Genomic DNA, 72,089 nt, shown 5'->3' on the forward strand with positions numbered 1-72,089 from the left:
GTATCTTTAAGCAATGTTACACCATTTAATATTTTTTAATTGAATATAAATTTTAACAAATCCACCGTTAGATTAAATTATCTTCACATATTCTCCATGCTTGCAAATTTTCATAGTGATCAAAGATTAATAACCATATCATCCCTCAATTGTTTAAATTCAAATTTTTGTAATTTAAAATAATGCATAAAAGATGAGTTTATGGATCGAATAGTAAATAACATGAAAATTGGTAAAAATTTTAAAAATATATAAAATATGAAATTCAACGGTGGAATTTTCAAAATATGAATTCTATAACAAGTTATTAGGTGATGTAATATCGCTTCGAGATACACCAGGTGTAACTTGAATCCAATCCATATATATATATTTGACCAATTAAAAAAAATTCACATTACTATTTTTTATTATTATTTCACATTACATTTCTTTTTAATTTTAATTTTAGACTACTTATTAAGAGAATGAAGGTTCAAATCCCCCTCCCAACCATCAAATTATCAATAAAATGATCGTTATATTTTAAATATTTTATTTTAGTCCTTAATCTTTTAAGTGCACTTGCATTAGTCAATGTTATATCTTTTAAGTTCATCAGCTATGTACTCGTATAAATTTACACGACTACTATTAATGTATAAAGACATTTTATTTATTTTCTCAATCCACTTTTTTTTGGTTGGTGTGTGTGTGAGTATTGTGGGTGTGTTTAAAAAGTGTTTAAATAAATGAATAATAAATATTATATTAAAATAACTTATATAATAGATAATCTGATATAGATTGGTGTTTTTAAAAAGTGATTGCATAAAATTAAAAGTAGATTCCTATATAAAAATGTATGAAGACATATTTTATTTATTTTCTCAATCCACTTTTTTTGGTTGGTGTGTGTGAGTATTATGGGTGTGTTTAAAAAGTGTTTAAATAAATGAATAATGAATATTATATTAAAATAACTTATAAAATAGATAATTTGATATATATATATATATATATATATAATTTGACGTTTTTAAAAAGTGATTGCTTAAAATTAAAAGTAGATTCTTATATAAAAATGGACATAAATTTTTTAATGAGCTAATGCAAATGCTTTAAGTTTGTTATGAGTAATAACAAATCTTTTCCTTTAGCTTAAAAAAAAAAAAAGGAAAAAAAAAACTCTTCTACAACCACATGTACTTGTTTTATCTTTCTTTTTTTTTGGTTAAGTTTTTTTTTTTTTTTAAGAAAAGAATCTACTGAATTAGTTTGTTCTTGCTTTTTATTTGCATAAGCAAAAAATGACTTTTAGGGTCTGTTTAAATACCGCTTATTGCTGAAAATTGAAAATACTGTAGCAAAATAATTTTTAAATATATAAATAATGCTGTGGAACCCAGTTGTAAAGTTATTTTTGCTGAAAAAAGTACTTGTAAGTTCCGTGAATAGTGCACGGAACCCACAAAAAAAAACTCAGACGGCTTTCCTTTCCAGTGCAATCCAAACAAGCGCTTAAATTCACTACGTTTAACTACACCATTTGGCACTATAAAAGTATTTGCAGCTTTTAAGCAGATAAAGGTTAACCAAACAAGGTCCCCCTGGAATCAACTTGCTTATAAAAGGCCCAATTGAAACATAAGAATGAAATATTTAGAAAATTAAATTTTGTTAATGGAAAAGAAAATGGAAGATAAATATTACCTTAAAATTAATGATGGTTATGACCCCAACGACAATGAGGAAGAAAAATGCCATAATACACTTATCAGTTGCAACCTAAACAAAATAAACGAGGAAAGTATAAAACGACAACTAATAAGCAATGTATGACCAGAGCAGGAAGAAGATACTTTCAGAGAGTGACCTGCCTTCTACTATAAGTTCCTTCACAAGTTGAGAAGCTTTCTTGATGGAGAAATGGATACAATCCAGCTCATTAACAATTCGACTTTCCATAATTTGTTCAGGTTTTGATGCAAAACTAGTGCAAGTGATGTTCAAGGCAGAGCTAAAAGGACTAGTATATTTTAGAACTACAAGATACAATCCAACATCTGTAATAAGACTCTTACCATATACAAGGGCTGTTTAAGCCCATAATTAATTCTTATTTTAGCATGAAAGGCTGTCAAGAGTAAAGACATATCATTGAAAATTAGCACGTTGGCGGAAAACTTGTAAGCTTACACGATGCTAGCAAGACATTATCTTCCCCATATCCTTCAGTGCCCCCATCAAAGAGATCAATTCACTTGTTTTCAAGATTGGACACATCTGTATCCACAACAAATTGAAAACAAATCCTGAGAAAAGAATCAAAAGCATTCAAGTAATTATGCAAAAGAAATGATGTCAATTCACACATGAGCCAATGAGTTTCAAATGAATGTCATACAAAAATATGATTTTTTTGATTAGCGTCACACAAAATATGATCACTTTAAAATTATCAAAATTTTCAGAATAAGAAGCAATATTGACTGGAAGACAATCCAATATCTTGACTCATCCAATAAGTACCCAACTCAACATAACTAAGCCAAACATTGGTCCCAACTGAGTGGGGCCAACTGCATCAATCCTTCATTGTACAAGGTTGGCACATGTATCTTTTTTCTCCATCCTACCATATCAACTTGGGCTTTAAATGAACCAAGCTGATTATGAGTAGCTTGGGTGGGAAAAAAAAATTTATGTACATTTATTTAGCAAATGAGTCAAACTCAAACCTAATTTAAACTTGACTATTAAACAAATTGAGCTTGAACATACTAATGTTCTCGTGAACAAACTAGTGAGTGTGAGACTTGTATATATAATATTATATGTTTACATATAAAAATATACTTATATAACACTAAGATTGGATTGTGAATGTTTGTAAACAAGCTCATTTTATTTATTAGAAGTATAAATAGTCCATTTTATATTAAAAACTACATATAATTTATAACATTAGAAGATTGGTGAATCTAGTTTTTTTAAGTATAGACAAAAATCATTCTATCACTTAAATAGCTTGTGAACAAGCTTGAGCTTGTTTGATAAGAAAATAGACCAAGCTTGAAAATATAATTTAGTTTGGTAATAAGTTAGAGCTCAGCTTGTGTTCAAAATAAAATAAATCAACAATCTTGAACTTGAATACTTGGTTTGGCTTAGCTTGTTTACAACCTACGTATCAAACATCAAGCTCTGAGCTCTCCATTCTATTTATCATTTCCTACTTTGCTAATTGTGCTGATGTTATTTCTTTCCTCTCTCTAACTCTTTTTGCTCCTTCAAAGTGATTAAATCTCTCGTTCTTCCAGGGGTATTTTGGTGCGGACACGAGATATAGGCTCCCAATTATACACACATATGGGAGGAAGAACAAAAAGAAGACGGCCCAACCTGTGGCCTTATGGATGGAGCCTATTAGTTATTGGGTTTGAGATTAAGCAAGCCCGAACATTTAATAATTAGGGTTTTGTGTTATTAGGATTTTGTGTTGTAGCTATTTAAACACTTTTTTGATTATTGTAACACAGCTTTTGAGAAATATAAAAAAAAACGTTTGTTTTCTTTTACACTGGTGCCGACTCCAGTTTGCTTGGTGCTAATTCCAAGCAGCCCTTAGGTGCTGACTCCTAAGGTTTACTCTATCATTTTTCTTCTCTATTATACTATTGTGGTTGTCCTACGTCAGTTTTGGTATCAGAGCAGACTTCCGGTCCATTCAACACAACCGTAGACAACCACGTCAAAGCAAGACCATCAAAAACAAAAGAGAAAGCAAACAATGACAGTACCTTTCAAGTTTTTGCCCCATGAGATTTTAAACAAGCCCAAGCCAGCCCCTGCAATCCGTGTATTCCCCCAAGCCCCACATGAGTTTCTCACCCCCAAACCAGCAGAGAAGCCAGTGGCGCCTCCCAAGCCGGTGACCACCATCCGTGCCCGCCTCTGATCTCAGAACCCACAGTCCACCAAAAAAAAAAAAAAGGAAGGAGCAAAGACCCACGGACCCAGCCACCAACACCCACAAAATCAAAAAAAAAAAAAAGAAAAAAAAAAAGAGGAAGGAGCAGAGACCCACGGACCCAGCCGCCGACACCCACAAAATCAAAAAAAAAAAAAAAGAAAAAAAAAAAGCTGAAGGAGCAGAGACCCACGGACCCAGCCGCCGACACCAACCGCCGCGAAACCCAACAGCCACCAGCCGCCGAACCCATTACCACCCTCGACCACCGCCGCTGAAGACGTCGACCACCGCCGCTGAGGACGCCGACACACTCCGATGCCAAGACCCGAGACAGCAGCCGCCACTCCACGATTCGAGCTGCCGCTGTCTTCCTCGTCTTTGCGCCGCCACAGTCGCCGATCCCTAGCGCCGCGAGCCCATTGCCGAGCAAAATTTTCTTCTGGAGATTCTGCTCTCTTTTAGTTTCTGTGGTTTTTCTTGTTTTTCTTTTTCAGTATGTGGGTTGAGTTCTTTAGAGTCTGTCGTTTTGAGTTATTTTAAAGCCTGTAATGTCCTAAGTCCATAGCACAGTGTAATTTTATTTTGAAAAAAAAAAAAAATACTGTTGATGTGACCAAAAAAAAAAAAAACTGTTGCTTATTTTATTGTATTTCAAAAAAAAAAAAAAAAAAAAAGACTATTGCTGTGACAGCCCATTGCTTGTATTGGGCTTTAATTGTTCTCACAGGTTCCTCAGTCCAAGTCAATTCATTACTTGAAGAGCAGACCGTGGCTACCTAATGCAATACGTGGAGCCACTGACTAGGGTACAATTCTGACTCTATTTTTTTGGTGGATTCAATTTTCTCTCATTAAAAAAATATATTATCTTTATGTTTTTTATGTGCATATCCCATGAGGCCATAGGTTCAAAAACCGATGGGTATGTGGTAATGCTGCTGTTGGTGTTTTGTGTGTGTGTTTTTTCATTTTTCTTTTGCAAACGTTCCATGTATCAAATGCCATCTCCTCCCTTCCTTAAGAGGTGGAGGATAGCTCATGGGTTGAATCCCATGCAGGTGTGAGAGTTGTAGTGATGCATATATAACAAGTGTTTTCCTTTTCCTTTTTTGTCAACTTTTAAGTTCCCAATTAGAATTTTAATTTGGTCTTGTCTTATTAGGCATATCAAAGAGTTCAACAGACAGGCCAAGGATTTGGAGAGCAGAAATGATCCTGACACTAACAAGATGCTGAACGAGAAAAAAAGTGAATGGCTGGTTGTTATCTTTATTTCTATTTAGCCTTAGATATTATAATTTTTCCCAAAATTTTTGTTTTGTGTTAGTTAATTATATCTTGCTTTCCAAGTGCACTGAATGATGTCCATACTTTATGCAGATCAAAGAGTTGAATTCATATGTTGCTCTTAAAAAGAAGTAAGTTAACTTCAGTCAGAATTTACCATTATTTCAGTTCTTAAAGCAGCAGAAAATTTTTTATGCACCTACAATGCATATGTCATGTTATAAACTCTATTTTTGGCATTTTCATTTTCTTACTATTAGGTTTTTAATACTTTATGTGGCTCCTTTTGTCATAAACTATTTTTTGTGTGTCCCAAATTGGGTGCCGAATCTTAGAAAACCAAGTATTGAAATTTTCACTTTTCTGTGTTACCCTCTGTCAAATAAATTTAAATGCATAAGAGAAGTTAATTGAAATTGGTGATGTGCATTTTTTCTTATATTATTTTACAACAAAGGTAATTATTTAAATCCACCATAAACATATCATGTGTGAATGCATTAAGTTCTTAAAATTTTGTGCTTTCTCAAACGTGACACATAATTTGAGATGTTGGTTTTATAGTTGTAATGGAATTTATGCACGCTGCTAGGCTTTCCACATTTCATTAGTTGACAGGGGCCTCAAAGTTACAATTAGACGATATAAGGTGCCAATCATTGGTTGAAAAAAACACATTATTTTTGCTGCTTAAACTGAAAGTGAGGTTGGCACCTATTGTGAACAAGATGAGGGTAAGTAGCATAGTGTGGCTAGGCCTTGTGCAATGAAGACGTAATAAATATGACGTAGGACAACCACAATAGTATAATAGAGAAGAAAAATGATAGAGTAAACCTTAGGAGTCAGCACCTAAGGGCTGCTTGGAATCAGCACCAAGCAAACTGGAGTCGGCACCAGTGTAAAAAGAAAACAAACGTTTTTTTTATATTTCTCAAAAGCTGTGTTACAATAATAAAAAAAGTGTTTAAATAGCTACAACACAAAACCCTAACAACACAAAACCCTAATTATTAAATGTTCGGGCTTGCTTAATCTCAAGCCTAATAACTAATAAGCTCCATCCATAAGGCCACAGGTTGGGCCGTCTTCTTTTTGTTCTTCCTCCCATATGTGTGTATAATTGGGGGCCTATATCTCGTGTCCGCACCAACTCCCCCTGGGTGAGAGGAACTCGACCTCGTCGAGTGGAAAGCTGAAGAGCTCTGATAGTACTCTAGTAAGTTAGGATCCAGTCGCTGTAGCTCATCTCTAGTAATCCATGTGCAATCGGAATCTAGTCGCCCGCGCCACCGAACTAGGAAACGGTGAACTCCTCCATCCCTGGTAGAAACAATTTGCTCATCGAAAATAGCATCAATAGATTCTTTATGTGCATAGGGCAAATTTAAGGGTAAAGGGGTAGGCATAGGGGCATCAATAGGATTAAGTAAAGGCTCATCAAAAGGAGTATCAGGAATAGCTGTAGGGCTTTTATAAGCAACTAGATCCTCAATATTAAAGGAGGAGCTAATACCATAATCATGAGGGAGGTCAATGACATATGCATTTGGGCCTATTCGTTTCAATACCTTGAACGGACCGGCACTACGAGCCTGCAATTTCTTAACGGTCCCAGAGAGAAACCGTTCAGGTCGAATCCGAATCATGACATAATCTCCTACCTGAAACTCTGCATGACGCCGATGAGTATTAGCATGAATTTTATATTGAGAATTACTTACCTGAATTTTTTTGTGAATCTCAGTATGCAAATCATGAACATGCCGTGTGAATGCCTCAGCAGATTCAGAAATCCTAACATGTGGAGACATGGGCAAAAGATCTAAGGGCTTCCTAGGTGTATATCCATGCACAACCTCAAAAGGACTAACGCCTATAGACCTATTGACAGAGCTATTATATGCAAGTTGGGCTATAGGAAGAATTGAATCCCAATTCTGATTGGCTTCACCCACTAGACACCGAAGGAGGTTCCCTAGGCTACGATTAACCACCTCAGTTTGACCATCAGTTTGAGGATGAAATGCCGTGGAAAATTTCAATTTGGTGCCTACTAAATGCCACAAGGTCTTCCAAAAATAACTCATGAAGCGAACATCCCTATCTGACACTATGGTTTTGGGGAGACCATAAAGCTTGACAATCTCATCAAAGTAAAGCTTTGCAATTTTAGAAGCGTCAGAAGTTTTAGAACATGGTAGGAAATGAGCCATCTTAGAGAAGCGATCAACAACTACTAGGATAGAATCATGCTTCCTAAAGGTGCGGGGCAAACCTAACACAAAGTCCATACTCACGTCCTGCCACGGGCGATCTGGCACAGGTAAAGGCATGTACAGACCAGTGTTTTGCTTGCGATGTTTGGCTAGTTGACATGTACGACACTGACCAACTATCTTAGCAACGCCCCTCTTAAGACCAGACCAATAGAATTGACGTTCCACTTCCTCAATTGTCTTATCTCGGCCAAAATGACCTGCAAGGCCTCCTGCATGTATCTCCCAAACTAGAAAATCTCTCACTGACGACCGAGAGATACACAACTTGTTGGCTTTGAACAAGTAACCATCTTGAAGGGTATAATCATCCAAGACGGGATGTGAAGCATTACTTAGGCTAGTGTAGAGCTCCCCAAAATCTTGGCATGATTGATAGGCATCCTTAAGTCGTTCAAACCCAGTGACCTTAACACTCATGACTGATAGCAAAGACACTCTTCGACTCAGTGCATCAGCAGCCTTATTCTCAACTCTCGCTCTATGTTTCACCACAAAGTAGTAGCGTTGCAGAAATTCAACCCAACTACCGTGCCTAAAATTTAGCTTCTTTTGGGAATTGAGATAACGCAAAGCTTCATGATCAGAGTAGATAATAAACTCTCGAGACAACAAGTAATGATGCCAATGCCAAAGAGCTCGTACAATGGCATAAAATTCTTTGTCATACGTGGAGTACTTCTGCTTAGCATCATTCAACTTTTCACTGAAATAGGCAATTGGGTGACGCTCTTGACTAAGAACTCCCCCTATGCCAATACATGAGGCATCACATTCCACTTCAAAAGGCTTGGTGAAATCAGGGAGACGCATGACAGGTGCCTCAGTCATCTTCTGTTTCACCTCCTTGAAGGCCTTAGTAGCAGCCTTTGTCCAAGTAAACTCCCCATGTTTCAAGCAGTCAGTGATGGGAGACATAATGGTACTAAATCCTTTGATGAATCGGCGATAAAAGGAAGCGAGCCCATGAAAGCTTCGAACCTTATGTATAGTTTTGGGCTCGGGCCAATCCATAATTGCTTGAACTTTCTGGGGGTCGGCAGAAACTCCTTCAGATGACACTATGAAACCTAGGAAGACAACTTTATCTGTAAAGAAAGAGCACTTCTTGAGGTTACCATATAAACTCTCCTTCCTAAGGGTTGTGCAAACTTGAGTTAGGTGGTCTAAGTGTTGCTCCCTAGACTTACTATAAATGAGGATATCATCAAAGTACACAACTAGGAATTTTCCCATAAAAGGCTTGAGCACTTGAGTCATCACTCTCATAAAGGTACTAGGAGCATTGGACAATCCAAAAGGCATAGCCATCCACTCATATAAACCATCTTTCGTCTTGAAGGCAGTTTTCCACTCATCACCAGGACGAACCCTAATTTGATGATAGCTACTTTTCAAGTCTATCTTGGAGAAGATCGTTGCTCCAGCCATCATATCCAACATGTCATCCAACCGAGGGATAGGAAAACGATACTTCACAGTGATCTTGTTGATGGCACGACTATCAACACACATCCTCCAAGTCCCATCTTTCTTTGGAGTTAAGAGTGCAGGGACTGCACAAGGGCTCATGCTCTCACGAACAAAACCCTTCCTAAGTAGTTCTTCTACTTGTCTTTGCAACTCGGCATGTTCTGCAGGGCTCATCCTATAATGGGGCAAGTTAGGTAGGGTCGCTCCGGGCACAAAATCTATGGCGTGTTGGATATCACGCATGGGCGGTAATTGATCGGGGAGTTCCTCAGGGAAAACATCCTTAAATTCTTGGAGCACGGACCTCACTTCTTCAGGTTGCTCCTCACAGGTCTCTCCATGAAGTTCCCTAGCAACCAAGACAAACACAATGGATTCCTGAACCGCTACCCTCTCAAATACCTTTGGGCTTATGATGTTCAGACCTTTCGCCTTCGGTACTTCTGGCTTCTTGCTCATGTCGATTGGCTTGGGTTTCAAAGGATTAAGCACAATCTTCTTGCCTCCAAACATAAATGAGCAAGAATTGGATCGCCCATGAAGGGTGACATCCAAATCATAAAGCCAAAGTCTACCTAAGATAATATGCCCTACATCCATGGGAATTACGTCACACCATATTTCTGCCTTGTAGGTGAAGAATTGAAGTGGGACAACACATCTTTCTTTTATGGCTATGGAGGAAGTATCCACCCAAGAAACTTTATATGGGTTAGGGTGTGGGATCAATTTCAAGCCTAGGCGGGAAACAACGTTAGAGGACACCGCATTAATGCAACTCTCACTATCTATAATAACCTTGCACGTTTTGTCTCCACACTTAGTGTAAGTCTGGAAGATGGCACTTCTTCGCCAATCATCAGTTTCCCTTTGTTCTGTCAAAGCACACCTTACCACATTCACTCTAGGGACACCAAAAACAGCCTGGGAATCATCAACCTGAGGGGAGATGGCTCTAATGCACGTGAGGTAGCTGGGATCATCTTCCCATTCGGCCTCAACATCTTGGACTTCTTCAGCATTTGGGTCATACACTAGCTCTTCAACACTTTCTATCTTTTCATCATCCTCTTGAATGACAAGGGTCCTAGAGGGACATCTAGCTGCGACATGTCCAATCCCATTGCATTTGAAGCATTGGAGGCGAGAGCCTAATCTTGAGGGCTCATTGATCACACCTTTTCCCTTGTCCTCTTTTTGTATCGGGAAGGGAAGTCATGGATTTTATTCCAATTTGATATCAGATAGCACAAGCAGAATCAAATTTTTAGAAAATAAAATTTTGTTATAGGAAAAGAAAAAGAAAGATAATTATATTACATTAATAATAATGATGGCTATGACTCCAATGACAGTCTGGAAGAGTAATGCCATAAATAATACACCTATCAGTTGAAACCTAATTAAATAAACAAGGTAAGTAAAACAAGTAACAACTAACAAGTAAACAAGTAACAACAATCATGAAGAATGCACTTTTAGAGATTGACCTGCCTACCAAGTTCCTTTACAAGTTTAGAAGCTTTCTTGATCGAGAAATGGATAAGAGTCCAGCTCATTAACAACCGGACTCATTTGTTCAGTCTAAACATAAAAATAATAGACTTCTTTAGTTTCCATGGCATTGAAAATTTATGGAAGATTAATTGAAACAAAAGAAAAATGTAGTAGCGAGAGAGAGCAGCGAAAGTGAAATTTGATATGACTTAATAAACTGCCATGAAATCCATTTTTTTAAAGCTGACAAATTACACACCTGAGCCTTGAGTGCTGCTGCAGTCTCTGTTCCAACATTGATGTTGTCCTGAACAGTGTACCGCAAACCAGGAGATAAATAATTTATTTTTCTTTTGCAATGATTCCATACTTTTTTGAACAGTGTAACCTTCTACAAGGAAATAGAGAAGAGGAGAGGAAACAATGATCATACTTCAAAATAGCCTATGAAACGCATCCCTTTTCAACTCACCAAAATAAAATAAAAAACTAATTTCTCAACAACATGATCGTCAGAGATTATCCAACCTTTTTTGACCTCTCAATGATTTGAGCAGTCTTGTCCATCATCCAGTTTCTACTACCTATTAGCTGTTGATTTGTCGTGGCTGCAAACATATAGCCACTGCACCTCATAATTTTTTGATAGGTAATTAAGAAACATAATTGAGAAACATTTAAAGTATAAAGTACTGGAAGTAACATATCAAAAAAAAAGTAACATATAATGATATGAAATATATCAAACACGGCATAATTCGAGATTAAACTTAAAAGTATGCATTGGTTACTTTAGAAGCAGCCTTTTACAATTTCAGAACCATCAAAGAGGTAGATGACATGCAAAACTACTGACACTGATTTCATGATGCCAATGAGACAGTGACCTTTTCATATTATCATTTCTATCTTAACTTTTATGTGTGTTTGTGCACTCACTACATTGCATACAAAGAATTCTCAAAAATATAAAACTATAAAATCATCAATATATCGTCCACAAAGATTAAAGCCATCAAATTGGCCAAGTTCTTAGGGTTTTGAATAGTTACTTGCACCAACAGACAGCAGCCATCCACAGTAACTTCATTTGTAATAGAACAAAGTTTCTCTCCAAACTAGCTTAGAGAGAAACCCTTCAAACTTATCATATATCTTTTTTTTAGGTGTGAATTTTGAAAATCTAACCGTTGAATTTCATGTTTCTTATGTTCTTAACATGCATATCAAATTTCATTCAAATCGGATTTTATTTACTATTTGATCAATGAACTTATTCTTTTATACACAATTTTAGATTACAAAAACTTGAAATTTTAACATTTGTTTGATGACATAGCAATTGATTTTTGATTTTCTTGAAATTTTGCAAGCATGAATAATATAATAAGAACATGCAATCCAATGATCAGCTTTTCAAATTTCACACTCAATATAAAAATATTTGATAAATTTGAAGGGTTTCTCTTCAAACTAGTTTAGAGAGAAACTTTTTCCTTTGTAATATGCATTACATCAAACACAATCACAAAAGTAGCTACCCAAACCAACTTCACTGTGATGTATATGAATCTGGCATCTTTTCATTAGATACAGAAACTACTATAATATTTTCTATTAGACAAAATTCCTTGACAAATCCACAACCAAATATTAATGTGTTTATCAGGTATTCTTAATCACCCAAGCATTATGACAACAATGCATGAGCCATAAGGTTGTATGACAATTTAAACCCATAATTAACTCTAATTTTAGCATGAAAGGCTGACAAGAGTAGTAGGCAAATCAGCAAAAAATAGCACATTGGTGAAAAAGATGTAGCAAGACATTATCTATATCCGTTGGTGCCCCCATCAAAGAGATCGATTCTCTTGTTTTCAAAGATTTGACATATTTCTGTATCCACAACAAATTGAAAGTAAATCCTATGAAAAGAATTAGAAGCATTCAAGTAACTATTCAGTGATGCAAAAGATTTGAAAACAAAAGAAATGATATCATGACATGCATGAACTCAATGAGTTTCAAATGAATGTCACACAAAAATATGATTTTTTTTTTAATAACTTTCAGATAAATATATGATCACTTTACAATTATCAACATTTTTCAGATTAGGCAACATTGGCCAAAAGACAATCCAATATCTTGACAAATACAATAAATACCCAACTAAACCTAATAAGCCAAGCATTGGTCCCAACCGATTGGGGCCAACTCCATTAATCCTTAATCGCAGAAGGTCGGAACATGTATCTTTTTTCTCCATCCCACCATATCAAATCTAACCTCAAGCACTCCAATCTATTTATCATATCCTTTTTTTTGCTATTTATACTGATGTTATTTTTGCCTCTCTCTAACCCTTTATGCTCCTTCAAAATGATCAAATCACTCTTTCTTATTGGTGCAATTATTACATCTTCATTGCACAAGGCCTAGGTAATTCATGCTACTTCCGTCATCTTGTTCACAGTAGGTGCCACCCTCACTTGAAACAACAAAAATAATGTTTTTTCAACCAATGATTGGCACCTTATATAATCTAACTATAACTTTGAGGCTTTTGTCAACTAATGAACTGTGGAGAGGCTAGCAATGTGTATGAATTCCATTATGATTTATGACTATAAAACCAATGTCCCAAATTATGAGTAACATTTGAGAAAGCACAAAGTTAATTTAAGATACTTAATGCATTGACACATGATATATATAATGGACTTAAAAATTACCTTTGTTGTAAAACAATGTAAGAAAAAATGTATGTCACCAATTTGAATTGGCTTCTCTTATGTATTTAAATTTATTTGACAGAAGGTAATATGGAAAACTGATAATTTTAATGCTTTGTTTTCTACGATTTGGCACTCAATTTGGGACACAAAAAAAATAGTTCAGGAAAAAGGGGGCAACATAAAGCATTAAAAAAGTAATAGTAAAATAACAATGCTAAAAATAGTGTTTATGACAAGTCAGATGCGTTGCAGGTGCATAAAATATCTCTGCTGCTTTAAGAACTGAAATAATGGTACTTATAAAAAAAACAAAAGAACTGAAATAGTGGTAAATTCTGACTGATGCTAACGTACTGCTTTTTAAGAGCAACATATGAATTCAACTTTTTGATCTGCATAGAGTATGAACATCATTCAGTGCATTTGGAATGCAAGATTTAATCAACGGACAAAAAACTAAAATTTTGGCAAAAATCTATAATATCTAAAGGCTAAATAGAAATGAAGATAACAACACACCATTGACTGTTTTTTAATCATTCAGCATCTTGTTAGCGACTGGATCATTTATACTCTCCAAATCCTTGACTTGTCTGCCAGACTCTTTGATAAGCCTGAAAAGGCAAGACAAAATTATCTTTCTGACTGAGAAAATAAAAACTAACGAAAAAGGAAAAGAAAAACACTTGTTTTATATGGGTAACTAGAACTCACCCACCAGCATGGGATTCAATCCTTGAGCTATCCTCCACCTCTTATTTAGGTAGGGAGGAAATGGCATTTGATCCGAGGATCATTTGCAAAAAGAAAATGTAAACACACACACAAAACAGCAGCAGCAGCATTGTATAAGACTGTTTTCTAATAATTTTTTGCTAAGCAATTAACCCACATACCCATCAATGTTTGAACCTGCAACCTCATCCACCATCCCATTCTTGTGGGAGGTGGAAGTGACATTAAGCCGAACAGCCATTGGCTAATACAAAACTAATCTCAGAACTCAGATCACCAATTTTGTTGAGTCACAACTTTCAAGCATCAATTAGTAAAGTAAAACCTGTTCTTTGGGCAGAAACTAAGCATCCAAGGTTATAGGCAAATATTAATTATATGCACTTAACACTGCATAAGTCCTTAAGCTAATTATTTACTGAGTTTTACAGGATGTTCATGGTATGGGAATTGGAAATAGATTAAAGGGGGTGTAGATGCAGAACCTATGTCCTATTTTACAATATAAAACATCTATGTATAAAGACTCAATGTCTCACTGTGAGTGACAATGAATCTATAGTTGATACAACAAACATAAGCAACACGCAATAGTTCACCTTTTAACAAGGCCAATTAAGATCTAAAATCATATACTACAATCATTTAAATTCTACTGAATTACAAGACTCATGAGTTATGACAGGTTAAAGAAACATGACTACCAGTGAGACAGTTGATCTATGTCTGCGGGGTAGTTCACATTATAGATGCTGGTTGTGGGGTTGCTAGTTTCTGCATACTATCCCCTGGGATATACAAACACGTGTCCTTTGCACCAAAAGATGATATGATGAAAACCCAAAGGAAGTGTTGGTGCGTACTAATACAGCAAATTCATTGTACAAATTATAACACAATACCATTGAAAAATTATAATATTTATTCACTTCTCATTCTTTGATTACCAAACAGAAAAAAGTTTTGCAAACTTCAATTCACTTTTTCATTACTTTTCTTTTTTCTAACTTCAATTACATGTAAGTGTGCAAATCATAGAGCAAAATCAACATCTAAGGAGCCAAGCTAGGTGACTTTTGTAAATCAATATGAATCATAGTCCCAAATGCCAGTAAGGAAAAAAGAAAATATTATTATATATGTCGGACTGTTGGTGAAAAAGAAAAACAAGAATTATAACAAACCTTTACCGAGGGACAAGAAATGGCAATATGCATTTGTATAGTAGTAGAAGTTTACCAGAGCATTACATATGCTTAGCCCAAAATAAAAAATAAAATTAACAGAAGAAATGCTAGTATATGTCCAAAAAAAAAAAAACAACTAGATTATATAATAGTAGGAAGAAAGATGATAACTCACAGGTAAAAGATGAGGAAAAAAAATCTCCTTGACTGGATTCCTCACAATCTATGCCCACGTCTCCTCATCCCAGGCTTCCTCCCAATCCTCCGAGTCATTGACTTGATGTCTTGCTTGTTTAACAAACGGAACCCTACTGTCTCCACCTCCACGTTGCTGGTAGCTATTGTAAACTCAACTTCACGGAATCCCTTCTCATCAATAGACCAGCCAGGGGTTTCCAGATCGAAGAAATTCAAATAGTGCAGGCTCAGCACAAGGTGATGCGATTCAAATAGTGCAAAACGTTTATACCATATTCCATCCACTTTAATCGATTTGATTTTAATCATACTATTATATGGGGGATTATAATGCTCGCAGGGTACAAAAACAACGCACAAAAGAATTGCCCGCAACTCATCAAACCCCGACAGAGGCAATTGTATGTTCACTGAATAATCGCATCTGTGGAAACTCGGAGATGCCAAAATTGAACTATCACGTATGTTCGCTTCTTCAAACCCATTTGGAATTTCTTTTCCAGGAAGAATATAAGGTAATCTCCCCACTAATTTACCACTTAGTACCTGAAATATACAAAGCATGATGTTGAAAATTAAATTATAAAAAATAATAATAATAAAAAAATTAAAACCAACACACAGACAGAGATAGCTAAATAGATATATACTGAAGAAGAATATTAGGTAATTTCCCAAGTACATGATATTTAGAAAACAGAGAGAGAAATACCTTGACGCAGAATTGAATATTGAAGCAATTGACACACGAGACACAGAAAGCAAAATGAAGACACCAGCGGGGACAATTTTTTGGGCTTTCTGGGAATCTCTCCAGTGAGGTACAATTGTCTATATTTATATAATCAGCTTGTGACGGAATATCAGGTAACGATCGAAGCCTCTTGCAATCATTCAAGTTGAGCCTCGTAATTCTAGAGAGTTGAGAGATGCTTTCAGGAAGAGAAACGAAATTATTTCCACAAAGAGGTAACGCCCTTAAGGAGAATAAGCACCCAATGTTATGGGGAAGACACACAAGATTTTTGCAACTCCTTATATCCAAAGACTCGAGGGCAGTCAAACATCGAACCGATGATGGCAACGCTTCTATTGCTGTTCCTTTTAGAGAAAGTACAACTAGGCTTTTGAGATTCCCTAGATCCTCTGGCAAGTTGACAAATTTTGAGCATCCAGAAAGATGAAGATTTTTTAGCATCTTCAAACTACAAATGCTACTAGGAAGACACAAAAGATTTTTGCAATCACTTAGATTCAAACGACGAAGGGCAGTCAAACGTCCAACGGATGATGGCAACACTTCTATTGCTGTTCCATTTAGAATAAGATTAGCTAGGCCTTCGAGATTCCCCAGATTCTCTGGCATGTTGACAAGTTTTGAGCATCCAGAAAGATAAAGATTTTTTAGCATCTTCAAACTACAAATGCTACTAGGAAGACACAAAAGATTTTTGCAATCACTTAGATTCAAACGACGAAGGGCAGTCAAACGTCCAACAGGCGATGGCAACACTTCTATTGCTGTTCCCTTATCAAATAGGCCTTTGAGATTCCCCAGATTCTCTGGCATGTTGACAAGTTTTGAGCATCCAGAAAGATAAAGATTTTTTAGCATCTTCAACCTACAAATGCTACTAGGAAGACACAAAAGATTTTTGCAATCACTTAGATGCAATTGACGAAGGGCAGTCAAACGTCCAACAGACGATGGCAACACTTCTATTGCTGTTCCATTTAGAGAAAGATCAAATAGGCCTTCGAGATTCCCCAAATTCTCTGGCAAGTTGACCAATTTTGAGCATCTAGAAACATAAAGTTCTTTTAGCATCTTCAAACTACAAATGCTGCTAGGAAGACACAAGATTTTTGCAATCCCTTATATCCAAATACCCAAGGTATGTCAAACATCCAACGGATGATGGCAACACTTCTATTGCTGTTCCTTTTAGAGAAAGACTAAACAGGCCCTCGAGATTCCCCAGATTCTCTGGTAAGTTGACAAATTTTGAGCATCCAGAAAGGTTAATTATAAATAGTGACTTCAAACTACAAATGGTGTTTGGAAGAAGCACAAAATCTTTGCAATTAGTTAGATCCAATGAAGTAAGGCCAATCAAAAATTCAAATGATAAAGGCAGTTCTTTTATAGCTGTTTCACTCAAATAAAGCTCCTCTAGACTTACAATATTTCCCAAGTCTTCTGGCAGTTTGTCAAATTTTGAGTATCCAGAAAGATCAAGATTTTTAAGCAATGTCAAACTACAAATAGTGTTAGGAAGACATACTAATTGTTTACAATCCCGCAAGATCAAAGTATTAAGACCAGTCAAACATTCAATCGATGAAGGTAACGTTGTAATAGCAATGCATTTCAAAAGAAGTCTCTGCACAAGCTTCATGTTTCCCACAAATTCTGGAATTTTCTTAACTTTTGAGCAACAAGAAAGATTAAGAGTCACAAGAGACTCCATTTCAAACTTGTCTGGAAGACTAGTTAGTGCTTGGCATTCTTCTAAATCAAGAAGTTTAAGCTTTTTCAGTTTTACAATGGATGGGTGAAGCTCGCATAAATTTGAACACCCTGCAAGAACTAATTCCTCAAGATTTGGGACTCTATTGAAGTCGGAGGCTATAATCAAGTTCGAGGAGCCAGCCATATCGATGAACCTTAACTTGTCAAAATTCTATTAAAAAAAGAAAAAAGTTTAGAATAATTAACTTTCTAGTGTTTGTTATTGAAGTTTTAAAGCAAATTTGTATGAGGATATTTATTAACACTCTTACCTTCATTCCTCCCCAAAGTAGTTCAATTTTACTACACTGCAAACGAAGTTGAACAAGCTCATCTGGCAAAAAATGTAGCAACGATTTTGAAGGATAATTACTCCATTCAAGATATGCTAATTTATTTGGAAGATACTCGGGGACAAATTGAGGGCAAATACTACGAATTCTTAGAAATTTAAGCTTGGGCATGTTGAAAAAGGCATTAGGGTTCCAAAGTGACACTTTTTGTCTTTTGGAAGATGTGAAACCTAACCAACGTGCCTCTTTTTCTTCTTGATAAATACTTGTATCCTTGGCTTCCCAGATATCTATAGCTTGAACTGCTTCTGTTCCCTGATAATAAAAAAGGAATTCGTTAAATGAAAAATATATTATTAGCATAACTATTCATACTTCAACTTTGCCGAATAAGAAAATACAATATGAGCTCAAGTAAATAACCTCTTACCGTATTGTTTTTTAACATATGATCAATGTCATCATAAAGCCACAATCTACTGCGCTTCCCAGGCTCATCTCGAGATTCTTGACGAACAATATCCCTTCCCATATCTCTTAGTAAATCATGCATCCACAATTTATTATTTTCAAAAATTTTCAAGAGAGATTTGTCAATGAGAATGCTCAATCCAATATGGGAATAGCGCCCAAGACTATCTAGCATTTGTAAAACATGATCTTTCTTCTCGTGATTAAATAAGCATGCAATATCTTTGAATATATCCTTCACTGAGTTAGGGAGTCCATCAAAACTTATTTTTAGTATTTGATTTATTTCTGGCTTAGGATCTTCTTTGAGCATCTCTAATGCATTTTTCCATTCAGCAATACTTCTTCCAAACAAAAATGAACCCAAAACTTCAATAGCTAAAGGAAGACCATTAACATATTCTAAAAAACTTTTGGACAGTTCTAAATATTTATATGGGCATAGTTCTTTTTTGAAAGCCTTTGAACAAAAAAGGCAAAGAGCATCTTCATAATTCAATGCTTTAACTTCAAATATTTCATCTACAGGGAATTCCTTCAACAAGTGCTTATCTCTTGTTGTTATGATAATTCTACTGCCCGAAGCAAACCAATCATTCTTCCTGACTAACATTTTTAACTCGTTTGATTCATCTACATCATCAAGAACAATAAGAACTTTTTTATGCCGTAACATTTTCTTGATTATGTGAACTCCATCATATTTATTTTTTATCAAATTTTTTTCGTGCAAAATTTGAGAAATAAGATCTTTTTGTAGTGAAAGTACATCTTTTTTCCTAACATTGTCAATAAAACAACAATCTTCAAATTCTTTAGAAACCATCCTATAAACAACACTAGCTAGGGTTGACTTGCCCATTCCCCCCATTGCCCAAATCCCTATAAAGCGAACTTCATTATCTAACCATAAAGCTAAATATGACTCCAATTCCACTACTTGAGAGTTTATTCCTACCAGGCCCTCAGTAACTTCTGAGAATTCGCAACTCGATTTATGTGATATAAGTCCCACAATGCTTTGGACAGCTTCTGAGAAAGGGCTGCGATAAAGAGAGAACAAGAATTATTGATAACCAATGAATAGGTCCCATGAAAAATATGGTAGATATTAGGTGTTCGATTATGCTTCCCTAAATAAAAATATGTAAAATGATTGGCTATGACAAAATTAAATGAGATTTGCTAAAGGTTTAATATTTATATGAAAATAGATCTGTTAAAGGTTTAAATGGAGCTACATATATAAAAGTGGGTCAGCTGAATATATAACAAATAAAATTACCTATTATTTACATGATATCCAGCAATATTGGCCACATGCCTCAAAGCAGCTCTCCATGTACCCACTTTCTCCTTGAATTGTTTTTCATGTTCAACAAAGGCTTGTGTAAAAGTTCCCCTTTGTTTTCGCACATCAGATGGATCCACGTTGTAAAAAATAGGTACAACTGTCATTCCCTTTTCTTTTTTGCAATCAATAATCTTTACAAGTTCTTCTAAGCACCAAGTTGAAGATGCATAATTTTTTGAGAGAATGACTACAGCAAATCTTGATTCTTCTATCGCTTTCAAGAGCTCTGGTTTAATAGTTTTTCCTTTCTCAAGTTTTTCATCGTCCTTAAAGGTGTAAATGCCCCTCCGTTCTAAAGCATAATTTAGAAAGTCTGTAGCAGTGTTGCGGGTGTCCTCTCCTCTGAAACTCAAGAAAACATCATACTTCCATTGGCCGGTAGAAGAAATAGAAAAAGAACTCGGGAAAGATGACGAGCTTGAAGCCATTGAATCCCGGTATAGATCTGCATGTAAAGAAAAATATACATTCAGTTAGAACTGAAGAAAGATTGAAAAGAAAATATATCATGAAAAGAAGAAAAACTATTTGATGCAATGTTTTCAATCTCTCCCCTCATCAGATGGATCAAAGGTTACCTTCTTTCTTTCTTTTTTGGTCTTTATGAGAAACTGCAATTGAAGTCAAACTGTTCAGAACTCGGGGAGTACGTACTGTTGGGTATCTTAAGACTAAATGGTCTGGGGATATATAGGTTGTCAGGTTGATCTCTTGACTCTTGCTAATATGTGTGTATTTTAGTCTTTTGTTCAGAACTCAGGGAAGTCTCACCGTTCACAACTCAGAGCAGTGCTTTACAGGTTCAAGTTTAGGCACATCTTCTTCTCAAGTTTTTTTTTTTTTTTTTTTTTGAGAAAGATCTTCTTCTCAAGTTTGGTTGTATTGGACGAGAGGAAGTAGAGAATGGAAAAATGCATGGAAGCTGTGGATTTGAAAGAAAAAATAAAATAAAGAAATGATCAACTTTTGTACAAGATTACTCTTATACCCTCATAAAAGTACAAAAAAAGTTCTGAATATTTTGTAAAATTATTTTTAATTCTTCCTAATGAATTATTCTTTTATAATTTACAAAAGAAAAAAAAAAAAAAAATTTACCATTATTTTTCCTTCTCTTTCTTTCCTTTCTTTTCATTTTTTACTTCCAAACACATGCATAAATAGTATTTTCTGTCCTTTTTCTTTCTTTCTTTTTTCGTTTTTTTTTTTTCCAAATCTGTTCCCTTAATTTTTTTTCCCTTGAGAGTAATTGATAATTTCACAGCCCCTTAGTAAGTATTTGTATTGTGGTGGACCTCACTTGACTCCTATCACAGTATCACAGCACAAAATTATAAGAGTATATGAATTCTTTCGGTGAAATTTACGATCTGTCTAGAATTTTTCTTTACAGAGAGAAAGGAGGATCAAGCACAACTTTTAAGGATCTTTACGCGTATGTAAAAGAATTTCCATTCCTTCTCCTCAACGTGTATCAATCCACCCAGGAAAATGCTAGAGAGAGAGAGAGAAAATTTCCAAGAAACCATCATTACTTTGGCATGGTGTTTAAGTGGAATTTGCTAGGTTTGATGAAATGATTAGTGTGGAAAATTGAGCAAAGTTGTCAACAGCGGTGCGTGATTTGCGGAGGTCACTGAAAGCCGATTGCTTTGAGGTAAGTTAGTGTTATTAGTGTTAGTGTGGAAACTCACTGGAGACCACCACATGGTAACTTTTGGAAAGAGCTGTGTGAAATGCACCATTGGCCATTTCCAATCACAATGTACCACAATCTAAAGAAAAAGCCATGTTATTAATTAATATTATCTGAGAGTGACAAAAGTAAAAGAAATGGGCATTGTCGATAACATGTAGCATTGTCATATTTGGGTTACCTTGAACATGCATTACAATCATCTGCTTTCAAAAGCTCAAGATATCTTAAATCATTGAGCATTAGCACTAATTCGATGTGCCTTTATTTTTACTTTACCTTTTTGACAAGCTAGAAAAGCTCTTTATAATTAAGTTTTTATATTGTTTTTTACCTAAAGGTTTTTTATTTATTTTTTCATTACCATTACTTTTTGAATATATATATATATATATATATATATATATATATATATATATATCAGTTAATGATATTTTTATATATTATTCAAAAAATAACATCAAACTACACACAAATATCAAGAAAAACACAGGTAATCACTACAATTTTTTTAGAATAATAATCACTATGAATTTGAGTGTGCAACGTGTATTTTTTTTATTTTAAAAGCATGCATTACAATTCATAGTCGAATATTTATTGATCCTTAACATGTGCCTTAGGACATTTATTAACTAAATTATATATATATGTATTTACTAGCTATAAAAAATAAAATTTCACATTACTTTTTTATTTAAATTTTCACATTACTCATTAAGAGAGTGTTAATTTAAACCCCCTCTCCAACTATCAAATTCTTTTAAAAAAATCATTATCTTTTAAATGTTTCATTTTAGTCCTTATTCTTTAAAAATAACTTGTCTCGATCAATGCAAAATGACATAAATGCAAAATTTTAGCCAATCACCCCAAAAAATTAGGGATGGTAATTTTTCTCCGCCCCGCTTGATCCACCCCTCCCCGCTTCGCCCTGCGCGGGTTTTTCCCGCCCCGCAAAAGTAATTAGGCGGGGATGGGGGCAAGATTTTAAACCCGCACCACGGGGCGGGGCGGGGATGGGTTTACACTTTTTAGACCCACCCCGCCCTACCCCACCCCACCCCACCCCACGTTAATAAGGATTAAGTTGTAATTTTTTCATCCTCTAAAATCCTACTATTTAAACAAAAATATCATCAGCTTATTTTATTCTACCTAATGTGGTTCTACCTCTCTTTCTCTCAAGCAAAGTTGGAAATAATGTACCAATTTTAACTCTTTTTTTTTGTCTTTTCATTCATGATTCATATGTATTTCTCAAATTACTTTTCATCATTAACATAATACGAGATTTTTGTTGTGACATTGTCTTGTTAAACGTTTAGATAATATTATTTAGTTTTTGCTAAAAATTAGTTTGATTTGATAGAATAAATTTATTTATAATTTCAAGTATATTTTTAATATTGAAACATGTCATTTTATTTGAAAAAATGGTAATAGTTATAGGGAAAATTAACAAGAAATAAAGTTTTACGGTGTAGGGCGGAGCTTCACGGGCCTTCGCAAGGCCTTAAGGGGCGGGGATGGGGCAAGAAATTTTCTCCGTCATACGGAGCTGGGTGGGGCGGTGATGGGGCAAGAAATATCTATTCGGGGCGGGGGCGAAAATCCCATCCTTCGGCCCCATCCTGCCCCATTGCCATCTCTACAAAAAATTACTCATATCATTTTGTCTAAATTATGCATATCTTATCCACAACAATAATACTTGTGTAAATTTACATGGCTACTATTCATGTGTAAAAATGCATATTTTATTCATTTGTCAATTTACTTTTTCAGTTGGGGTATGTGCATTTGAGTGATGTGGGTTTTTTAAATAAGTGGTGATGTGAATGAATAATGAATATTTATTTAAATAAATTTTAAAATAGATAATTTGACGGTGTTTTTGAAAAGTAATGTTGTAAAATAAGAAAAATAGATTCTTATCCTAAAATAAATAGAAATTTTTACACGAGTTGATATGAATACTATAGTTTGATGTGAGTAATATTTAAATTTTTTTCCTTTTTTTTTTTTGAGGAAGACTTCTTGTTGTAAATAAGTCAAGCTATTTGAGTTTAAGCTAGATGATAAAAAAAATTCAAGATTAGAGATTATCATGGCATCATTTTTATTATAAACTAATTATATATGACATCTCAATTATTATTAAAAAGTATTTAAAAAATTTACGTCACCCGACTTATTAAATTTTAAACAATACCTATGATAATGGTCTAGTTATTAACAAGGTTGTCAATTAGATTTTAAAATTTCTCGTGTCTCTCTATTTTCTCCCCCCACATCCACCCATATTGGACTTATTACATGTTGTAAATAAGTCACCTTGTACATATTCCGTTCATGTTCAATTTGGAAAAATTTTGTTTATTTTTAGTTATTCAACAACCAAATTACATTTAAGTTTAGACTTGACTATAAAAACAATGCAAAATTAAACTTAAGCGTTGGTTTGGCTCCCACGTCCACGGCCACGTTTTGTGTTTTCAGCCTTTTTTTTTTAAACCAGCGCCTATTGCACTGTTCATGCCCATGTTCATGAACAGTGCAAATAGGTAAATGAACAATGTTTTTAGTGTGAACAGTAATCCAGAAATTATTTTTTTATTGTTTTCAGTTTTCAGCAAAATAAGCAATATCCAAACGCACCCTAAGTGTTTTTTTTTTTTGTTTACAAGCTTATATATGTGGTCTCTATTTGAGACACGGACTATCTAAGTTCAAATTATTATTTTTTAACTTATTGATGATAATATAACTTATCCATTTTGTAGTAAAAATGACATTTTTCTTTATACCCATTAAGAAAGGAACATAGAGTTTAAGATGGATATTATAATACCATTGCAAAATTTTAAATAAATAAAAATGCTTGCCATCTTTCTAGTTTTATAAATCTAATTTTATAAGTTTATAATGAAAATAAATCTATTTAATTAGGTCATATGATATAATCTCAATTATAATTTAATTATTGATAATTTGCATAATTAAGTCAAATGATATAATCTCAATTATAATTTAATTATATAGAATTTTTATAAAATTTTGAAGGGGTAAAATTGTATTCATGATATTTCTTTTATATGAGAAAAGAATGACAAATTTTTTTTCCAAACCAAAAGATTACCAAGTGCTTATAGTCACATGCCTTGTTTAAATTATGGACAAAATTTAGCTACAAAATTAGTTGTAGCCTAAGACTATAACTTCACTCAATATTTTTTTATTGAAGGTAAATTTTGGCAAGTCCACTGGATTACATCTTCTTATTATATTCTCTATGATTTCAAAATTTCTAGAAAATTGAAAATCAATAACTATGCTATCAATAAATTGTTTAAATTACAAGTTTTTTTAATTTAAAATTATACATAAAATATAAGCTTATAGATCATGTAAGGACACAATTTGCACCTAAACTCCAAAAATAACAGTTGGATAGGCCCAAAAAGCCTAATACAATAAATTTGTACAGAATGAGCTTGAAACCTAGGTTCTAGTGACATTAAATAACAAAGATGATGGGCTTGATCGCAACATCATATAAATGAGATAGTCTTTATAACAAAAATTGTCCTCGGACTCAGGTCGAGGAGGTTGGATCATGTATTTCTCCTTTTTAAAGACATGTTACAGATACTGATCTTAATGTTTACAGTATTTGTTCTCCTCCTTTTCTCCCGATCCCCCTCCTGAAAGCCTTTTCTTCCTTTTATATCATCTCTCTTCCTTTCTCCATCTTCCACATATAGATTAAATTACTGATTTAGATACTTGTCCCATCAATCCATCCCTGAAGTCTTTGGAGGTAGCTGTAAGGCTGAAACTTGATGTTCAAGCTGAAACCTGATGCTCAGGCATCACCTCCCCATTAATGCGACCAGGTGTTTAGCTGCAGAGCATTTAATGCGGTGGTAGCAGCTTTATCTTGGATATTTCACAATCCTTCTTCTTATCCTGTACACCTACCACGCATGTCCTTACATGCAGGATCTCCTAGAATATCGCTTTTGGACATCAGGCAACCCTTTCCTACCTCGGCCTTATCTAGTCGACGAGGGAATCCTCCTCGGACCAACTTCCGAGATGACTATGATCAATCTCCGCTTCTCTACCCATCAATACTACTTCTTTGAGTTAATATTACCACATCCTTGGACCATTTAGTGTCCTCGGATTGGGCATTTGGCCCAATACATACTCGTAGGCCTATTGACCCTATAGATCATATAGTAAATAATATCTGATTGACACAAAATCTTACATGTGTATTAAGAGTGTAAAGAACATGCAATTCAACGATTAGATTTTCAAAATATATAATAATATTTATTTTATTAAGTAACTAAACTTTATACTTAAATTATTTAATAAATCATGTGATTTAATATATATTGACGGGTCTTATGAAATGGCACATAATAGTTAGGAGACTAGGAGTAGATTACTAGCTCCAACCCATTTTGGAGGAGTAGTTTCTGAACAAGTTCAAACTTGTCCAACCAAAAAAAAAAAAAAAAAATCAATCCTAAAAATGTTATCTAGCTTAATCAATAATCATGTACTCATGTTGGATTAAAAAAATATATAATTAAAAAATTAAATGATATTTATGGTGAAATCACCAATTCAAAGAAATCTCCCGCAAAATTTGGCATACACCATGTTTTACTTGAGAAATTGGCATACACCTTGTTTTACTTGAGAAAGAGATTTGCTTGTCGAAAAGAATTGCTATTCTCTTGTACATTTTGTACTAGTGAAAAATTGCACCGTTAATCAACCCGATGATTAATAGTCATTTTGAATTTAAAGCCATCCATATTCCATGGGATTTGAGGCATGTATGTTAACCAAACAGCCGTAGCCACTTATTACCGTAGATTGTCTTTGTCTAATGGAAAAAGTATTACAGCAGTGATTTCCTTTGTCAATGTTGAGATAAATATCACGGTTGTAAGAAGTATTAATTTGCATTATTTCACAATGCATATCTCCAACATGTTTGACCAGCATTTCCAATACGTAATTTCCTACATGTTTTCCATTGTTGGGGGTGCTCATATTCTCGTGTTTAGAAGAAAAAAAATTTCCTATCATATTTTGATCATTCTGCAAAGCTTTTTTTTTTTTTTTTTTTGGGACTTTCCACAGAACATTTAAACTAGCAACTATGTACTTTAGTTATAAATCCACCATAAATCAACCTTGGGTTTCATCTCTATGCATCGATACATATAGATGAAGACAATATAAAACATCATGGATACATATAGATGAAGACAAAATATAGAACATCATGGAATCAACAGTGCATGAGATATGCCAAGAGCCTTGTAATTTAGCGACATTACCTACTCTTATGAGAACCAAGGTTTGAATTTCTCTTCATTGTTATAACTATTGAATTATCAAAAAAATAACCGATATAATATCTCAAAATAAACAGTAAATAACAAATTTTTTCCCAAAAAAATATAAATAAATTATGAAGTGCAGATCAAATATCTTACAAGTGTAGCAAATACATGGTGTGAACCAACACAATCTACACATTTTTTAGTTTCCCTCAAATAGGAATGATTTTTCAGTCGGGGAAGAAATAATCATACAGACCACTTCCAATTGAAGCTAATGAATCCCAGCAGTTGTTTGAGAGACTATCGTTTGGGAAAATTTGACCACTCTGCAGAAAAGTCACTAGAAAGAAATCCATACTCAAGTAGACCAGCTCTATAAACCAGGTGCCACCAGCAGCATCGCAAGCTAAGCTATTCCATCCAATAAGATGACAAATCACCATCACAATCTCATTAGATGATCCTTTTCTAAATTTTCAACTAGCACTCCAAAGTAATTTCCGAGTCATTGCTGGTGGGGCTAATCCTGGAATATCCCTGATGTCCTTGTTGTTTGGGTTCACAAGCTGAGACATAAAAATAAATATTTCACGAAAAAAAATTAAGCAAATTGAAAGAAATGGGCAATGCAGCGTTATACCGCCAGCTCTTTCACAAGCTAATGGCTTTTGACAGTCACATGAGACTGCAAAGACATGGAATGTTCTTAATGATTAAGACACCAACTCACTATGCAAGGTTTAAGACATGTTGTTGATATGAATAATATAGAAGCTCTAGAAGGTTATCTCCCCCAAAAAATATAAACATATCTTAAAGGCATTGAAATAGATGCTTTCTGGACAATACAGTTATGAAAACAACCAAGCGATTCATCCTTGAACTCAAAATTATATGCAACTTAAGTAGTTAAGTTCCAAAAAATCTGTAAGTTCCAACTTCTTCTTTTATTTTCCCATAAATATGTATAAATTTTACTGGTTTTCAACTGAAGCCGATCTCCACCAATTTTATGATCGGTCTGTAGCATTCATCAAACTATATCCAACTGAAATAAGAAAATTCAAATTATTGTGGTGGACAAGAAATCAATTCAGAAGGAAAAGGAATTGAACTTCTCCAAAAGATGACATCAAGTTGCAATCTGTGCATTACCAACAAACATGAAAATCTGACAACAATTAGATTAACTCTTCTACACCCGCATGCACTGTGTTTGTCTTCTTCTTTTCTTTTTAATTAGTGGAGTTATTAAGATTTTTAAATGAAAAGGATATACTGAATTAGATTCTTTTACTTTAATTGGGTAAGCAAAAAATGACTTAGATTCACTACGATTAACTACACCATTTGGCATTATAAAAGTCTCTTCCTGCCAGATCTATCTACTAATGGGACGTCATGGATTTGATTCCAATTTGTTATCAGATGGCAATAGCAGAATCAAATATTTAGAAAATGAAAGATAATAATATTACCTTAACAATAATGATGGCTATGACTCCAACGACAATAAGGAAGAGTAATGCCATAATACACTTATCAGTTGCAACCTAATGAAATAAACAAGGTAAGTAAAATACATAACAACTAACAGTCAATATATGACAAGAACAGGAAGATACTTTTAGAGATTGACCTGCCTACCAAGTTCCTTCACAAGTTGAGAAGCTTTCTTGATTGAGAAATGGATAGAGTCCAGCTCATTAACAACTCGACTCATTTGTTCAGTCTAAACATGAATATAATAGATTTCTTTAGTTCCATGGCAAGGAAATTTATTGGAAGATTAAACAAGACAAAACAAAAATTGTAGAAGAGAGAGAGGGAAAGTTAAATTTGATACGACTTAATAAACTTCCATGGAATCCATTTTTTTAAAGCTGAAAAATTACACACCTGAGCCTTGAGTGCTGCTGCAGTCTCTGTTCCAACATTGACAGTGTCTTGAACAGTCTACCACAAACACGGAGATACAGAAATTATTTTTCTTTTGCAATGATTCCATACTTTAAAAACAGTAAAACTAATTTTAGATTTTCTTACTCTTTTTTAGAGGCAGGGAGTGGGGATATGAAGTACATGAGTTAGTTTTAGTTAAGATTTTCCATAAATAAGACAGAGGAAACTGTGATCACACTTCAAAATAGCCTATGAAACTTATCCATTTCCAACTTACCAAAATAAATAAACTTATTTCGTAACAAAATGATCATCAGAGATAATCCAACCTTTTTTGACCTCTCAATGGCTTGATCAGTCTCATCCATCATCCGGTTTCCACTATCTACTAGCTGTTGATTTGTCATGGCTGCAGACATATAGCCACTGCCTCAGCATTAAATATACTTCATAATTGAGAAACATTTAACATATAAAGTACTTGAAGTAACATATATTGGTATGAAATATATCAAACACAGGGCATGATTCCAGATTAAACTTAAAGGTATGCATTGGTTACTTTAGAAATGGCAATTTACAATTTCTGAACCATCAAAAAGGTATTTGATGTGTAATATTATTGTGGCTTTGATTTTTTTTTTTTTTTGATAGATAACGTATACTGTGACTTTGATTTCACAATACCAATGAGAGTATGAGACTGACATTTTTATATTTTCATTTCTATCTTTACTTGTCATGTGTATGTGCACAACACTCACTACATTACATCCAATGATATTCTCAAAGATAAAATAAAAGCCTTAACTATAAAATCATTGATATATCATCCAGCATGATTAAAGCCATCAAATTGGCAAGTACTTAGGGGATTAAAGAGTTACTTGCAGCCATCAATGGTAACTCCATCTGTAATGCATATTACAATGAATCACTGAACTAGCCACCCAAACCAACTTCACTGTGAGGAATGTGAATCAGGCATCTTTTCATTTGATACAGAAACTATTATAATTATTTCTATTAGACAAAATTCCACAACAAATCCAGAACCAGATAGAAATGTGTTTATCAGGTATCCTTATGATTCCAGAACCAGATAGAGAGTTGTTTATCAGGTATCCTTAATCATCCAAGCATTACAACAAAAATGTGTCAGCCATAGGATTTTGCGACTATTGAAAACTATAATTAACTCTTATTTTAGCATGAAAGGCTGCCAATAGTAGTAGACACATAATTGAAAAATAGCAATTAATGAGAAAGATGTACACTTACTTGATGCTAGCAAAACATTATCTTCACCATATCCTTCCGTGCCCCCATCAAAGAGATCAATTCGCTTGTTTTCAAGATTGGACGCATATCTGCGTCCACAACAAATTGAAAATAAATCTTAAGAAAAGAATCGGAAGCATTCAAGCAACTATTCAATGGTGCAAAAGATTTGATAACAAAATAAATGATGTCACTACACACATGAGCCAATGAGTTTCAGATGAATGTCATACAAAATATGACTTTTTGACTAGTGTTAGACAGAAGTATCTTGACTCATCCAGATTAAGAAGCAACATTGACCAAAAGACAATTCAATATCTTACTCATCCAATAAATACCCAACCGAAGATAACTAAGCCAAGAATTGGTCCCAACTAATTGGGGCCAAGTCCATCAATCCTTCATTATACAGGGTCAGCACGTGTATCTTTTTCTCTATCCCACCATATTTAACTATATTTAATCTAACAGCACTCCATTCTATTTATCATTTCCTTCTTCGCTAATTGTACTGATGTTATTCTTTGCCTCTCTCTAACCCTTTCTGCTCCTTCAACATGATCAAATCACTCTTTCTTACTGGTGCATTAATTACGTCTTCATTGCACAAGGTCTAGCCATTTTATGCTACTTCCCCTCATTTTGTTCACAAAAGGTGCAACCCTCACTTTAAGATGCAAAAATAATGTTTTTTCAAGAAATGATTGGCACCTTATTTCATCTAATTGTAACTTTGAGGCATTTGCCAACCAATTAACTATGGAGAGGTTAGCAGTGTGTATGGATTCCACTATGAATATAAAACCCAAATCATGTGTCAGGTTTGAGAAAGCACAAAATTTAAGAAACTTAATGCATTGAAACATGATATATTAACAGTGAAATTAAAAAATATCTTGTTGTAAAATGATATAAGAAAAAATGTATGTCACCAATTTGAATTGGCTTCTTTTATGCATTTAATTTAATTTGATAGAGGATAATACCAAAAAGTGATCGTTTTAAGGCTTGGTTTATATGATTTGGCACTCAATTTGGGACACACAAAAAATGGTTTAGGACAAAGGGAGCAACAAAAAGCATTAAAAATCCTAATAGTAAGAAAATAACAATGCTAAAAATAGAGTTTATGACATGTCAGATGTATTGTAGGTGCCTAAAATTATCTTCTGCTGCTTTAAGAATTGAAATAATGGCAAATTCTGACAGATGCTAACTTACTGCTTTTTAAGAGCAACATATGAATTCAACTCTTTGATCTGCATAAAGTATGAACATCATTCAGTGCACTTGGTAAGAAAGATATAATCAACTGACTCAAAAAAAAAAAAAATCTATAGTATCTAAGGCTAAATAGAAATAAAGTTAACAAGCAACCATTGACTGTTTTTTCTCATTCAGCATCTTGTTAGTGTCTGGATCATTTCTACTCTCCAAATCCTTCGCTTTTCTGTCGAACTCTTTGATAAGCCTGAAAAGACAAGACCAAATTATCCTTCTGACTGGAAACTTAATAACTGAAAAAAAAAAGGAAAACACTGGTTTTATATGGGTAGCTACAACTCACACACTTGCATGGGATTAAACTCATGAGTCATGAGCTATCCTCCACCTCTTATTTAGGAAGGGAGGAGATGACATTTGATCCAAGGACCATTTGCAAAAGGAAATGAAAACACACAAACAAAATACCAACAGCAGCAGCATTATATAAGACTACTTTCTAGTTTCTAATAAGTTTTTGCTAGGAAATTAACCAACATACGCATCGTTGTTTGAACCTGCGACCTCACCTACCATCCCATACTCGTGGGAGGTGGAAGTGCCATTGGCAGATTGGCTTATACAAGACATGTATCTCAGATTGCCAGCTTTTTTGGGTCACAACTTTCAAGGTCAGTAGTAAAGTAGGACCTGTTCTTTGGGCAGAAACTAAACATCCAAAGTTATAGACAAATTTTAATTATGCACAAGTCCTTAAGCATATTTTTTTGATAGATAAGTCCTTAAGCATATTATCTACTGATGTTCTACAGGGTGTTCATAGTATGGGGATTGGAAATGACATTTCAAATCTCAAGAATGCAAAACCTCTTAGAACCTTCATACTAATGGACTGGACGTTTTAATCTTGCAATCTGCTAATAAAATCAATGGTGACATGTAGCCCTCTAGGTATAAAAAGATAAAGATGACATCTGCAATACTGCACAAACTAAGAGCTAGAGATTTGAACAGAAGAATCAAGTTGAAATGTATTTTTACTTTTTTCGGATAAGTTATTTAAATTGGATATACCAAACCCTATTACAGATGAATTATGGTTGATTGAGATTGAAACATGAGCCTTAGTACTTTTCGTTTAGACAGTCAACTTTTTGGCATAACAAAATGAGAGCTTACCAACATTTGAGCAAACAAATAGCAAGAATGGGGTGTAGAGCCAGAGTCTATGTCCTATACTACGTTACAAAACATCTATGTTTCAAGATCAATGTCTCACTGTGAGCAGCAATGAATCTATAATTTATACAACAAACATAATAACATAAGCAATATGAATATGCAATAGCCAACCTATTATAAAAAGGCTAATTAAAATCAAAATCATATACTGTAAACATTTAAACTTTTAATGAATATGATATCACTTTATTGAGGTTAAATATCCTTCTAGGACAAATTAACACCAAAAAAGGCTATGTATGGTATGTGACAACCCCACTACACAAGCACACTATGCATCAAGATTGGATTATGATCATAGTGTCATCATCACAAAAGAGATGCACCACTTGCTTAGTGATTCCATATGGTAAATCCAAGGCACAAAGTACATGGCTAAATGAGTTCTAGCCATCCAATTCTCACAAAGTGAAACCAAACTATGGAATTAAATCTAATAATTTCACGGACGCACACAAACCATCCAATCACCATGTTCCCTTTTGTAAAACTACAATAAAATAAAACCTCATAGTCCCAATGGTTTAAAACTTTACTTCATTTAATCATTGCCCCAAATCTTCAGAGGCCAAGAATCACATCCCTTTAAAATTGTTAGCATTACATTGACTACATTACTTTCCTTCCCATCACAAACAACCCATCTTTGACTTTAATTCATAGCACACAAAAGTTACAAAACACACCACTTGATTTAACAAACTGCATCGTAGACTTGTAATAAAGATTTCAAATGCTGCTCATAAACATCATATACAATAACCTACTAATAACAATTATATATCGAAAGAGAGAGCAAAAAAGAAAGGGTCCATTGACAAATTACCTCTTACACTCCCGCATCTTTTCGGTAAGCTCTTCCAGCTGCCTACTCTGCCTATTGGAGTCCTTAACCTTCTCCAACTTCTGAAACCCATTTCTGCCACATCACATTACACCACACAATAATCATATACTTTGCTATAAAACCCCACACACACACACACACACACACACACACACAATTACCAAACAAGCTAACATTTTCATCCATAACTAAGACCAACATTATCTCTATAAATCCAATCACATTAAGCACCAAAACAAGCATAGCAAAAAAAAAAATAGCGAATTATAATGAAACAAACAAAAAGAAGATCGAATCGAAACCCTTACGATAATGCACGAAAAATATCGGAGATTTCACCGTGAATCTCCGCTAGCTCTTCGCTAACCGCAGAAAAAGGATCCATCTTCAAAATTCAACCCCCGAATATCAATCTTTCTTCACAATGCCGAGCTATATACATACACAAATTTCGATCAAAAACCAGAATTTGAAGCAGAATTCGAAAAAAAACGAAATCAAACAAACGCAGGTTGTGAAGCTCGAATCAGATAGATCCAAACAAAACTGAAAATCAAAATTGTGAAATCCGAGCTGAAACCGAAACTGAAACTCAGATTCGTTGGCCTTTTGGATTTCGGATCGGATCCGAGACAATGTAGGAGATTCCAAAACCCGAGGCCAAGGCTGTTTTTTCTTTTAGTGTCCTCACGATCTGAATACAAATTTTACAACATTAAAAAAACAAAAATCAAATAAATAAAATTAATATTTATTACAGTAAATATTTATTATTTTTAATTTTGGTTTTATTTAGGGGAGGTTAGTGTGGGTTTTGGCTCTAAAAATGCCAAAAGAGTGAGAGACGTTTAAAAAAAATGAGCGATGTTTTGGCCGTTTGAACCGCTAATTATGAATAGTGAGGGGACAAGGTGGGGCCACTACTGTAGTGTGGTGGGGACGTTTGTGACTGTTGGATTGGTGTACGAGGACTGTTTTTCAACGGTTCCTGATGCGATTGGGAAGCTATGAAGCAAGTTGATTCTTGGAGTGTATATTGTAGAGGACCTCAGCTACTTTCGTGAACTGAGATAGGTCCGAATGAATTCTTGTGGTCAATTGTCTGAAAGTCAAAGGAACTCAAGACGTGAAGACATATTTAATAGGTACGATACGTTGTTACAAATTTTATAATCTTGCTTTCAATCTAGGACGGTTCCCCCCTTGCAAACGCAAAAGAAACAAATTTATTTAATAGAGCAAAATGCTATTTAGCACCCCCAATTTCCCAAAAAATACACTCAACTTCCGGTGTGCTAAAAATTTAATAAAAAAAAATTGCAAATGCACTACAGTAAACACTTACTAGTGCCAATTATTGTAGCACGTTGCTACTTCTCACAAATTGTTTTTTTCTTCTTTCTTCTTGACTTTCACTATCTCTTTCGTTCTTCTCTATCTCTTGTCCCTTTCTCTCTCATCCTTCTCCTGCCATTGATGTTTCTTAGGTGGAGATCGGCATGCGGTGGTCATGGTGTTGTGGCGGGGCTTTTTGTGGTGGTTGGCTATGAGATTGGTGATCTACTTATACGATTAGTGTTTTGTGGGTGTGGATGTTTGGACATGGGTATAGGCGTTCCATGGTTATGGGTATGGTGTTTGTGGGTGTGTTTATGTTTTTGTAGGTTTTTTTTATAATTTAATTGGTATGAATTATTTATATTATTTTAATAGGTTGTATGTTAAAATAGGAGATAGGATGTAAAGTGTATTGTTTAATAAGGTCTTAAAATAGATAAAAATAATTTTTGGGGGTGCTAAATGAAATTTTTTTAGCATCTCAGATGTGAATGCTCTTAGAAGTTAGAAGTCTATGAATAAGAATAAAGCTAAAGTGTCTCATACAATCTAGGAGGGAATACTATCTAGTTGAATCCAACCTTGCATGCCCATGTTCAAAGCCCATTTGATTAACTCATGAGCAATACCATTAGTCCCTCTGGTAAGTGTGCAGGGGTCAAGTTAAAGGGTTTTTTCAACATTTCTCAACTCAATTCAACCAATCACATGTGTAAAAAGCAACATAACCCATGTGAGTCGGGGTTGGCAGGTTTTACTTACATATTTCATAACTTGTAAAAAAACATGGGTTTTCATCAGCTATTTAATTATTTTCTTGAATAAATTATTATTTTTCATATAATACCTAAATTATACTACAATTTTCCAAAATCACTAAGACTTCTTCTTCTTCTTCTTCTTTTAAAAAAATTTAAGAGTTACAATAATGGAGGGGAGAAATTTAAACCTAATTCTTATAGTATAGAATCTTCTAAAAAAAAAAAACAATTGCAATAGAGAAAAGCAAACAAAATCATTGAAAATATAAGGCTCTTAGCCATCAAAAAGTCAAAACCAAATTTCAAATTATTAACATAAATCACCAAAAGGCAAGAACCTTATAACTCAACTAATACCTCATAGTATTTCCAATAGAGATGTCTAGAGTTCAAATCCTACCTCTTCCATTGTAAATATCAAATTATTAAAGAAAAAAATAATGGTCCCGATCTCAAAGTTTAGGAGTCTCTTGGTATTTTCCCTATATACATAATATATCCTAAAACAATCCCCTTAAGGTCAAATTCTTGGCTCTACCACTATCTTGAAGGAGCATCATGCCTCAAGATCGCTTTCATTGAATCCAAACAAACAAAATAAACAAACAAAATTTTTACTTTTATTATTATTATTTTTTTTTTTAAGAACTTGTTCTTCAATGTTCTTCTCAAATCCAAGAAATAAACCTAGCAACGACATCAAACCCAGAATCAAAGAGCAAACCCAGAATAAAAGAACATGAACATCAAATCTACAGGGAAAAAAAAGAAATATGAACATCACCAAATCAAAGAGCAAACACAGGAAAACCCACACGAAACCACACCCAAACCAAACCATCCAAAGAATAGAAACCCAGCAAAACACCCAACTCATCCACTCCCAAACCAAACCATAATTAAAGAAATTTTGAATACCACAACAAGTTAATAACTTAAAAAACAAAAAGAAATTTCAAAATGCAAAATTCCTAGCAAACGCCAAAACCAAATCTCCAGCAAACCCCAAACCCCAAATGTCTAGAAACGATCACTGATCAGACCAACAACAACAAACCTTGCAATCCCAACCAACGAACCCAGTCGAACCCAGCACCCACCAACATCTCTTTCTCTAAACCCAGATCCGATCAAACCCAATCAAACCCACCAACGATCACCAATCAAAGCCGAAGAGAAAGCCCAGATTCCAGCAAACCCAGTCGAACCCAACACCCACCATCTCTTTCTCTAAACCTAGATCCAAAGAGAAAGCCGAAAGAGAGATAGAGATAGAGATTTTGATCAGAGAGAGAGAGAGAGCTTTATATGAAAGAGAGCTTCATTTTAGACGAGAGAGAGCTTTAGTAAGTTGAATCTAGTGGATGAGCAATGACCAAAATGTATTTGGTCATATTCGTTGATGTGAATATTTTTTATTTATTTTTTTGGGTGAACAGATATTCAATCTTTAAAACTAAAAAAAGTAAAAATTTCGTTTGTTTTTTATTTGGATTTCAAATAAAGGAAAATGTTCTTGTTCTTAAATTTGGATTTGTGTTCTTATTGTTCTTGTTCAAGGCACTATTAGATCTCAATTCATGTAATTTTTTGTTTTTAATTTTTTTATTTAGTTAAAATTAATAAATTAATTTTTTTAAATTTAAATGCTGATGTGGCATTTTTTAATGCCAAAATAGTTTTTTTAATTATTATTTTAATGTGCCGTCAGCCACGTCAATTTTTTCTGTTAGTTGAGTGACGGTTAAGACTTAAATGTCACGTGTTAATTGGTTTATAGACTAAAAGTGATAAAATGAAAATGCAGGGACCAAAATGGAAAAAAGCCAAAATGTAGGAACTAAAAGTGCATCTACGCCTTGAAAATTACATGGAATAAGAAAAAAAACATTACACTTGGAAAGATATTATTACATTTTACACACCAAAAAAAAAAAATTAAAAAACACTAATGCTATTTACAACCTAATATGTGTGTGTGTGTGTGTGTGTGTGTGTGTGTGTGTTAGATTAAGATTGCAAGGGAAAATAAAGAACTCAACAATACTTTGATAACCACAACTCAAGAATAAGAAAAATATTTGAAAGTTTTTGAAAATGAATTTGAAACTAAGTTTCTACGTTAGTCAATACTAGAGAAAGATTTTTGAATACCTAAAAAGCATGCAAATGCGTTGTGTGGCAGTTTTAGAAAATATGAATAGGGTTTTAGAAAAGTGGAGGCACTTTCTCTAGTTGGGTTTCTAGATGGAGGCATAAGGTGATTATATATATTAGTAAACTAGGGTTTCAAAGGTTTTTGGACGCTTCTAAGGGTCTAGGCCGTCCCAACTTGAAGATTGAAGTGTTAGGGCCCTAAAAATGTAAATAACATGTCCTAGAAGTGAGGCTGCATACGCAACCTTGAAGGTACATACATGTATTCATTAGGAATCCTGATTTTGACTACAGTGATGGCCCAACTTAAATAGCCATAGCTCACTCATTTTAAATTTAGATTGGTAAATAAACGTGTTCAAATTGAATCTCAAGATGTCAATTTTCCAATGCAAGAAGCCTCATTCAAAAATTGTTTGTGGATAAAAAATTATGGTAAAAATAGTGAGCAAATGTCATTTTTTAACATAGTTTTCAAATAGATTTGAAGTAATTTGAAGTTGTGATTATCTCTAAATTATTGAGAACACTTCAGTTACTATTGGTTGATGTATGTCAAGCTCATTATGTGTCTACATCTTGGAATAGTAATTTTGTGAAATTATGCATTGGAATGATAATTTTTGAAATTGTGGGGGTAGACTTGTAATTTGTGAAATTATGGGTTGGGAATGTGAAATTGTGTAATGTAATCTAATAGTTACTTGGATATTTGAAACAAAAAGAAATAAAGATAAGATAAGATGAGTCGAGTGGGGTTTGTGTTTAGGCCGGATTGGGCTCATTTGGGTCGGCTACCATTTAAAACAAAAAACCACATAAGCCCACTCCACTAAAAATGCCCAAGCCCACGCATTAAAAAACTGCAGCCAGCCTAACCTTTAAACCCAGCTCCAACTCAAGATTCCTTTTTAACTCAACCCCATTAGTTCACTCAAGCCCATCAGCTTACATAATCCCACAAAGCCCAATCCGAATCTACTTGGCCCAATAACCACTTCCACGCCAGCCCACTCACATTCAAACAAAGACCCACTCAAGGACAACCCGTGGACCCAACCCTCAGCCCACACTTAAATTAAAACCCAACCCACCATTTTTCAAACCAAGCCCAATCCGAATTTAGGCCTGATCAGAAAATAAAAAATACTCAACCCCAACTTGGTCCTAACATGATCCAGCCCATTCATTGAAATTCTTTCAAGCCCTACCCGTGGACTCACCAACATAAACCTTTCACAAAATTAGAGTTTCAACCCCAAAACTTTCCAAAATCAAACTTTTGACCCAAAAATCCAAAATACAAAGTCAGCTTATTTATTATACCAACCCACATTACAATACACCCTATCCCAGTTTTTATTTTTGCATCTAACTCATTAAAATAATATTAATATTAACTACACAATAATTTTTTTTTTCTAAAAATCTATCTTCCCTCTCTCTAATTTCTGTCTCTTCCCTTTCCAAAAAAAAAAATTCGATCTCTTCCCATCTCTCTCAGCCATCCACAACCACCGCCGAGCAACCTAATCACACCACCCACCACCCACCACCCACCACCAAAGCCACCCATTCAAACCCAAACCCAATACCTAAACTCAAACCCAAACCTTGCCATCTAACCACCCAAATCATGTTAACCACCGCTGATTACACTTGTCTATGAGAGAGCAAGATCAAATAGAGGGACAAACGCTGATCTACACTTGTCTGAGAGAGAGCAAGGTCTGAGAGAGGGAGAAAGAGAGAGCAAGGTCTGGTTTGAGAAAGGGAGAAAACGGTGGTTGAAGAGAGAGAGAGAGAGAGAGAGAGGAAAGAGAAATTATTTTTTATTTATTTGGAGAGAAAGTGTGAGAATAAAATATTATTTCTTGTTTTACATCCAAAGCTACGGTGGGTTCTATATTTAAGAACCCACTGTTCACAGGATGTAAATTTTTTTAGAAATACATACTCGGATAGAGTTGACTTTTGGCTTGTTGGTGTATAAAACAGCAATTGGGGGCTTTAACACCCCAATGCTAATGCTCTTAAGGTCTCAAAAATGAGAAAATATAGTGTTTCAGAAACTCCAACTCAGCACACATGTGGAGTTTCTAGGACCAATGAAAAATTGACAAATGGATTAAAAATTACAACTCACCAAAGGTTATTTAAAATAAAAAAAAACACAAATACTCTCTAAATTCTCTCTATCTCTGCTTTCTCACTACTCTCTCTTTCAAACCTCCATAGCCACTACCCATTGCCTAGCATCGTCACCGGAGCTACGCTGTCAGACATAAACAGTTTTGAAAATACCAAATTTCACTATCCCGCCACTCTTCCATTTCCCATTCTTGATGTAGGACACAATTTACTGTTTAATTATTGTAATTTATTATTTTTGGTATTTTTATGTAAAAACGTTATTTTAGGTTTAGGTAATTTAATTCCTTGTTTTTAGGTGCATTTAATGCCTTTTAGATCAAATTTGATTCTAGATATGGTAAGGTATCAATTAGGAGTTATTTTAGAATATATTTTCTTGTCTGTCAAGTTTTATGGAGCCCTTAAATAGGCCCTTAAGTCTGTAAACGTTTTTTATAGAATATTATTGAATAGAAATCAGAAAAGGTGAGGCTTTGCTCTCTTTTGGTTCTTCAAGAACTGTGAACTTATCAATGATTTTTCCTTGTGGCGTTCAAACTTTATACCTTTGGTTCGTGATTCTTTATAATCATTGGGTCAAGGTCAACTTATACCTTTGGTTCGCGTTTCGATTATAAACGTTGGGTCAGGGTTTCTATCATAAATATGAATTTTAGCTTTCCTGGGTAAATATTCCAATATTTTTGTTGGGTCTCAAAGCGTGTCGATTGAGGTTCGCATCATTTGGTATCAGAGCACAGGTTCTAAAATCAGTTTTTTATCCTTTTATCTTTTGTTTCCTGTTATCATCCAAAAAAAAAAAAAGTGAGAAAAAAAAACTTGAAAAAAAAAGAGAGATGGTAATTATTGAGAACATTGTGGAAGATTCAATTGAGGTCAAATATGAGGATGAGTCCACAACTCACAATCCTCAAGTCTCAGTTGATTTGTTGAAGATGACTATACAATATGTTGATTTTCTTGGAGTAGAAAATTTTATTATCAACCCTTTATTGATTGATGTTGCAAATAAATTGAAAGTAGATGAGAAGAAATTTTCTGCTACACTTTATGAAAGATTCAAATTTCACAACCAGATCAAGTCATTAAAGCATTCGAAGTATTTGTTTATTTGGAGCGGAAGATTTCAGATTTCAAAGATGAACTCGAGGATGAGTTTGTTTCAAGTGGAGGGGTCTGATGTAGGACACAATTTACTGTTTAATTATTGTAATTTATTATTTTTGGTATTTTTATGTAAAAACGTTATTTTAGGTTTAGGTGATTTAATTCCTTGTTTTTAGGTGCATTTAATGCTTTTTAGGTCAAATATGATTCTAGATATGGTAAGGTATCAATTAGGAGTTATTTTAGAATATATTTTCTTGTCTGTCAAGTTTTATGGAGCCCTTAAATAGGCCCTTAAGTCTGTAAACGTTTTTCATAGAATATTATTGAATAGAAATTAGAAAAGGTGAGGCTTTGCTCTCTTTTGGTTCTTCAAGAACTGTGAACTTATTAAGGATTCTTCCTTGTGGCGTTCAAACTTTATACCTTTGGTTCGTGATTCTTTATAATCATTGGGTCAAGGTCAACTTATACCTTTGGTTCGCGTTTTGATTATAAACGTTGGGTCAGGGTTTCTATCATAAATCTGAATTTTAGCTTTCCTGGGTAAATATTCCAATATTTTTGTTGGGTCTCAAAGCGTGTCGATTGAGGTTCGCATCAATTCTCCAAAATAGCAAATCTCATCTCTCTTTGTTTCTCTTGCACCACCATACCACACCGGCACCTCCATCTTCCCTCTCTCAACTCCAAACCTTAACAGCTACTGTCTAGCATCGCCGATCATCGCCGATCATCACCAGTTTCGACGAGACTGACCTTTGTCTCGTTGAAAAACGCCTAAAATTGTCTCTCTGTTGTCTCCAACCACAAAGTTTTCTTCACTACTTTCAACTCTGACTTTGCAAGAAGGTTTTCTCCTCACTTTTTTTCATTTTATTTTATGAATTTTCTGTTTACATATGTGTCTTGATTTTTTTTTTCCAAAAAAAATTGACATATACGTTCTTATGTAGTTTTATGTAGAAAAGAAACTTGTACTGTTTGATAAAATGCTTCAATGAGTATAGATACACTAATATACAGTAAAATAGTTTTTTTTTTCATTGGTGGAAGATGTGTTGGTGATCGTTTGAAGGTGTTGTTCTATGGAGGAACCTAAAGGTGGGACATTTATGTTGTTCACTAGTGAGGATGAAATTAGTGGAGTTGATAACGTAGAGCATGGAGACAATGAGGAAGAACCAAATGAGGGTGTTTCTCAAGCCTGTTGTGGTCTCATTTGGTACCAATGTGGTAACTTTTCGCCAGTGTCTTCAACTTTGATGTTCTTGCTTCCCATGCTTTCAGTTCAATGTGTGGCCAAGGAGAGGAGAAAGGTTGGGTTGAGAATTGTTCGGATCTAAGAGATGGTGAGAGGGGCATGGTATTTAAAGTATGTTAAGGAATGGAACAAAAGTTTGAATGCGGATAACATAAAGACATGGTTGAAGTTTGCATCTTAGGTGGAACTGTGGAAGCCTTGTGATTTGTGAACTATGATTGTGATTAATCTGAGGCCATTAGTTTTTTGCATTCATATGAAGTTATGAACCATTGAATTGGTTATGATTTGGAATATGATTTTGTACAACACATTCCTTGCAATTTTTATTATTATTCAAATATGAGAGAGGGAAGATGGAGGTGCTAGTGAGTGGTGACTGACTAGCACCACTCAAAAAATTGTTCTTTTAGATTAGATTAAAATTGTTATTTTTTCTTCTTCCAATATTGAAGCTGTACGTACAATCTTGTTTTGGGGTTGTGCATATTTCTCATCTTTATATTTATATTGTAGTAATAAAGAAAGGGGCAAAATAAGATTGGGCTGCCTAGATTAACATTGATGGTTCCTTCTAGGTAATATATGATGCTACTGTAGTCAAACTTCATGCTGGTCACTAAGATGAAGTTAGTTCATATATTGCTTGCAGTGTACTTTGTTACTTGCATATAATTTGATGAAAAACACTATTTGTACTCTCACTTCTTTGGGTAGACTTCATCTTTGCAGAAAAGAAATCGAGATTGAAAGTTGGCCACCACTTTTCTTGAATTTGGTATAACCTGTCCAGCCATGTATTGTCCTTCAAATTATGCATCTCAATCATTTTGCTTCAAGTTGACTCAAACTCCATTTCATTTGAACACCCACCATATAAGCAATGATTAAATCTTTGATTGAAATCTGGAACACCATAGATTCCAACAAGATGTTTTTGAGCATTTTTACTAATATGCCATAAACAAAGTCGATGACGAGACTCACTGAAAACCATATTAATAGCATTTGTCATCGCTTGGTCTTGATTTATAAAAATAGATTTTGGTTGTTGACCTCCCATTGCAGTCAAAAAAGTCTCAAACAACCAAATAAATGACTGAGTTGTCTCATCTGATAAAAATGCACAACCAAACAAAACATTGTTCCAATGATGATTGATTCCCACAAATGGTGCATAGATTAAGTTGTACTTATTGGTTCGATAAGTGGTGTCAAATATAACAACTTCCCCAAAAGAGTCATAATCTAATTTTGATCTACCATCCCTCCAAAAGAAATTTGCAATTCTATTATCTTGGTCTACTTGCACCGAATAAAAAAACATTGGATCTTCACTTTGTTTTTCTTTGAAATGATTAATAATACTTTGCCCATCACCAGCTTCCATAATTTCTTTTCTTTTTGTTTGCACAAAATTATGACAATCTCGCCTAGAGAACCCAACATTATTTGCACCACCAAGTTCTTTGACAAAAATGAGTAAGACTTTGTTGCTTTTATACCCGAACTAACCATTGTGCTAATTATATTCCCATAAGCAAGTAGCACCTTCCTTCCTGATCTCAAGTTACATATTTCTTCTAGAGTTGCAAATTCATGATTGTGTGTGTCATTAAAGTGTGAAACACTCCAAATATCATTTTTTACATCAAATCGGATCCTAGCACGACAACCTGTTCTTACATCTAAATTATGATACTTTTTAACATTAGAAGGGTCTTCAAACTCTTTAAAACCTTGTTTTGAACACACAAATTCTCGTTGCCTAATAACACCATTATACTCTCGTTTAACCGCTTTTCGAATGCTAAATCCCCTTTTTAAAGCATACTCATTATAAAGGTTATATGCTTCTTCTTCAAACCTCACTTGCATTCCAATTTTAATTTCATCACATTCACCCAAAGTTACATTTTCAAACTTTTCCCTTTTATCATTGTCCCCAACAGCAACAAAAGCATTTTTTGAAAAATCCATGACTAGTCGAACCTAATCATTGAAAAAAAGATGTATTGAATGAACATCATGAAAAGATGACTATAAATATACATAAATCACCATAAATTCATACAAAAGAATTGCTGCCCGCCACCCACTGGTCCTCAGCCATAAACACATTGAAACTCAAGTGGGCTTTATACCAATTATCAACATATATCATAATAATTTTCCATAATAAATCAACCAAAGACTTAAACTAAGAAAATGACAAAAAGATAGATTGAATACCTCAGAGGAGACTCTTAAGACGAAACTATTTATTAAAATCGTTTCCTTCAGCAAAAACAACAGAACAAAAGCATTGCATCCATCCCTACACCATGAAAAAAAAACTATTACAAGGAATGAAAAAAATTGTGAAAATTCCAAGTAAGCCAACACATATTGCAAACTTAAATGCATCTAAAAGAAATCATCTTTAACATGAATAGCTGAAAAAGAAAGAAAAAATCTAACAAATAAATAATACCTGAAAATCAAGCACAGTCATCACATACATTAAATCAACTAATAAACAAAGAAAGAAGCTTTATTTCTCTACTTATAAAACTACATCACACTAACCACTTTTAATCTAATCCAAAAGAACAATTTTTTGAAAAGAAAAAAAAAACATTTTACTATATTATTAGTGAATGGTCTCACTGAAGCATTTTAGTAGACAGTACAGGTTCCCTTTTTACATAAGAATGTTTATGTTAATTTTTTTGGAAAAAGAAAAAGACACATATGCAAACAAAAAATTCAGAAAATAAAATGAAAAAGAGTGAGGAGAAACCTTCTTGCAAAGTCAGAGTTGAAAGCGGCGAGAAAAACTTTCAGCGTCGTGGATGGAAACAACGGAGAGACAATGTCGGGCATTTTCCAACCAGACCGATGATGATCGGCGATGCTAGGTAGCAGCTGTTAAGGTTTGGAGTTGATAGAGGGAAGATGGAGGTGCTGGTGACTGGTGTGCTATGGTGGTGCGAGAGAAACAGAGAGAGAGGACGTTTTTCGACGAGACAAAGGTTGGTCTCGTCAAAACTGATGATGACCAGCGATAATAGGCAGCGACTGTCAAGGTTTGGAGTTGAGAGAGGGAAGATGGAGGTGCTAGTGAGTGGTGACTGATGGAGGTATAGTGCTGCGAGAGAAACAGAGAGAGTGTGAGAGAGAAAGAAGAAATTTTTTATTTTGGAGAAGGGGAAAAGGCAGAGTGGCTGGATGCGGAAAAAATCAAGGGTATTTGTGTCTTTTTGTTTTATGTAACCTCAGCTGGTGAGTTGTAATTTTTTAATCCATTTGTCAAATTTTCATTGGCCTTAGAAACTCCACATGTGTGCTGAGTTGGAGTTTCAGAAACACTATATACTTTCTCTTCAAAAATGCATTATCAATCTCATTTTGTGCCAAAATAATATGTTTTCTTCTAAAATAATAAATTTGTCAAATGACTTTGTTTTCACACTTTATCGGAATTAAACACTTTCTTGTAATTTCTTTGTGTCTTTTTGCATGAGATAAATATTTTGGAAAAAGGAATTGCACAATTGTTTTTGTTAGGCTATGCTTTGGAGTAAGGGTAGCTTTACTTAACTCAATAATGCAATTAATATCTCTTAAAAAATGCCATGCAATCACATGTTTAGCTATGCCTATTTTTTCTTAATTTCTAAAATAAATTGTTCACATGCCCATGCATTTACATGTCATCTTAGGATAGATTATACATGTATTTCTTTTCCCTGCATGCACAAGTCACCTTAGGGCAGATTATACATGTCATGCATTCACATGTCATCCTAGGATAGATTATATGTCATTATAAGGGTATTTACATGTATATTCATACACACGTCACCATAGTGTAGAATATAAATGTCATGCATTCACATGTCATCCTACAATAGATGCATGCCATTTTTCACATACCATCTTAGAATAGATACATGTCATTTCTGACATGTGATCTTAGGATAGATTATGTTATTTTTACATGTCATTCCAGGATAGATTACATGTCGTCATAGGATAAGCTTAATCATTATTCCATTTCACATGTACGTGCATATAATTCTTTTTAAATCCAAATATTTTAAGTTATTCTTTAAATGGTGATTTTTAAGATTAAATTTGAAACGAGGTACTATCCTTAGTATTGTACACGTGCTACACTTTTGCATTTTTGCACCAAACACGCGTTGTCAAGTGAAAACCCCTCAACAGATGGGGGACAATGTCGAACGCAAGCCGAAATTCGGGTACAACATGTATGTGATAATATTTTCTGTCCAATGCACCAAAAAATGATAACAAAATGATCAATTTGGAAATTTCTCAAAATTTAAGGACACATTTGTACACTGAATGGAGATTATGACAAGAATTGTAATGTTTATTATTGGCAATAAAATGTGTTGTAATTGATTAATTAAACCTATTCATAAGTTTGGTTGTGAGTTATAACATTAGAATAAAACTTAAAATTTATTTTATGAACTATTTTACTCATATAAATATATTTTCTTAAAAATAACATTTTTAAAATCCGAGAGAGATGAGTTATTTTTTATTTTATGATTTTTTATATTTTATTTGGAAATATATTAATTTTAGAAAGGTTAAAATGTAAAACTCACCCTTTAAGTTTCACCATTTTTCATTCCAGTCCTATAAGTTTGGGTTTTGTTCTCTAAGTTTCATTCCTTCCCAATTAAGTCATCCGTTAATGTGATGTTAGTTTCTGCCATTAACTCTCTCTCTTTTCTTAATTTTAGAAAAAAACGTTAATTATTAAAATAAAAAAGAGAGGAATAGAAGACCCGCACCTAAATAACAAAATTGAAACCCCACCCTGATGTAAGAAAACCGAGAATGAGAAAGAGGGGAAGGAGAGAGAGTGAGAGATCTAGAAGAGAAAAGAGAGATCGCGAAGTTGGGTTGTTTCTGTTCATCGGCGTAACAAAGAAATTTTAATTCTTTTAATCTAAAATGCTAAAGTTGGGTTGATCCACTTAGAAACATCTTTGTTTTACTGTAAACATTTGCAATTTGGGTTCTGCGAATATTCCTTTTATTTTTGCTTTTTCTCATTGATCATTGGTGTATATTATATTTGGCCAATATTGTTGTTTGCCTTTTGACGGCATTGTGTGCTATTGTGCAAATTTTTTCTGAAATGGTGGCCTTCTCATTGATTGGAATGTTCTGGGAGGGAACGTTCCTCTAATTGGCTCTATTAATTTATTTATTTATTTTAAGTTTTTTCTAAAATTAAGAAATAAATTTTTAAAAAAAAGTTAATGGCAGAAACAAACAGTACATTAACGGAGGACTTAACTGGGAAAGAATGAAACTTAAAAGACTAAAATGACAAAACCCAAACTTATAGGACTAAAATGAAAAATGGTGAAACTTAGAGGATATGTTTTAAATTTTGGCCTTTTAGAAATTATTGCACATACTAAGGAATAACTATTACAACTTTTTTTTGGAGAGGAATAGCTATTCCTCATTTTGAAGAATAACTATTTATAAGGAATGACTATTCCCTATAATAAAAATATAACCAAACTAAAGAATGATTAAATCATAAGAATAACTATTATATTATAGTGTCTATTATAGTCTACTAAACATGCCCTAAGAGTTTATAGTTTCAAGCTAAAAGATTAAGAGGTCAATCTGATATGGACCCAAAATTTAGGAGCATATTTTATGACTTTTTTCTTTTTTTTGAGTAAACAGTAGTACTTATTAAAACACACACAAAAATAGTAATATTAGATTTCTATATTATTTGTAATACTTACTTGTGCTCATGTAATTATTACTCCAATGTGCCAATGTTTCATTACACTACTTGACATTGTACGACTGAAAACATCATTATTAGAAAAAGTGTTGTTTCATGAGATTTCAAAATCAAATAGTGAAGATGATCTTGAACTCTTGAAGACTACATGAATAAGTGATTAAGAATACATAGAAAATTAATTTTTAACAAGTGGGAGTTTATTAATCTGCTCCACTATTTTCGTTTGTTGATTCCTCTTTGCTTTTTCCCCATATAAGAACATATATCCCTACAATTGTTATCACAGCACCAACTATCCTGTAAAATAGACGAAATAATTAGTGATTTTGTTCTAGTGTGGCAATGGTGGTGGCTGAAGTTTGATATTTACCTTCCCATGTACATTTTCTCTGCTAAGAGCCAAGAGCTTAGGACAGCAACCATGATCATGCTTATGGGGGCAAAAGCTGTGAAAAAAACAGGGCCTCTATCTTTCAAAATGCATGCTTGGATGTAGGAGGCAAGCCCCGTGCTCCCTATTCCCTGCATGCATAAATATAAAGTAATAAAGAGTTGTAAGTATATCACTACCATGTATCAATAATTTTATACTTAATGCAGATTTTTTTTCATCAAATCTTTCTTTTAAAGTCTATAATAACAAAACCTGAAATAACTCCAGAAATAATTAATATATATTCCTAGTTTTTTTTTTTTCACTACACCAAAATAAGTTTATTTTATCAAGTACTTAAAACAACAAAATATCTCATCTACAAGTTAAAATTGTTGCAGTAGTAACTTTTTTTTTTTTTGAGAAACCGTTGCTAGTAACTTAAAAGTGATAAATTATTGCATCAACAATAATAAGTTGCAATAACTTATATTTTTCAGTTGCTATAGAGGTTTTATATTATAGAAAAATGTGTTGCAATAGCTTAAAATGAAAAAAATCATTATAATAAATTGATACTAATTATTTTTCCAATCTACTGCAAAATTTTTTTTGAACTGATAGCTTATTGCAACAAATTTTTTGAACTAATAGCTTATTGCAATGATAATTTAATATAAATTCTTTTAAAATCTATTGTAATGGCAAACACAAAACTACAATAAAGATATTATTGCAATAACCAAATATCAACTATTTTATAATTTATTGCAATGACAAACATGAAGTAATTATATATTACAACTAGGGGTGTCCACGGGTTGGTCCGGGTTGGGTTTGTGCCCGACCCGACAAAATCGGGTGGAGGACGTTTAGACCCGCCGCCGACCGGCGAGCCTGTTGGATCGAAGTGGTCGGACAGGTATTGGAAAGCGGTCGGGTCGTCCATAGTGGAAAAATCCGTCAAAATTGATTTTTTCAAGCGATAATTCGCCAAATCCGGCGCAGATCTCACCGGATCTGGTGAGATCTTGCTAGATCCGATGAGATTTCCACCAGATTTGGTTGAGATCTCCCCTAATCCGGCATAAATCTCATTGGATCTAGACTAATTTGACCAAAAACACGCCAGAAAATTGTTGAATCGCTGAATTTTGTAAGTCTCTCCAGTCGGGTGAGGTGAGGCAGGTTTTAGAGGAGAGAACCTGCTGACCGCCAGAGCTCACGGGTCGGTCGCGGGTGGGTCGGTTGGATCGGGCCCGGGTTTGGGTAGACGGGCCTAATTACAACGAAGATATCTTTGAAATAATTTGATCTGAAATTTTTTTTTCACTTATTTGCAATCTATTGCAATAAGATTAGTAAAATAATAACTTATCACTACAAGATATTCGTGTGTATGTATATATATATATATATATATATATATATATATATATATATATATCAATGCATCAAAATTATCATTAAAATATTTAGAGTTTATTGCAACAAAATTTTTTGTTGCACATACCTGTTACCTCAAATTTTGTTGCAACCCCGCATCAACTATTGCAATGAATTTAATGTTATTACAATGATTTTTTCCTTGTATTGAATTTGGAAGTGAATTCAAACCTAACTAATATTATATTCTTACCCCATAGAGAACTGCTAGCAATTTAACGTCCCAATGAATAGCCCAAGCAGCTTTGTCTTTCTCTATCACTAGAGCCACTATTATGTTTCCAATTGCACCAAAGAAGCATATCCAAGCTGTGAGAGAAAGCTCGGGGTATGCATTTAGTGTGAATGTCTGAAAGAATTGAGCACAAAGTTAATTAATGTTAATATGTTATGTTATGTTGAAGAGATCTGTCAATATTTCATGTTAATTAATGAGGAAAAACCTTACTTGCAAAATGGAAAAACAAGCCCAGCTGAAGCAAGCACTTAATATCATTCCCCCACCCATAAATGAATGATGATGTGAATCTGTCCCACCATTACCTATTTGTTGTTCACGGTTGGATTTTGCTTTTGTTTGCATCAATTCAAAACCAGGACCTTTTATGAATGTCATAATCATTGCCCCTCCTACTATTACTATAGTCCCTACTATCTTGGCATAGGTCCGCTTGCTTTTGGAATTTAAGTTTTCAAGCCTAGTCAGAGACAAATCAACATTTTACATTTAGATAAAGAATTCCATGGGCATCTAATAGAATTTAGATTGAGAGTTACTATAAAATTTAAATAAAAAAAATTAAAAAAAGGAAGTTAAATTAGATTCTATAGGTTTTGTGAGATTAAAAAGAAAGAGAAAAATATCGGCCTGGAAAGGACTACTACAAATTTAATTACCTCACTAAACAAGCTAATATGAATGTCATGGCGAGAAGAGCATTGATCATTGTGGCTGCAACTGTGGCTGTTGTATATTTCATTCCAAGCACAAACATGTTCATACCAAATATCGGCCCGCCAAGTCAACAACATATAATTAAGATGTTAATGTTTTATAAATAATATTTTAAAAAATTACTCGAAGAATACTTACTCCAGTAAAGCGAGCACAACCAGTTTAGCAAAAATTGAAAATGTCATGGGTACCCTTCTTTTTCTGTAAGATATAGGAGGACAAATTTGTTAATAAAATTACCCTAAGGGGGTGTTTGGTTCGTTGTAATGTGCACTTGATGTGATGCACATTACTATGATATGACATTAAGGTTTTTGATTTATTTTATTTTTTCTAACTTTACTATAATCTAAAATTACAAAATATATCACATCCCTTTAATCTCATCATCTTCTTAAACAATGTAATATTGTATTCTTGCAATTAGATTATATTAATGCAAGATTACAATAATGTAATATTATGATATAATATAATATCATGACGAACTAAACGCTCCCTAAGTGTTGAAGTTTGTTCAAGGAAAGAGACGAGAAATTCACCTATCAATAATCATAGCAAAAGGTGCAATGACCAAAGTAGCCAGTATGTGTTCATAGGCATTAAGCACAAAGATGCTCATGCCATAGTTAATTGCATCTTTGTATACAATATCCATCCCTGCATACAAGCATTGCAAGAATAAAACCCCAATGTATGCTTTTAGATTACATATGATCTTCATCTTGATAACTCTCTCTGGTTTTCTCTCCCAAAAAATATGTATATTTTCTCGTTTTTGCTAGACTCACGGCCTCTACTCTCCAGTCTCTACCCCTTAATATAAGAAACAATCTTTTGATAGACAAAAACACACACACAGGGGTAGAGGGGGGAGGATTTTTGAAAGACTTACAATACAACACACAGTCAAAAGGGCCTAATTAATACAAGAAACTTTAAAAATGTTTCAAATTTCTTATTCTTGACTGACAATTGGCATCCACTTTAACACCCATTTACAGATTAGTGTTTAATAATACCGTAATATGGTAGGTGATGTTAGGATAACTTTTTTTATTTTTCTTTTTGAGAAAGAAAAACACACAATGGAGAAGAAAATGGGTATTAACTTATATGGATTTGGATGGCAGCGGACCCAAAAAATTTCTTCAGGGGACCAAAGAATATCCTACACATACAAAATATGATTGTAACACGATTTAACAAATGTTGTTTTCTTCTATATATATATATATATAACATTAATAAAAATTAAAAGATTTTTAACTCCTAACCATAAAATCAACATTTATTATTTCTTCTAAAAGGAAAGATAATAATTTTTTTATTAAAATATTTATTTATGAGTTTATTTATATATTTCTATAATATGCTATGAGCAAGATTTATGTACAATACTTAGGTGTTATTCTTTAGGTTCTCTTCTTAAGATTCTGCCATGTAGATTTTTTCTCATGGGATGGAAGTGTATTTTTTAGTTAAGTAGGCACATGACTGAATCTTAAGATGAGAACTTAATCAACAACACCTAAGATACTATAGTTGAGTTTTGTCTATTTGCTATTATATAGTATAAGAGTAATTAGATGAAAGAAATAGTGCATTAATAATAGTGCATTAATAATATATAAAAGTTTATATTTTTATGAAATACATTAAATGCACTTAGAATTAATTAGTTATTTATGGTACAAAAGTAATTATTTTTTTGAGAAACAAACATATACACACACAAGGGAGAGGGTAAAGGGTAGGAGAGATTTTGAAAAGTCACCCCACCCAACTAGATTTAGTTTTTATTTTTTTATTTTAGTAGAAATAATTACAATATGCTGTTATTCTCGTAACTCGAACCTTTTTTCCTTAGACCACCCAAACATTTTGTGTATGAGCATTGGATTCAAATACGATTGAACATAAAGATCACAATGTTGCAAATGCAAATCAAAATTTAAATGTCCCTACAATTGTCGCACAATGGAAGTGTATTTTTTAGTTAAGTAGGCACATGACTGAATCTTAAGATGAGAAATTAAGGAACAATACCTAAGATACTATAGTTAAGTTTTGTCCATATGCTATTATATAGTATAAGAGTAATTAGATGAAAGAAATAGTGCATTAATAATATATAAAAGTTTATATTTTTATGAAATACATTAAATGCACTTAGAATCAATTAGTTATTTATGGTACAAAAGTAATTATCTTTTTGAGAAACAAACATATACACACACAAGGGAGAGGGAAAAGGGTAGGAGAGATTTTGAAAAGTCACCCCACCCAACTAGATTCAGTTTTTTTTTTTTTTTTATTTAAATTTTTAGTCGAAATAATTACAAAATGCGTTATTCTCGTAACTTGAATTTTTTTTCCTTAGACCCCCAAACATTTTGTTTATGAGCACTGGATTCAAATACGATTGAACATAAAGATCACAATGTTGCAAATTCAAATCAAAATTCAAATGTCCCTACAATTGTCGCACAGTATGTTGAGTTTTAATTATTTAAATTCAAACTGTTATATTTTCTTTGATATAAACTTTTGTACGTACGTATATTTTCTAATGCATCTTACCGGTTGGTAATCAAGCCAACACCATTTACTAGGCTTTTGTTTAAGGTGAGAATTAAACCCACCTACTCATCTTTGGGTGGGTACCATTTTAGCCTAGCTAGGGGCAGCACGGGAATTTGTGTTTGGGGTAAGGGTCACCAAATAGCTCATGACCCAAGGCCAGACCCAGATGCCCGACGGTCCACCAGGTTAATGTGCTGCCCGACCCGTTGTTATCGAGGCCTATGGGTAGCCTACTGGCCCAGTGGGTCAGGTCGTGGGCTAATTTTTATACCCATGGGCACCCAATGGCCGGGCTAGTCCAATAGTCTAGCCCATTGCCCAACCCAATAACTCATAATTTATAATAAAACTATATAGGAGGTTTATGAAGGATTGATCTTGAGATATTATAGAGGAATTTCTTAAGCGAACTTCCCCAACCACTAAGATACTTAAAGTTATTGTGCTAAACTTAGTTTACTACATATATATTTTTCTAGTAGTCTAGCAACTTTGAATTAACCATTTGACATTTTTTTTTATTAAAGATAAAAATAAAATCCATTTAAAGCATTAATAAAAAATTTTAAATAGGTTTCCATCAACAAAACAAAAAATTAAATAGATTTGATTGTAAAAAAATTTGTAATAAAGTATTAAATTCTTTGATTATTTCATTTTAAAAAAATAGATTGATTATTCCCTTATAAAAAATGATTCTTTCCTTAAAAAAATAAAAAATAATATGCTAACACAAGCTCATAGGTAGGGCTATCACAGGTTGGGTCAAGTCGGATCAAGTTTTGGGTTGACCCACACTTGACCTGATTGGATCAAGTGAACAGAAAATAGAACTATAACCGCGCAAACATTCGGTCTGACTTAGAGGCTCGGGTTGTCGATTAAGCGGGTCGGAGCCTTCGAGTAATTTCGGTTTTGAAGCACAAAGTGAACAAGAACACAGAAAACCTAAAGAACACAGTTACACAAAAATCAAAACCTAGACCTAACAGAAATCAACCCAAAGAACATAGAGAGATTTTCCAAAAAAAAAAAAAAAAAAACCCTGAAGAACATAGAGAGAAATAAAAAACCCAAAGAAAAAAAATCACAATCCAAACCTACAAAAATCAATTAACATAAATAAGTCCACAAAACTAGATCTATGAGACTAAAACGAAGAGAAAGAAAAAACTAAACCAGCACCACCACCACTTCATCACCCACCATCACCACATCCATCATAAGATCAATGTGAAATTATAAATAAATAAATAAAAAAGTTTGACCCACCATTAGATGCACAAGATCAAAACCTCAAATGGTAGATCAAAGGAGGCTTTAAGATAGAGGGTTTGAGCCAGACCAAACCTAGGACAGCGAGTGAGTCAACGACAGCGGCAACACAATCAACTTGACAACGGTGGTAGAAATAAGGGGCTAGGGTTAGGGATTTGAGAGAGAGAGAGAAAGAGAGATAGAACGTAAAAAAGAAAAATGTTGAAAGTCTAAAATGGTGAGTGGAAAGTGAAATTGTGAAACCCATTCTTTTTCTTTTTAAGTTTCTCACAGGTCGGGTCGGTTTCTACGGGTTAGTAAATGTGGAACTTGAACCAAAAACTGAATTTTTAACACTATAGACCCGCACCCGACCCGTCTGGGCATTTAGATCCGCCCATGGGCCTTTGGGTCGGATCGAGTTGTGCTAATGGGTTAAGTCTGACGGGTTGATGGACAACACATGGGTAACCTATTAGGCCCAACCCGGTAGCTCAGCTCGCTAAAGACAAAATTGGCATTGCCTGTTGGCTAGGGTTTTCTCTTTCGGCCTAGCCTGACCCCGACCGTTAACTAGTCAATAGCCCACTATGCCAGTCCATTGTGACCATAGACTAAGTGAAAATGGGCCGGACCGGTCCGACCCTGCCCATTAACGACCTTTAGTTTGGGGGGCCAAGTTGCGGCACCAGCCCCCCCCCCCTCCACACACACACACACACACACACACACACACACACACACACACACATATACACACTCATTTTTATTTGATGAGATATATATATATATATACACACACACACACACACCCAACAAAAAAAGAGTTTAGTATTTTCAATCAAAATTATGTTTGATGGCGATCTTTCATAAAATAAAATTCATTTTACCATTTTCATAGTGAAATTCTTAAAAAGTTTCATTTTCAATACAAATGATCAAATTTTATACTAAAGTATGTAAAAAATCTTTCAATTAAACTAATGAAATTTTCAAAAACATGAATGATCCAAAATTTGGAGGAATAAATTAGACCCCAAATATATTTGAAGCTATCTTACTCTTAACGCATTATGTGGAAACTAAAGAGATACTTCATGTGTAGTTTTAGTGACAAGATTTTTTTATTAAGTCAATGACTTGTTAATCGCTACATAATAGGTTAAAAAAGATAGATAAAAACATGTTTGGTACCAACCTTTATCAAATATTTAACAGATATAATAGTACATTTTACAATAAAAAAATAAAGTTATGTCTCTATAACTATTAGCCATTTATGTGGCGTTTGGTACGGGGAATCCACATTACTCTTGGCATCTAGATTCCCAGGAATGTGATTCCTAGGAATCACATTCCTAGGAATGTAACTATTCCTATGTTTGGTTTTATTGGGAGATTCTCAGGAATGTGAGATGATAATGTTTGGTGTATTCCTAGGAATCTTAAATGAATTATTTGTTTTTCCCATTTTGTCCTTAGATTTGAATGTGAAGTACCAAGCCCATTAAAAAAAAAAAATCTTCCTTTAAATAAATAATGAAAAAATATATATAAACTATTAATTAGTCCTTTAAAAAAATATCTTACTCTAAATAGATAGATAAAAAACATTACATAAACTATCAATTAGCAACACATTCATTAAAACTGTGATCTAACGTTTCAAAATGACAAGAATAATACATAAATAACTATTAGCAGAGTTATTTATCATGTTTATGTTGTTTTGGCGGGAAAAGATAAAGACAAGAGAGAAGATATTGATAATTTGTTTTATAGTTTATCTTAATTGCTTAAATGATAAGGAAAAAGGGTTAAAATTGTCAATTTATAAAAAATACAATTTCTTTTAAGTTTGGGAATCTGGATTCCCACCTGTTTTAAAGGGAATCCACATTCCCACTGAGAGGGGTTTAAGGATTCCCCTGGCATCTGATTCCTTAGCGTAATTTGCAACCAAACATGGGAATCTTTAAACATTCCTGGGAATTCTAAAACATTACCCCGTACCAAACGCCACCTTATGATTTTAAAGATTATCATTGGACTAATTCAAATATTTGGAGGAGTTAACTCTTATTTTTGTAGGCTAAATTTTGAAAACATTAAAATAATTATATATTTATTAAGGAAAATTTCAAAATTTTGGAAAGGCCACCCATGTTCTCTCTCTCTCTCTCTCCTCCCAAATGTTTGCTCCTTCCAACTCTATCTCCACACTCCCACAATCACTAATTTACCTCACTGAATGTCAAGAGTCGTTGAAGACAAATAAATGTTTCAATTCCTATTGTTTATTTTTGGGCATTGATAGGAGATCGAAGCTTTGGTCTGTGAGTGCACACAATTGAAACTCACCGTTGAATCTTGGGGTAATCATCGAAACCAAATTGCACCAAAGACGTATAAACTACATCCAGTAGAGCGAAATTACTTTTTAAGATAGTGGATTAATTTCCACTCCTCAGCTTTCAATTATCAATAAGTACTCTATTTTCTCCCAATACTCGTTACCTCCAAATCTATCCTAGACATGACATACATCACCCCTCAGGCATGTTGAGGAATCTTGTGACTTGTACAAGAAATATATATATATATATATATATATATATATGTATGTATGTATTTATGTATGTATGTATGTATGTATCAAATGAAAATGCAAGTACTCAAAATGGGATATTAAGCTTCACTTACATCTTCAAGAGCATGCTACAAAGGTGGAACCACAATAGCAAAACATGTAGCACATCTCATTATTTTCTCTTTAGAAAGTTAGACTCACTATTTTTAATTTTTTTTAATAAGAAAATTTTATTAACACAAGAACACAATGCCCTGCACTTGCCTCTACCCAAACTGAATTACCTTGGTCTATGGTTTGCGTCCAAGCATGGGGAGACACTGCTGCGTTGAAGTTGACTTTAATCCATCCCGGAGGGGTGGATTCCAGCATGCAAGGTTTTTCAGGTACAGCAAATGTTCTTTCCAAGCTTTCCAGTGACTTTCAAAAGCTTTATTAGTTTCTCTCACAAATGCAATTGGGTCAACACCCATCTTGTCACGAAGCACCTTGTTTCAAAGCTGTCAGTTTTGATAACAAACCGCTGCAGTCTGCACCAAGGCCATCTAGAGTTTGCCCACACAATTTCTGCAACAATGCAGTGTGCAAAAACATGCACCGATGTTTCCAACTTCTCTTGACATAGCAAGCATGCATTATTGTTCTTGTACCTGAAATCTCTGTAGTAGCACTCCCCTTGCTGGTAGTATGTCCCAAGCTCGCTTCCACAGCATTAGCTTTAGTCTTTCATGGATTTTAACATTCCAAAGTTTCATCCAATCCTTGTTTTGGAGACGGGTTTTGGAGGTAAATCTTCTTTGTTGATCAAGATAGATGATAAGCTTCTTTGACAGAGAAGGAACCATTTGTGCTTGGTGCCCAACAGATTTGATCATCTTTGTCTTGGAATGGAATGTGGATATTAAGAACTTTTGTTATCAAAGGCTTCCATTAGTTTGGAACGGTCCCATTGCTTGGATTCCATATCAATTAATTCAGCCAATAGAGCAAAATTTGTTGAATAGTTTTCTTTTGGTCGAGGTCTAAACTCGTCTACTTCAGAAATCCATGGGTCCATCCCATATGCTAATGCTTCGCCCGTTCCCTACTTCATAACACAGCCCTTTTTAAGTATAAACAACAAATCCTTACACATGTAAAAATGTCTTTGCAGACCCAGGAAGAGATGCTGGGTCTTTGAGACCTTTAAAAGGATCTCCCACGAAGATATTTGCATTTGAAAATCTTTTTCCACAGCTAATTCTCCCATGCCAACTTGGTCACCAACACTTTATTAAAATAGGCACACCTTGTTTAAAACCCATGGTATAAGATAGATGAGATCTATCTCCAGTTGTTACATTTTTACTTAAAAAACATGTTGGATCATTTAGCACCATTCACCTCTTGCCCCGACCACCTCATATATTTATCTAAACATTCCTTTACTGCGATTAGGGCATCCTCCCTAGCTTTAACAAAAATAAGATCATATATATGCAAATTGCAAGTGCGATATTGATGGGCTTGACTGACTCACCTTTATGCCGCTTAGCTTCCATTTAACTTTTCCTTGCATAAAAATCTCGATAAAACTTTAGAGGCTAGAATGAATAAAAAGGGAGACAGGGATCACCTTGCCTTCTACTTCCCTGAATCTATTGAGAAATCGACTTTTAGGATTATACCTGTTAGGATATGGTTTTATATTTTCTGAGTTACCTAGAGTTGGTCTATATTGGTTATTGAACTGTACAAAATATTTTAATAGGCTTCAACTCTAGAACTTCAAGCCTTCCAAATTCATGGGCAATCTCACTCACTGTGGATCTCCACTTACACAAATGTGCCTAGGAGATGCAACATCCAATATAAAACTATGAATCTTGATAGGTTCCTAGTCTGGAAATTGAAAACTTACTTTTCTTGGCAATTCATGTAAGACAGGTTTGGGTAACTTTGAAAATGTAAACAAGTCATGCTAAGAGGTATATGTCAGAACTTAGATTTCTCGACAAACATAAGGGTTGTTATAGTCAAAATGTTTACTTGCATTGGGGTCTCTCTCTCCCTTCTTTTTTTTTTTTTTTTTTTTTTTTTTTTTTTTTTTTTTTTTTCGGAGAAAGGCAATGGGGTCTCTTAAATGGACAAAAACAATATTCATCTGGTGGCAAATGAAGGATTTGTCCCTTCCATTATCAATATCACAATAAAGCAGTGCAAACAATAGTATACTATTTCGTATGAGGCTCGTCTTCTGGTTAACTTTCGGTGCATTCATGTGTGGTGTGCTATATTAGTGAAGCATTTTGCATTTGACAAAAGCACATGTTGAAAATAATTTGGTCCTTGTTAATCTTTAATAGCCACAATTTCTAATGCTATAAAAGTAAAACCTAGGAAATTTATAATTTAATATATAAAAATTACAAATAGAATTAATTAATTACAAATAGTTTTATTTATACTACTATTTAAGGGGCTTCCCCTGTTTGGATTCCACATTTTTTAGTTCAAAAATGCCCTTGCAGTCCTATGTTTAAGTAGAGACAAAACTAAAGGACAACCCGGTAAAAATGCAATGCTAACTCCCACTAAAAAATTGCCTAAAAAATAGAACCACTCTCCTGTTAATTTTCAAATTGTTTTATCCACTTATAAATTATATTCTCAAAATAAAAATTATATATATAAAATAAAAACATAGATTGATGTCTTTTCTTATATATATATATTTTTTTAATCTTGAACTACTACAAAATATTGCACCGGATTTTTGTGTGCTTTTAAAATTATCTCACAAAATTTTTAATAATAGGGACAAATGAGTAGTTAATATTTCTCATCCCATCAATTCTTATCCACATTTTTCTCAACTCTTCACCTAACGTCTTGCACTTTCCTCCCCACTCCTCCACACTCCAAACTCAAATTAAAAATGACTTATCATCCTCATCAGTTATCATCCTTACCCAAATTCAAAAATCATAAGTAACCACCTTATTAGTTATCATCATTTTCTCAAGAATCCGTTCACACGTAGATACTTCTGTAGTGCACAATTCTTCAAGCCTATGTTTTATGATTTCCCACAGCTAGCAGATGGTACTCCTATGTTTTATCATCCTATGTTTTATGATTGTTCATTTTTTATTCGGATTACAGGAAGGAGATTACATATTCTTTGAATACCAAATCAATGCAAACTAAACCAACAACACCCCTTCGAGTCAAGAAATGTTCTCATCATAAGGTATGTATATTTGTATGAAATTATTAATTGACTGCCCTAAATCCATGGTTAAATTGTAGCCTAAAGATCCTTCCAATAGGCTATATATGATTTGTGGAAATGTACTTACTTAAGGTGTGCATATAAATGAATTTTTTTTTTTTTTTTTTATGGAAATAAATGAACTTATTCATATAAACATTTATTTCTCCAATGTTATATCGGACATTTTTTCCCCTCAGGTAACGTTATATCTAATTTGGTAACCCTGTTATGTTTTGTTTTCCCCAACATTACGGTGGTGAGGGAGATTTAAATTTAATGCCAACAAAATAATTCTGTGCAAGTTCATCCATAAAGAATTTGGGGGCATAGAATGAATAGACTGAAACAATGATGCGTGTGTTGTGGGAAGGTCCAATGGCATGAAATCTAGGAAGACTACAGACATGATTTACTGATATGAAGATTTCTCTGGCCTTTTCCAATGATTAACAATGGAATGAAGAGAGGAGGGGGAGTTATGGGGCAGTACTGGTCAGGGCAATCTGGACCAGTCAAAACACGTTAAATTGCTTCGCTCACAGCAGATAATGGATTTGGCTAAAACATGATGAGAAGAAGGGGATTATTAATCAATATTTCATGGTTTGAACTTTGAAGGTTTTACAACCAATCTTTGGTAAAGTTGCAAGAACATGTTCAATAAAATGGCACTTCTAAATAACAAAGGCAACTTGGTAGACCCATTAATTTGAGATCTCAGTCCCACAGAAGAGTCCAAAGTTTATTTATTGCATTGCATTATCAAGAGACTTCCATTTTAGATTGATTGCCCCCCAAAAAGTCCATTTTAGATTTTGTGTCAAGTATTATTTTATTTTAAAACTGGCACTTTCACTTTGCGTGTGCTCAAATGGTCTTTTTTTTTTTTAAGACAAGTTTTTATTCACCATAGTTCAGAATTGATGCATTTTTTAATCACAACTAGCCTCTGACCACACATGTGTTCTTCTATTTTTTTGGGAAAAGTTAACAATTTGCATAAATTATAATTTATGATTACTATATATTCCAATCACACCAAAAAAAAAAAAACCCTAAGAGTGTGATGAGTATTATGTGTTAGCAGGTGAAATAATTTTTCATCACACCCCTAGGTTTTTTTTGTGATTGGGAAATATAATAATCTCAAATTTTAATAAATGTTCTAAATTAACCCTTACCCAAAAAATAGAAGAGCCTCTAAGCACGCGCGTGAGCGCGTGCTCAGAGGCTAGTAATTAATAACCATGCTTTATGTTTTGATGTCTATAAAGACTATTTCTAATATAACAATAATTATAAATCTGGAAATGAACCAAACTGATCATGAACAACTCAAGCTCGGTTCGACAAAAAATTTGTTCATATTTATTTGTTTATAAATAAACCAAGCTTGAACCTTAAGTTTAGGCTCGTTTAATGAACAAGCTGAGCCCAAGTATAAAAATTTGTTCACGAACAAGCTTATGAGCTATTAGGCTTGATACAAAACAATTCAAGCATAGACTCATTTATAAACTTATATGTGTTAGGTAAATATACTCATTACACATATCTTAATAATGACATAGCCAACATGGAACCACTACCTATTACTTTAATTTTTTCCTTCCCTCTAAACTGATTAAGAACCATTTTAGACTAAAATTACAATTAAAAATAATTAAATTAATTAAGTGGACCACATATGATCCTTCCCTGTATCAATCATCTAAAGTAAAGTTATGAAACATGTTAGTATTTTTTCATTTATAATAGTTACAAACAAATCTTTTTCCAGTTCTTCACCATCTAATGTGAATGTAAAAATTGCATTTTAAACAAATGCTGAAGCTATAGACAAAAAATGATGAATGAATGAATTTAATTATGTAAAATTTTAATTTGAAGAATGACTAATTATAAGTAGGACTAGTTGCATGATAAAATGAGTATACTATATTTTTTCTTCTTCTTCTTAATTTTAGAAATTTAAGTATTTAATAATGTAATTTTTTTAGATCTCAAGCTCAAAAATTTGACTTAAGCTCGAGTTTGAGCTTGATATTAAGTTTGAGCTTGGCTTGACTAATTAATCAAGTCAAGCCAAGCTCAAGTTTTTTGGCTTTTCCATGTACTCAAGCTCAAACATCATTTTTAGGCTTTTCATGAGTTCAAGCCAGGTTTGAGCTTTTGAATTTTCCTGATTAGCCAAGCTTAAACATGCACTGCTCGACAAAGTTCGTCTTGTTTACAGCTTTATAATAATTCTTACCCCCCAAAAAAACAATTATGAAGGACTAAAAAAAAGTGCCCATACATGGCTGGACCAGGCTGGTTAAAAATGGGTTAAGCTTCTATTTAGTCCACAGAAGCCGTGTGTTCATAAAAATTTATTTCAGAGATTTATACTACCAAAATTATTGAGTTTTAATTATTGTGTATTCTATTATAAGGAAAATTAAAAGAGTAATATTATTGACAAAAAGTCACAATAATAATAAATTACAATTATAATTAACATCATCATCATCATCATTATTAAAAAGGTAATTAAAACAAACAATTTCCTTATATATATATATATATAAATTTTTTCCCTTTATAGCCAAACACTCATATTTTTCAAAAAACACAGTTTAAAAATTTTGAACCAAGCTCACCCCATAAGCTTTTTTGATTAGATAGCTTTTCATCCTCTAGATCTTCATGGAGGCTACTCAAGAGCTGCAGCGAGAAACTCAAAGTTAGTCCCACACACCAAACTCACTGATTAATTGTTGAACGTGAATATTTTATTTTTTGGGTAGATGAGTACATCTTCATATTTTGATTTGAAAATATATTTCATTAAATAAGGAGATACTTCCAAGTTTTCTTTCTGTTAATCAGTGAATCCAAGCTATATCAATTCTAGTTCTTCAAACTAACAATTTTTTGTCAACTCTATTCTACTTCCTCTCAAACCAAACTGGCCATAGAAGAAAGGAGAATGTGCACCAATATCTACCATTAAAGTAGTATTAGTAATTAATGAAACATACATAAAGAAAACCTCCACATTTACATGCATGTAGTATGGTCTATTACTCCTAAGCTTTTAGGCAGCAATCAAAAGCCAAAACCACGTATTCCTATTATCCATTCCAGGTTGTATGTAGTAAACATGTCAACTAAGGCAGTCACTACTCCAACATGATTTTTTCTTGAGAATCAACTCCAACATGATTGAAACCAATCTTAATTAATTGTTCTCTATGGACTGGTTTACAACTATATGGGCTAATACTTGAATATAATTTCTTTGTGTGTTTTGTGCATGATTAGCTGATGAATGACAGAGCAAAAACTCATACAAGGCACTTTTGTTACCAACCTAATGAAACTTCCTAGACTCGGACATTACAAGTGGTGGCTTCGTGTGGCCGCTTACTCCTTTCTTGTTGCTGGCCAGACTACAGCAACTCTATTGGGAACAGGGACGTAGCTATGCTTGGACCAAGGGGGGCAATGGCCCCCCTTGGCCCAATGAGAAAAAGCAAAATATAAAATATATGAAACTTGGTTTTGAATTTTCATACTCAATTTTTGTTCAATGTTTCCATGCTTTTACAAAAAAATACAATTTCTTTATTCAAATTTTCATTAAATTTTGATTCTTTTTATAAGTTTCTGTCTGGATTCTAAATGATTTATGAAATTTATCTTAAAGTATTAGCGTAGGATAATTGCAACTTAAGTGTTCAATGAAGTTCCCTAAAAAAGTTTGGGATAAACACACACACAGATATATATATAATTTTATAAGTTGCTTGGATAAAAAAAAAAAAGGTTTTTCATTGGGTTAATCTAGAGTTACAATATAAAGGTTTAGGTTATAACAATTTTTTTAAGCATTTGGGTTTGAGTATATCTCGCCCCCCTCACTTGAAATCCTAGCTCCGTCCCTGATTGGGAAGATTATACTATGATCAAGGTGGGAATAGCAAATGGATGGAAACATTTGTTCAATCAGCAGGCTTCCCAATTTTACTTCCTCTCCTATTCTTCTTCTCACTCTCGCTGAGATCCACTCTAATCACCCCCCTTAAACACTTCCTCCATGAAATCGCCACCTTTCTACACCCTTGACTTTCTCTGCCTTCGTTTTGGCCTAATGTTGACATTTAATAACCTGATGTATTCATATGGACTCTTATACCTCCCTGTCTCTACTTATGCTCTACTAAGTGCAACCCAGTTGGCCTTTAATGCCCTCTTCTCCTATTTCCTCAATTCACAAAAAATCACTCCTATTATACTCAACTCTGTCCTCCTTCTTACCATATCAGCATCCCTTCTTGCAGTCAATACCGACTCTGAAAACATGATAGGAGTCCCTAAAGGAAAGTATGTAATTGGATTTCTTTGCACTCTCGGTGCATCTGCAACATACTCATTAGACCTTTCCTTATTACAAATGTCTTTCCAAAGAGTAATAAAAGATGAAACTTTCTCTGCTGTGTTGGATATGCAAATATATGCATCATTTTTCGCAACATGTTGCTGCTCAGTAGGACTTTTTGCAGGCGGAGAATGGAAATTGTTGGGCAAAGAGATGGAGAATTATGGAAAAGGAAGGGTATCCTATATGATGACTCTAATATGGACGGCTGTGACATGTCAAATTTCTTCAATAGGTATGTTGGGGTTGATTTTTGAGGTATCTTCCCTCTTTAGCAATGTCATTAGCACATTGGCTTTGCCTGTTGTTCCCATTCTTGCGGTAATACTTTTTCATGACAAGATGGATGGAGTGAAGTTGATGGCTCTGTTGTTAGCAATCTGGGGTTTTCTTTCATGCATGTATCAACACTATCTCGATGACTCTAAATCCAAGGTTAACAAAACCAGTACTAATAAGGCTTCCGGGGCAGGGGCCGTTGTAGACGTATGTTGATGACATGGATAGTGTTTTTTTTTTAATTTTTTTTATTTAGTTTTTCAAGTGTACTGAAAACCCAGGAATTTCGGCTATGCATTGCAGGTTCCCATTCAATCTGAAACTTTCTCTATTTTTGTTTCACTATTTTGGCTTTATTTCCTATACAGGAAAAAAATGAAAATAAAATTGAAAAGAATGACAATAATCTCGTGAGGAAGATGCATGATAGGGATCCAACTTCCAAGTTATGGTTTTTTTTACCACATCTATCATAAAAGTTAATGCTTGTTGGTACAAAATTTTCTTTTTCAAATTTTTTAAAATGGGATTGTTTGAAAATACTGCACCTAAAAAGTGAAGTTTAAAAAAAAAAGTACTTTGAAAAAATGCGATTTGAGAATATATATTTAAATTTATATCAATTTGAAAAAGTTGTACCTAAAAGAAAAATGAAATATAATTGATAAGGATAATTTTGTAGTTAAACCATAACGAGAAAAAGGCAATGAAATAATCTCATCGGGGTCTACAAATGACTACATCATGAAGTCTACAGCTTCATAACGAAGCTGATGACCTTAACAAAGGGACGACGCCATAAGCTGACGACCCTAACAAAAGGACGACGCCATAAGCTGACGAGAACAAGTTGACAAAGGTTAGCGAACCTTCGTCTAGTCTGATGTGGCCTTACTTGATCTCCACACATATGTGTGTAAGGAGACTTCTTGCGCCACACGCTTAACCCTAATCAAGAAGACTCCTACAAGGAAAAAAATTCTAGGAGATATACAAAATCGAAGAGGTTCCCGTCTATAAGGAAATAACTTCTTGGCCAAGGCACGGATGTCAACCCCACACTACTATAAATACCCCAAAACCCTCATAAATCAAGGTACGCATAATTCATCCCAACTCTGACATTCTAGAGTTGTGAACAAGCGATTTCTCTAACTTGACCATTGGAGGGTATTTGGCCAGTACCACACCGGTACTCTTCCTAAGGTCTTCGGCTTTTATGTTGTGCAGGTTCTCTATCGGGAGCACGTGAGGACCGTGTGACTTACTGATGATTTTCAGCATCATTAGTTGGCGCCGTCTGTGGGAAACTTTAGCAACTTGTAAAGCCGTGCTATCACTTCCCGGACAAAGAGTTGCATGGTACTCACTCGCTTGATGACGACCACCAACAACGTTCAAGGAGATGAACCACGCACGACGGTACTTGAGAGACAAGTCCAAACTCTAGCCGCCATTGTGGAACGCCTCACCAAACAGAACCAGGATTTGGAAGAGCAATTGCGCCAAAGGAACGCGGGCGCTAACACCGAGGTTGAAGACTAAGAAGGAACTAGCGTGGAGAGAAGGAACCAGGAAGGGCCAGAAGGTAGCAACGCCCCAAGTAGGCCGGAACAACAAGACATGAGCCGGCCATTTGTCACAGATACCGTCCCACCTCACATAGTTGCTGAAATGCAGATGATGAAGGAGCGGATGGACTACATGATGAACGCCCTTAGAGGACGGGTGTCTAGCGATCTTGATGACTTGGTCCAGCGAACTGACTCGCCGTTCACAGCATCCGTTAGTTCATTCCCCCTTCCACAAAAGTTTTGTATGTCGCAGGTAGAAGTTCTGGTTGTTTGCGTGAGAGAAACAAAATCCAAGCCAGTAGAGATAAACTTCAAAATTGAGATACAAAATCATGGATGGAGACAAACACGGAACTGAGAGGATATGGGCAAAACGGAATAGATGAGAAAAAACTGGGAACATAGTTCACCTTTCCCGCTCCCCAATTTTTTCCCACAAATAAAACTTTCCCGCTGCCCACTATCTTGTCCCGCGAAATAATGCAACAATATCTGGCTCAACAGTATTGCACTGCCTTGTTTTACTCTTAGAGGGCGTTTGGATAGCCCGTCCACGTCCAAGTTTTGTTTTTGTTTTTTTTTTAATGCGTGTTTGTTACTGTTTATTGGTCATGAACAGTGATTTTAGGCCAATGAACAGTAACTTTTGGAATGAACAGTGATTTTTACCCCTTTAAAAATTATTTTGCTATATTATTTTCAGTTTTCAGTTTTCAACAATAAGTTCTATCCAAACGGACTTTTACTCTCAACTACTAATTAAAGGCTTGCTTTTGCTTTAACTCACTTATGCTTTGTGTAAAAAAATTCTTAAATATTATGGGAGCATTTTCTCTATTTAACCCATTTTTTAATTGGCATAAACCAATGTCCACCCACTCCACTCTTGTATTTTTTTTTTCTTTTAAATTCACAAATGGTTGAATGGGCTTAAAAAAGAAAATATTGGATTGTCAATTATACTTAGAATTTAACATTTTTTATTTGCATTGTGAAAGTTAACTATGACATAAGAAATGTATTTGAAATATAATTCTTTATATTTATTTGGATTATTTTAGTTAATTTTGCAATTTTTACTAATTTAATATATTTATTTATCTTTTAAATAATTAGTATATTAATTATAACGTTATCACAGTTCGACCTCAGTTGAACCTTGGTCCGATCTTAAAAACTTTGAACCTTTCTATTTTCAAGTTGTTTGAACGATCCGAGTCTGAAAACCATATTTACTATATCAACAAGTGTGAAATATTTTGTCAAATTTTGTGTCTACCCTAATGACCAAAAAAACGGTTTCTATATCTTGGCATCCTAGCATTCATCAGAAAATCTCTCATTAAAAACCACGCAACATCATTTCAGGTCGGGTCAAGTCGTCATCTGAATCAAGCATAACTAGGCTCCACAAAGCCCAACAGTTATGTAATATTTAATTTTTTTTACGTCATATATTAGAGAGTGAGAGATAGAGAGAAATATGATAAGATAGAGTTCAATTGATGAGGTGTGGCCATGAGTCATCAAACCTGAGTTTCGACCATGGGATTAGACCATGAGATAGAGAAAGTTCACATCATCGATTTTCGGACATGGGTTTATGGGGAAGAATGATTTTCGGCATGGATCTACAGGGAATAGGTTTTTGGCCATGGGTTTTAAAGAAGAAGAACATGAAAAAAGTACGGAGATTTTGGGTATGGCATGTTGTGGGTCTTTGGAGATTTCAGGGTGTGGCTAGCTAGACTTTGGAATTTGATGATTTTGCTTGTGTTTGAGAAAATATGGGCTTTGGGATTTACTATTTTGTATTTAAGCTAAATTTTTTGGGTTTTTTGTGTTTGTTTTCGAAGAAAATTTATAGGTTTATGGGTTCGTTGGAGATTGGTTTGTTTACTGGGTTTATGGGTTTGAAGGGGTGTCCACAGGTCAGTTTGGGTCTGGTTTATGTCCAACCCGTGACCGACCTGACATAATCGAGTGGAGGAAGTTCAAACCAGTCGCCAATTGGAGAGGGAGTCAGATTAGAGCGATCGGATTCTTGCCAGAAAGCGGTCAGTTTGGTATAAACCGTCCACGGTGGAAAAATCCGGCCTAAATAGTTTATTTTAGACGAAATTTTGCCAGATCTGGTGGAGATCTCATCAGATCTGGTGAGATCTCCACCAAATCTAGCTGAGATCTCACTAGATTCAGCGAGATGTCCTCGAATCTGGCATAAATCTCATTGGATCTAAAGTATTTTGACCAAAAACTTGCCAAAAAAAGCTTGAATCGCCGGATTTTGGTAAGGTTTCGGTTAGGTTGCTTGAGGCGAGTTTTAGAGGAGAGAACCGCCAACCAACCCACCAAAGTTGGTTTATTGGATTTGTAACCTACTGCCAATCGTTGGAGCCAGTTTTTGGGATCTGTAACCCATCGCCGACCGTCGGAGCTCTCGGGTCAGTTGGATATGTCTTGATGTGGGGAAGAACATGTTCTTATGTTCTTCCCAAAAAAAAAATAATGAAAAGCAAAAAAAAAAAAAAAATTATTATTTAATTTAATTAGATTGAAGGTTTGCCATTTCCATTATTGAGATGACAATAGTGACCAAAATGGTAACAATTTTCGATTTCGAGGGACCAACATAGACGCTCCAAAAAAGTAGAGAACAAAGTGAAAATTGGCTCAAAATATAGGGGCCAAAAGTGTATTTTTGCCTTAAATATATAAAAAGCCTCAATTTCAGCTTTTGTCTTAAACCCCCAAATGCATCAAGCCGCCCTTGACCTCTACTACAACAACTTCATTTGATGTGAAACAAGGTTTCACCTATTACAACAAAATATTTTGATGTGAAATAAGTGGTTACTTATTGCAACAACATTATTTTGATGTGAAATAAGGTTTAACTATTACAACAACACATTTAGATGTGACAAGGTAAGTCTTGCAACAATCTTAAATTGATGTAATACATTTAAGTTACTATTACAACAAAAAGTATATTTTCATCTATTACAACAATATATTTTGATGCGAAATAAGTGGTTACTTATTGCATCAATATATTTCAAAATAAAATAAGGCTTAGTTATTACAACAACACATTTAGATGTAACAAGGTAATTCTTGCAACAATTTTAATTGATGTAATAAATTTAAGTTACTATTACAATAAAAAACAACTCACAGATGCAATAGTATATATATTACTCCAATTATTTTTGTTGTTGTGATATTACTTGTTGTAATAGAAATTGAATGAGATAAATTCATTAAATTAAATGTGTGTTTTCATTAACTTTTGAAAATTAGAAATTGAAAACAGCATTTTACATGTTTTAAGTTTTCTTCACAAATTGAGTTTTTGGAACAGTTTTTGTTTTCCGTTCATTTTAGGTTACCAAACAAGTTTTTTAGTTTCAAAAATTAAAAATTGTTTTTGAAAACAGAAAATAACGGGAAAAAACAGTTACCAAACATACCCTAAAAATCAATAGTTATGTCATCAATAAATTGTTTTAATTACAAGTTTTTGTAGTTTAAAATTATGCATAAAATATAAGCTTAGCTTATAGATCATATAGTAAATAATATCCGATTGACACAAAATTTGACACGTGTATTAATAACGTATAGAACATGCAATTTAACGGTTAGATTTTTCAAAATATGTAGTAATGTTTATTTTATTGAGTAAGGTTGTAGTTTTAGGCTATAACTCATTTTGTAGCTAAACTTTGTCCATAAGTAAATATTTTTCAATAAAATTTGCTAAAATTGTTTATTGGTTCATGCATTTATTAGTTACTTCTAATGTTTATTTTTGTTTTTTTTAATTATAATTTATAAGTGTACATTTTGTAGATTCAACCAATTTTAAACGGTTAGACAAAACATTTTTGTCATACGAAGGCCATACAACAAAATTCACAAAATTGTTTTGATAGAAATTTTGCTATATCTGTTTGTTTTTTATTATTTTTTGAATAATAAAAATTGAATACAAAAGGTTACCAACAAAATTGGGTGTTTTTTCTCAACCAACTTGGTTTCAAAATCTTGAGCAATATTAGATACCATTCTATTTAAACAAACAATTAAAACATTTTTACATACTTATCATATCCTGTGCATAACACAAGTTAAAATACTAGGTATAACTTGAACTCATATATATTTATTATAATTGATTTTACCATCAAATATCTTGACGTAGTACTAAGGATTATAAAAATTTTATTATATAAACTTATAAAATGATGTGTTATCAATCACAAAATATAATTTGATTCTTAAAAAAATAATCACAAAAAATATACACCATACATTCATTTATTATGTTATTTAAAGTGGTTCCAATTATGAATTTTAAAAAATAAAATGTCATTAATCATAACCTTATCACACTAGTTCTAGGCTTTTAATTCTAAAATTTGTGGTTTTAACATTTTCTTAATTAAGATCTTTTCTTCATTTAAAAATTATTATTACCAAGGAATCATATAAAATAAAACCCAAAATAAAAAAATTATAATAACCGACGATTTGATGAAATGGGGAGACAATTCCGTGTCTCCAAGTAAAAAAGTTTTGGCCATCCAATCAATCAAGTTATTGATTTGTTTCTTTCAATAAAACCCTTAATCCACCCAATGAAACTCACTCATAGTCATGGTGGCTGCCCATACTTTACTGTCAAATATTATTCATTCATTCCATTCTTCCTTCAACCACTCTGCACCACTAAACTAGGACATCACATCACTTCAAAGTTCAAACCACACCAAAAGGTGAGTGACAAATATATATGTACTGAAGAACAAAAAGAAAAGAAAGTAGTCCCATTTAGGGCCAACATCCAAAACCCAAATTCAGAAGAAAAAAAAATGCAAAAACAAAAACCCCCCACATCAAATCATAGTATCATACCACACCAAAGGGTGAGTGACATATATATGTACTGAAAAAAAAAAGTTACAATCGGGACCAAGAAATCCAAAACCCACATTCTCACAGGAATATTAAAAAAAAAAAAAAAAATCCCAATCCCACTACACACAAATACCAAACACATGAGATGAGATGCTCTCTCTCCCTCTCACACGGCCGCACCTATAATATTTTTGAGACATTATTACTAGGGAGACAAAAGGTCATAAGGGGGAAGTTTGGGAATTTGCGAGCAAAGAATGAAAGATTTTCATTGGACAGACAGACTCTAGT

The 72,089-nt window shown here is 33.9% G+C and overlaps 2 protein-coding genes and 3 pseudogenes across 2 annotated transcripts; 1 reads left to right on the forward strand and 4 right to left on the reverse strand.

The window, feature by feature from the left end:
• Positions 1–1,803: 1,803 nt before the first annotated feature.
• On the reverse strand, positions 1,804–14,208 carry LOC142611956 (uncharacterized). Its single transcript, XM_075784099.1, has 9 exons — positions 14,129–14,208; positions 11,020–11,116; positions 10,751–10,798; positions 8,913–10,185; positions 7,374–8,609; positions 6,967–7,295; positions 6,825–6,906; positions 6,393–6,725; positions 1,804–2,075 (listed from the first exon to the last, which is right to left on the reverse strand). Exons 1-9 carry the CDS (start codon positions 14,206–14,208, stop codon positions 1,804–1,806), a joined length of 3,750 nt encoding a protein of 1,249 aa, XP_075640214.1.
• Positions 10,323–20,925, reverse strand: LOC142613155 (TMV resistance protein N-like; annotated as a pseudogene).
• Positions 20,926–27,066: 6,141 nt separating this feature from the next.
• On the reverse strand, positions 27,067–34,406 carry LOC142613158 (putative plant SNARE 11). The gene is made up of 10 exons (XM_075785375.1): positions 33,861–34,406; positions 33,532–33,624; positions 31,617–31,710; positions 31,461–31,498; positions 30,237–30,325; positions 29,285–29,364; positions 28,953–29,009; positions 28,693–28,785; positions 28,532–28,606; positions 27,067–27,619 (listed from the first exon to the last, which is right to left on the reverse strand). Exons 1-10 carry the CDS (start codon positions 33,935–33,937, stop codon positions 27,530–27,532), a joined length of 786 nt encoding a protein of 261 aa, XP_075641490.1. The 5' UTR covers positions 33,938–34,406; the 3' UTR covers positions 27,067–27,529.
• An 8,588-nt stretch (positions 34,407–42,994) lies between these two features.
• Positions 42,995–44,313, reverse strand: LOC142611957 (protein FAR1-RELATED SEQUENCE 5-like; annotated as a pseudogene).
• Positions 44,314–63,912: 19,599 nt separating this feature from the next.
• On the forward strand, positions 63,913–65,517 carry LOC142611958 (putative purine permease 10; annotated as a pseudogene).
• Positions 65,518–72,089: the final 6,572 nt, after the last annotated feature.

Source organism: Castanea sativa, chromosome 10 (genome assembly GCF_040712315.1).
Source record: "Castanea sativa cultivar Marrone di Chiusa Pesio chromosome 10, ASM4071231v1".
Lineage (NCBI taxonomy): Eukaryota > Viridiplantae > Streptophyta > Magnoliopsida > Fagales > Fagaceae > Castanea > Castanea sativa.

Coding starts and splice junctions, on each gene's coding strand:
- LOC142613158 (XM_075785375.1), bottom strand. CDS start 33,937: ATGGATCCTTTTTCTGCGGTTAGCGAAGAGCTAGCGGAGATTCACGGT. Junction 28,786..28,952: donor CAGCAGCACTCAAGGCTCAG/GTGTGTAATTTT, acceptor ATTCATGTTTAG/ACTGAACAAATGAGTCGAGT. Junction 28,607..28,692: donor TGAAGGAACTTGGTAGGCAG/GTCAATCTCTAA, acceptor TTATTTCATTAG/GTTGCAACTGATAAGTGTAT.
- LOC142611956 (XM_075784099.1), bottom strand. CDS start 14,208: ATGGCTGTTCGGCTTAATGTCACTTCCACCTCCCACAAGAATGGGATG. Junction 6,907..6,966: donor AGATTCACAAAAAAATTCAG/GTAAGTAATTCT, acceptor GCAGAGTTTCAG/GTAGGAGATTATGTCATGAT. Junction 2,076..6,392: donor CTCTCACCCAGGGGGAGTTG/GTGCGGACACGA, acceptor GGGCTTAAACAG/CCCTTGTATATGGTAAGAGT.